At 32.3% G+C, this 72,089-nt stretch overlaps 1 long non-coding RNA gene across 1 annotated transcript; it reads left to right on the forward strand.

Moving 5' to 3' along the window:
- The first annotated feature begins 14,138 nt into the window (after positions 1–14,138).
- Positions 14,139–22,078, forward strand: LOC143069478 (uncharacterized). The gene is made up of 3 exons (XR_012976410.1): positions 14,139–14,359; positions 15,950–16,030; positions 21,104–22,078. It is a non-coding gene; the product is annotated as an uncharacterized LOC143069478 (long non-coding RNA).
- Positions 22,079–72,089: the final 50,011 nt, after the last annotated feature.

Genomic DNA, 72,089 nt, shown 5'->3' on the forward strand with positions numbered 1-72,089 from the left:
GTTCATTTTTTTGCATAAATAAAGCCGTTAGTTTTCTCGTTTGAATTGTTTTACATTGTCTTATCGGGGCCTATTATAGCTGACTATGCGGTATGGACTTTGCTCATTGTTGAAGGGCGTATGGTGACCTATAGTTGTTAATGTCTGTGTCATTTTGGTCTCTTGTGGATAGTTGTCTCATTGGCAATCATACCACATCTTCTTTTTTATAAACCACATCTCGTTCAGCACAACACGGATTTTAATATATTTAAAGTGATTTTTGGTATTTCAAGAAAAAAAAGGCCAAAATTAACTGTTTACCTTTAACATAGTAAAATGCAAAATTTATTATAATAAGTACGACGAAAACGAAGCCCTAATCTAGTTTTGAGTAGATGTGAGATATAATAACGGATAGTATGAGTCGACATATGATCCATATAAATCAAATACAGATATGAAATACATGTGAATAGTTAGTATGTCAAGGCATTACATAAAATGAAAAAAAAAAATTGGAAGACAAAAACGGACAATGACATAAAAGTATCTTAAATGATTGATTGATAAGAAATTTATCAGAATATATTCTTTTTCCTTTTTACTAAATACTAATTTATCTGAATATTTTTTAAAGATTGGCCCAACCCTACTCTTGCAGCATATGGTTTTAACTTCCATGTATTTATTACAGCTGATTGTTCAATTATAGTTTTCTTGTCAAAAGATTACAAGTACTTCGAACATGATAAAATCAATGAAGAAAAGAAACTCAAGATCGAACTGTGAAGTTCACATTACAGGACTTTACATATTATTTAATCATTTGATTCACAGATAGAGATTCTAGGACAAGTTCAGACACTGATAACTTTGGTTAACTGTAATAGTTATCAAAAGTACCAGGATTATAATTTAGTACGCCAGAAACAATAAAATAAAACAATAATTGCAAAAACTTTTAAAAATACTTTAACAAAGCTCAGCAAGATTTTATTCAGTGTATGACCAGTTTTTGTATTTATTCTTTAATGTCGAGTGCTAGGCGGCGAAACAAAACATACCAATTTTATAGCCTTTGGTTGACACGAGCCGGGTTAGAGTTTAACCCGTTTCCCCGAGACCATCTAGGTGATTAGATGAATTTTATTACTATATTAAGTAGATTCCTTTTGTTCATATAGCTCAACAAGTTTTCGGTACTTCCTCGATGGCTTTTGGATATTTGACTTTTACCATTCCAGATGATGGGAGGTCAAGAAAAGTCATCATGTATGATCAATTTTGAAAAAAACGCTTTATTATTTCGATATAATGCATAATTATAGCTCAAGGACTAACGAGTGAATATATATTCATAAAATAATTCATCTAATAAATCATATCTTTATCATCAATCCTTTTTGTTTCATATATATCTGCTTCATCCAACAACACCCATTATCACTGAACTAGTACTATATATATTTGTTTAGAGGCCAGCTGAAGTGCGCCTCTGGGTGCATGAGTTTCTCGCTGCATTGAAGACCTATTGGTGACCTTCTCAGTCTTCTGCGGTTGTCTGATCTATGGTCGGGTTGTTGTCTCTTTGACTGACACATCCCCCATTTCCATTCTATATTGTATTTATATCATTTATTTGATTTTAAACATATTTTATTCATTAAGATATGAAAAGGATTGAGCAACAGGCACAGCCTATAAAAGCTCTCTTTGTAACACATGTTAAGGTATAATTCAATTATAACAACTGTATTTAAAATAATGCAATAATATAGTGGAACATGCATGCTACTTGTGAGCACACACGAGCAAATATATGTTAACAGTGTTACTTACTAAACGCATTTAGTATATTTAAATATATAGGCAATTAATAATCAGTTGTTTAAAGTACCTTCAAACATGCAAATATCCTTTATAAGTCATTAAAAATATATATATGGCTTGAAAGAGACACTAAGATTGCTTAGTGAAACAAATGAATTAGTAAGTTTTAAACAAAACGTTGAGTGTCACTTATATATTTCTAAACAGATTTAAAAATAGCAATATTCATAACATATGAAAATAATCTGTTTCCAAAAAGTAGTTATTCATTATTTATGTCAACATTATCAACAATGGAGTAAATGGAATCAAGAAGGATCTGTCTTACATCATTATACTTAGGGCAAATAAAAAGAAATGTTGGTTTACCTCAACAGGATGGTTATAGTTTGCGCAAAAAGTGTTCTTGGATAAGAACTGATTAAACAAATGAGATTTAAGGTTGCTAGCATTATTTCTGAGTTGACAATGACTTATATTAAGTTTCCTTATCCCATAGTTGAAAGGTTTAAATATATCATCAGCCCTCTAAATATACCCACACTTGGTGATTATTGTAAACCCAAAGGAAGACTATTCCAAAGTCTTATAGTGGAAGGAATGAAACTATTAAAATAAGAGCTATTTCTAGCAAGAGGCGGGTGAAAAGCGTTATTTTCATTCCTCAAAGTATAAGGGGTTTGTCTGGGAAGATATGGCTGGACTATCTCATATAAGTATGCAGGTGTCATCCCATTGGATATTTTATAGAATAGTATAAGCTTATGTTTATTACGTCTATTCTCTAGAGTTTCAAAACCTAATCATTATCATTTATTGCATTCTATTTACAACTATGCTGGGCCTTGGCATACTATCAAAATATTGATCTATTTCATTTTTATAATCATTGCCATTGGTCTTTTTTTCTTCTAAATAACGAATTAGTATATATATCTTTATTCTCATAAAGCCAATGCATTACATCAGTACAGAGATAACAACAATAACTATTTACAATATATACAAAACAAGGAGAGAGGTTACAGAAGTCTCTAACCAGGAGGACAAACACAAGTATTAATATTTTTTATAAATAAACAAAGTTTCTTTAGGGCTGGTTTTCGTGTACTCGACATTAGTTCCGAAAATTTAAATGTATTATGTCGTTGTACTAAATAGGAGGATAAATACTCTGTACGTTTTTGATCGAAAAAAGTACATTCCAATATATAGTGATATTCGTCACCAATTTGTCGATTTTTACATAGATGGCAAACACGGTTTTCTCTCAGTACATTTTGCCACCTTCCTTTTTCAATCGGTAATTTGTTATTGGTCGTTCGAAATCGACAAAGAACAACGGCATCTTTAAAGTTCAAAATATTAAGATATTCCTCAAATTCCCAGTTTTGTTAAAAAATTTGTAGTTAATAGCTTTTGACGAATTTTGAATTAGCGAATTCCAATTCTGAAGTCTTTGCTGTATAACAGTTTTTAACCAATCTTTATCTATAACATTTTGTGTTTCCCATATATATGAGAAACCACAATCTTGAAATATGTTTTTGACAAAAAGAATCCATTTAGTCTGCATGTTAAAATGAACATTCATATGGCGAGAAAGTTGATACAATATACAGGAAAACTTTGCTTGTTTGCCGGATATCAAATTTGCCCAAAATAATACTGCTCGAATTTTTATATCTATGTCAACCGGATGGCGACCTAGTTCCCCGTAAACCATATAGTTTGGTGTTGAGGATTACAGATTTAAAAGTAGTTTACAGAATTTCAAATGTGTCTATTCTAATACCTCATTATTACTAAAACCCCATACTTCAGACCCATACAACAATATGAGCTTGGCAATTTTGTCAAAAAGATCTAGCTGACATTTTATGGAAAGCTGATACATCCTTCTCATTTTCAGGACTTCGTACATGGCTTTTAAGGCCTTATCGGATAAATGTTTTTTTTGTCATATTAAAATTCCCCGTTTTAGTAAAAATAATTCCCAAATAGTTATTCAATCAGTATCCAACATCCTTTTTTAACAATACCATTAACTTGCATGTATAAGTGCTATTCGTCTGAATAGTTCTCAAATACTAAAAATTATAAAAAATGTTTTTTTAATGAAAAATATCAATACATTCAAATTAAAATATAATACATGGATGTAGAAACCATATAAAATGGAAAATGGCAAGCTAATATGTAAAAAGTAATTTTGATTCCCAATGAGCATGCCAAACAGTTTTATCAAGATATCATAGCACCAAATAGTATAAACATTGTGATATTTCGGCACTTTGTGATAAAACATAAAATTATATAAAACAATTCGTCTTATTATATTTTTCTAAGACTGTCATATTTTGTCTGCAATCTATTTTAAAAAAATCTTTCCGTCATATTATCAATCCGTTTTGGAAATATGTATTTTAATTGTGTTCTTTATTCAATATTTGCGTTTCCGTGTGACGTACCAGAATACCAATAGATTGATTTACAAAGATTAACCAAGTAACAAGAACTTGGATCTGCTAATGTGATTACTGAATATTGTGTCTTATATTCGAGATATGAGTTTCTTACACAAATGTAACTTATACTAATATTCCAACAACAAATTTCCGATTCCAAACTAAAAAACTAATTGAAAGAATTGGTCATGTTTTTTTCATAAAAAGAATGGCTTATGTAGATTCAAGTGTGTTGTCTTACGAAGGATTTAATCGTACTTTCTAATAAAAAAAATCACTCTGATTCATCCATTTCTTTGGTGAAACTGACATTATCAAGATGCTTTTAACGTGAAGTTTGAGTGTTCCTTTAATATATTTCTCATCTCTTATAAATAGTCCAGGATATCATTTTAATTAATTCAAATTTATAATTCAATGATATGTAAATAAACAGGGATACTTAAAGACCTCATTGATATAATACGAATACAAACTACAGCCAAAAGATAATCCTTTGAATTATTCAACCAAATATTTACATACGAATATACCCTCATTCTGTTTAATAAATTGTCTATAGACTTCTTATCAATAGCTAAAAAAATCTATTCTATTTCATTAAACAATTTTGATTTTTTATAACATTTTATTCACATGAAACTACTAGCCAGAATACCAATAACAAGCCTATAGTATCTGAAAAATTTAGTTTCGGGCATATAGTTGGCTTACTTACAAATGGTACGAATAAAGCCGAGATTCCCCTTTTCTTATATATAGAATGATATGACATTGATATTTGGGATATACTTCTACGTTTGCTTTTACAATATTCGTAAGTTTCACTACCATCCGATATTTAGAAATACCTTGAATAAAAACAGACATCCTTAACGTATAAAGAATATTGAGTTATTCCTCTTTTATTAAAAGTCGCAATTACGAGAGGTATAAAACAAAACAATTTAATATCTTACTTATTAACGGTATTTTCTATATCTGAGCAGCAAATCAAGTCTCTGATTGGAATATCTTGTCTACGATAAGCCTGTCCGTAGTCCTTAAAACAAATGAGTGACACTTATGGAGAGTACAAAACTTCAATCATGATAAAGACATATTTTGTAGAGTAGGCGAATGTGAATTTTTCCTTTTCTATTCACATTTGCAAATATTTTCATACAAACAGGTGTTCTTTTTTTTAGTGTCCCAACATGCGCATATTGATCATCGCCATGAACGTTTTTAGTTCGATTTGGTACTACATATAACAGAGAGAAAAAAAACGAAATCAATGTTATACACCACAGAGGGAAATCAATAGTTTGTCTGTGTTTTTATGATTTTAGTTTTCCTTCTTTTAATACAATTCTGATTTATTCGAATTAAGCAACACAAAATAAATCATACATGTAATATTCGGCAAAATTAAAACAGTCAATGCCGTTATATCACTGTCCAAGGTTTGGGTTGTCACTTTCAAACATGTTAAACACCGCCACATTATGCGTGTGCCTATCCCAAGTCAGGATCCTATAATTCAGTGGTTGTCATTTATTGCTGCATATTATATTTTTTTTGCTCATTATTTTGTACATTAATCATGGCGTTAGTAAGTTTTCTCGTTTGAATTGTTTTCCATTTTTCTCTTGGTGGTCTTTAAAAAACTGACTATTCGGTATGGACTTTGCTCATTGTTGAAAGCCATACGGTGACGTATAGTTGTTCATTTCTGTGTCAATTGATCTCGTGTGGAGAGTTGTATTGATTGCAATAATACCATATCTTCTTAATTTATGTCAATTATTTGAATATGTTAATTCTAGTTATTTCAAAGCTATATTATACAACATTATATGTTATTAACAAGATTTGTACACACGAACGACATATTTCAAATTAGCAACCTTTAAAACAGACCTATTTCAAGACTAATATGGTAAAATTAAACATTTCTATACCTATAGCAGTGAATTGACTATAAGAGCTAGACCGTCCAGAATCCTACAAATTTTCAGTGCATCTATTGTTTTGATTTTGTTTACAATGGATATGCCTCTTCCACTTAAAATGACTTCCCATATATTTATCAGCAAGATTTGTACTCACTAAATTAATAAATATTGTTGCAACGGTTTTTTGGGGTGTTTTTTTTTTATAATTTGATTTTGTTCATTACTTTTGCTCTGTCGTTTCTTTTTTAATGGGCAAGTGTATTCTGAACAAATTGTTGTGTTTAATAGTTCCAATGTGTTGCATTAGATCGAAATTTGTACACAAAATATCAGCTAATGTTGCGATGTTTTATCTTTAATATTTTATGAGAACATGCCCTGAAGTAACTATGTAATAATATCGTATCTGTATGGTACTAGTATGACTTTCAAATGAGGTATTTCATTTTCATGAATGATAACTTCTTTTATCGAATAAAAAAATTCGTATTGATTAAATGTATATTATGTTCAGAATACATCAGAGATCAGTTGTATTTACAGTTACCAACATGTCCACTGTTATTAGTAGCAGAATTATTTCCAAAAGGAAAAAAAAAATTATATGCTATTTTTAAACTTCTTGTAAATAAATTTAATCGTAAATATCTGTATGTTTTCATAACACGTTGAAAGACACTTCACCAATGAGAACATGTCCTTTTGTCTAAATTTTATAATGTTGGCACAGAAAGAACATGCAAATGATTGCTTCAAGTAAACACACAGTTTTAGAAACTATTATCCGGCAAATATTCTTTAAATGGGAAAATGCGTGCTTGCTGTTAATAGAACATCCCTAGTAAATAGTATTTTTCAGACAATTCCGTAAAAATAGAAATTTATTTGTCTTTAATTTATAAAGAAACGAATACTGAGGTAATATAATGAAATTAGTTAACAGCCGTCTATCCATTGAAACTATCCTATAGTCAATCAACCTGTCTCTATTAAATGGGAGGAGCTTTATTCCTTTTCGGAATATTTTTTTTTATGAATATTTTTTCTTCTGGTATTAAGAAGGAATAAAAGATGGTGTAGAGCAATATTAGTTACATGTGAAGATAGCTAGAATTAATTGACATTTTATTTTTATTTTGAGAACGAGGTAAGATTATAATTGCATTAAATTATTTCCGATTTCTTATATTTAAATTCCATACTTTTCGTCAATGTGTAATCATTTGAAAGACTTTTTTAACAGCTGTCATTTGTTTTTAATTCGGTATCATATATAGTTTAAACCACAATTAATGGTAAGTTTTATTGATACTGGCCTCTGCTCAGCAGTAATTGAGAAAAGTTTGGAATTCATTCAATGTCTTTAAAAATCAGTTAACTGGATGTAGCGGTGTCTGACAAGATAAACAACAGTGTTCGTAGGCGGACTTGGGGTACACAGGCAAATTTTGCTCACGTGAAATTCACGTGAATCTCATTTCACGTGAATTTCACATAAATTTCACGTGAATTTCACTTGAAAAATTTCACGTGAGTGTCATGTATAAGCTCGTTTGAGGTGAATCTCACGTGAAAAATTTCACTTGAAATTCACGTGAATTTCACGTGATATTTACGTGAACAAAATTTGCATGTGTAAGGTTGGCCAGGTGCATTATACTAGACCGACACGCTGAGTCGGCCTTGTAACGTGCTAATTCACAAGGTATCATTCCGCGTGAAAGACTTGCCACACTATACCATGATACATTATTCTGACTCCGAGCTGACCCGAGCTGCCATGCCCGTGTCTGTAGTAACGTTTTCAATTTCAATGCAAAACAGGAACGACAGCAATATCTAAATATCATAGACTTTGTATAAAATTATGTGATGAAATAGGTGATACTTAAAGTGTACCATAGTAGCGATTCTTAAAATTTTGCAATTTAACCGTTTTCGATGCCCCTCACAAATTTCCGGAATCGGGGATAAGATGCGTGCGTATTCCCCTACTATATCATCGTTTATATTTTCGATTTATTTCTGCATTTCCGAGATAGTCTGTTTTACTGTATCTTATTTTCATTTTACACACAAGTCACGTGATACCTTCTGAAATCTATGAAGTTTGGGATCAATACAACGGAGATTTGCATAAATACAGAATATGTGGTATGATTGCCAATGATACAACTCTTCACAAGAGACCAAAATTGTATGTTTTGATCAGGGTGAGGATATCATTAAAATGGAAACATTTGGTCGATATTTTTCTAACACCGATCAAGAAATAGAAAAATAGCCGTCAATTAGAGAAACCTATCTAAATCATTTTATTTGCTAAATTTTCCTGTATAAAAAGAACTAGGCGTAAACATAAAAAAAGTCAATTTATACAAACTTTTCAACCTCAAGTGACTTTTTACAAAAAAATCTTACCACTAAAATTGGCCTTTTGAAATTTAAGAACAAACAGTTTACTTACAAATAATCGTAGTCGTAAGTTCCCGACCGCATATACATTTGAATAAACAAAATGAATGTTATATATTTTACTCAATTTTCACTGAATTTAAACTCACTTTTTAAGAATCTTTACGTAACCTTGCCTTATCCTACTGGTTTATTATAGCGCTTATTTGTGTTAATTGACACATAGGGAATAAAATCTTCAGATTTACTTTTAATTCACTTCAATCCACAATATATCTTCAACGCTTTTATAAAGCGGTGTCAGGTCAAATAATTCAAATAAATCGTCTATAAAAAGGCACCTATACCACCCGATCAAAGCTGTGCATTTACGTGCAAATTTTCACGATTATTTTTGATCCACGTGTAGCCGTCTATGATTGGATTCTACGATCCTTTAAGGAAAGTTTCACAGACAGTAAAAATATCGCAGTCTGTGTTTTGAAGCACAAGTTTTTGAAATCAAGCGCTGTCATTATCATTTATTGACCATTGCGACAGTTCCATACTACACTACGCAATCAGTCTTATAAGCGTTTTTGAACGAGTCTGTTTCCAACAAAGATCAATTCATTTTCTTTTTCTTGGAATAAAGTTTTGACGTAATAGTGGAATATTCTGGTTTCTCCTGGTAGATCTTTGACTGTGATGGATGCATCAAGTACGCAACATCGTCCGGTCAGAATGGGGACGTTAAATCAGACGCCTCGTGCAGACAAAGTGTCACGATCTCTTCACGTTAAGAACCCTTTTAAAATCTCTTTGAGTGATCTACAGGTGGTCTGCTGAAAGACTAGATTTTAGCCCATTTCCAATATACCCTCATCTTTTAAAGACATTCCAAATTTCCCCGACCCGCAACCCAGTTGACCTTTGTTACCGGACCTTCTTAATCAATTGGTTTTTGTCTCTGTAGAAGTCGCTCCTCGCTATCCTACTGACTGTCGATACATTTATTTTTGGCATTGCACAAGTCATGTCTTCTCTGACTGTTTATGACGTTAAAATGCTAAATCCCTGGGATGTGTTTTAGTTGATTTTAGTCTCTGATGCATGATTTTTTATTATTAATTGTTTTTGTCTTTTAACTAGCTTTTAGTAACTGCGAGTACTCTCAAATCGTATTTTCTTGTTAATTCGACCTGTTGATACTGTTTATAATGCCTTTTGCTATTTTATATTAATATGGAACTTGTCTATATACCAGCTTTGATTATTTGGAATATCTTTTAATTTTCACTACATTTGTATAAACTTCAAGATTTAACCTGTATTATTAAAACCGGGGTTGTTTTTTTTTTTTTTTTTTTTTTTTCAAATGTGATAATTTTAGTAGGGTTAAATATTTCGCAGTGGTGTCTTGCCATGGCTTTGTTTGGACTTATTTGTTTGCTTTTTGGCCTTGAATGTTTATCCCTAATATTTCATTAACTGTGCATTTACATTCAGATATCGCATATCAAATTTATTCGTTCATAGTGTATTAATTTACGTTTTTTGATTGAGGTAAGCCTGCCAATTGATATTTTATCGTATGTTTTTCTATGTTGTGATGTTATGCTATTGTTTCAGAAGAAGGGAGAAGGTTTGGTACCATTAAAACGTTTATTCCCACTGCACCTGTCCTAAGTCAGGAATCTGATGTACAGTAGTTGTCGTTTGTTTATGTAATTTATGCGTGTTTCTCGTTTCTCGTTTTTTTATATAGATCAGACCGTTGTTTTTCCCGTTTGAATGGTTTTACACTAGTAATTTTGGGGCCCTTCATAGCTTTTTGTTCGGTGTGAGCCAAGGCTCCGTGTTGAAGGCCGTACATTGATCTATAATTGTTTATTTTTTTTTGAGATTCATAGTTGTGTCAATATCATCTTTTATTTCTTGTCTAACCTTTCTAACTTATTTTCATGCCCCATTTATGGGCATTATGTTTTCAAGTCTGTGTCTCTGTCTGTTCATTCGTCCCGTTTCAGGTTAAAGTTTTGGTTAAATATTTTTGGGTCGAGGTAGTTTTTGATGAAGTTGAAGTCCGATTAACTTGAAACTTAGTAAACATGTTCCTTATGATATGATCTTTCTAATTTTAATGCCAAATTAGATATTTTATCCCATTTTCACAATCCACTGAACAAAGAAAATGATAGTGCGGATGGGGCATCCGTGAACTTGGGACACATTCTTGTTTTCATATATTTTTTTTCTCAGGACTCAGTTTCTATATGCTTGCTGAGATTTTTCCTTCTGAGATCGTTCCTTCATTATGTGCTTCTGATTGATTCATTCGGCTCGTCGTCGTGTTAAAGCTAACACATATGTTATTTTCTAAGATTGGTATGGTAGAAAGCAGAAAAGTTTCATCTGGCATGATTTTTCTGCTAATAACTACTAAAAGTTTTGGTTAAAATTTTTTGGGTCGAGGTAGTTTTTGATGAAGTTGAAGTCCGATCAACTTGAAACTTAGTAAACATGTTCCTTATGATATGATCTTTCTAATTTTAATGCCAAATTAGATATTTTATACCATTTTCACAATCCACTGACCAAAGAAAATGATAGTGCGGATGGGGCATCCGTGAACTTGGGACACATTCTTGTTTTCATATATTTTTTTTCTCAGGACTCAGTTTCTATATGCTTGCTGAGATTTTTCCTGCTGAGATCGTTCCTTCATTATGTGCTTCTGATTGATTCATTCGGTTCGTCGTCGTGTTAAAGCTAACATATATGTTATTTTCTAAGTTTAGTATGGTAGAAAGCAGAAAAGTTTCATCTGGCATGATTTTTCTGCTAATAACTACTAAACACTTTACTAGTTTACATCCCAGCCCCTTGTTCTACCAGGGTCGATATGAGCCGGATAACACCTACCAGATCACGCTAACATGAGTTTCTTTGTTTTGCATGCTATCCCTTGTTTTGTAACATTTTCGCGGGAATGCCTAATCAACAATAAAACTAACAATTACTTATAGGGAAGAGACTAACTTTCAAAATGTAAATGAAGAACAAATTTCAGTGTCTACGCTAGGATTCGAACTCAAGACCTTTAAGGTTGCAATTCTGTAAATATAGACAATGCTTTTTCCTATAGGAACTCCCTTTGCGGCTAAATCTGTGCCACTTTTACTATTAAGTTCCGTGAAAAATAGTATCCCAGAACGGAACGTTGATATGCACTTTTATTTTATATGCGCTGAACCTCTGAGAGTTTAAACTTGTACTACCCCTACCTCCTATTTGGACCTCAAAAGAATAAAATTTAAGGCGCTCCCTGCATGTTTTTCTTTACTGGTAACATTCCCAAGATATCATTATGCATCTATGAAATGAAATACAGCGATCATATATGGGAACCAGTACATTACAAAGTTAACATATCTTTTCAGTTACTATCACTGCACGGTCACGAATACAACTTGTGAGAAGTCATGGGTATGGCTTAATACACCGTAGCAAGTAGCTTGAACACATGCAGAACAAACCTCCGTATACGATTTATCTGAGGTCTAAGCCACCAACTTCACATTTCCCTACAAAGCACACGTGCACGCCGCAAAAAGGAACTACTCCGAAACATTTGCTTATTTCCACCACCAAATACTCAATGGCATCTTTATTAACATTATTTTCCTTATAGATAGTATAAAGGGAGATCATGTTAACAAACATCTTTTTCTATGGTCATTTAAAGTGAAATCCAGCTACATAGTTTGCTACTTGTATTATCTCGTGTCTTCTGATATTATCGTTATTTTCATTTATAAATATAGAACTTCGAGGGTTGCTGCTCACAAGGAAGCTATTAAACCAAGAGTTCCAAATGGTGAAGCTGAAATCATCCCTTCGTTAATTTTACGGACGCCATTACGAGTTGGTTGACCGTTTCACAGATGATATCGGACATGTTTCTTACGTCGTAACTACAATCTCCTACCCTTTTCATAAATAAGACCTCCCGAATTAGGCTATTTACCGGATATGTAATAACATGAGCAACACGACGGGTGCCACGGATCTGCTTACCCTTCCGGAGCACCTGAGATCACCAGTTTTTTTATGGGGTTCGTGTCGGTCAGTTTTCAGTTTTCTATGTTGTTTCTTGTGTACTTTTATGTGTCTATTTGGTTTTTTTTTTCCTTTTATAGCCATGACGTTGTCAGATTTATTTTTTTTTATTTATGAGTTTGACTGTTCTTCTGGTATCGTTCGCAACTCTTAAAGTGATCGCAGCTCATCATTTGAGTTTTGCTTCTTGTTTAGATACATTTAGCCATAGTCGTTACTTCTTCCGGACAATGATAGTAACTGAAAAGAAAAACAAATCATTTTCTGGTATAAACAATTTATTTCGAGTTTTTTTTTATATTAAAAGGACATTTAACTTACTAAAAATAACACTAAAGAATGGGCTATTTGAAGTACCTTGATTTTGTGATGAGTTATCATAACATAGAAGTTGTGTTTGAATAACAAAGTTACAAACTATCAGATAAAGATGAAATTATGGGCACATGTATTCTTTCTTTAATCAATGCCTCAACTCCTTGAGAAGCAAAATCTGACACACCGCAAGACACATTACATTTGGGTGAAAAATTAACTTTCAAACCAGTAAAGTTTGATTAAGAATTTTAATCCTGAAATTGTATATGAAGTCTCAAAATCTGCAAAACAGAAAACTGGGGAGAGGTTTTGGATAATACTGCTTCTGCTTGGTGGAAATAGATTATGATTCTGTTCCGTCCATGCAATACATTATTTGATGCTACCGATTCTCATACTTTTTTTAACCTTGCTCGCCTTTTATCCGCTTCAAAACCACAACTCCATGTCAAATATAGTCTATGGAATTTCTTAAGTTTGTTTCGATTTATGAGTATATCAAATGGTATGAATTACAGTTTATTATTGAAAATGATTAAAACTTATAAAAAGTTAAACTAACAAAAATCAAAATATATTGAAGAATACTTATGTAGTTACTTGATACTGTTACAGTTATGATTTGAATAAATAAAACTGCTGTAAAAAATATTTTTGTTGAAGGTCGTACTTTGACAAATAATTGTTTAATTTTTATTCATTAATTGTGACTTAAATGGAGAGCTGTGTAATATGCTCTCCTACCTAATGTCCTTATTTATATTTGTTGTAACCCTACTATAGAGCTTATTTATTTGAACTGTAAATAAACAAAACGACATGTTGGGTCATATGATATCTACACCATTATTTCTTTAACTTTCCCGTATAATTTGATAGTCCCTACATTACCTAGACATATCTGTGATAGCCTGTTATTTTATGTATTTTGTATATTTTTATATTATTAGTAATTGATATTAGTACATATTTGAATAAAGTTATATTATTAGCTTATTAATTACATTCTGTAATTAATTATTAGTATTATGTGTTATTCTATTTTAACTTATTGACATGGACTATTGACGGACGAATTCTATTCTTATGCTTTGGTTAAGTCTGATTTCACTGTAGTTATTACTTTATTTTCACGGTTGATTTGAGCGCTTTCGGACATTTCTTCTATTGGTCAGTACTTTTTGCGGTTTAATTCTTTTGTTCTATATCTTGTGGGAAGACATCTTGTGGTCAACACCTATATTTTACCTGTCTGCAAATAACAATCTTTACAATAACAATTCTGTGATTTGGAGTTTTATAAATAAGGTCAGTCCTATATCTTTCTTTATTAACTTTGCAATAACTGTCCTATAGTTCATATTTTACACGTATGCATGTTGAGATTGAATGTCGAGAACGAGAGCTAAATTTCATAACAAAAGAGAACGTAAATATATATTAAAACATACGAAGAGTTGAATTTTACGATCATATAAAATAATACTTCAATAGCCTATTAAATCTGGTATAATGATTTGAAGATAAAGTTTACATATAAATTGAATGATTGCGAGTGTCGAGTGGACCGAAAGAATGTTGTAATGTTTAAGGTTCATCATAACCTTTTGGCTAAAATGGCCGTATTTACACCCCAAATTTTACTCTGAGTACAGCCTAACCTATATACACCTGCAACAGTTTTAAGGGATGGCAGGAACTAGATATATAAATTTTAAATGAATTTTGTGTTTCAGAAAATTATAAACTTTTCTAGATTTTGCTATCCTTTTTTTTTCGTTCCTGCAGAAGGTGCAAAAATTAACTAAGTGGTGAAAACGATTGAGAAGCTCCCCTCATATAATCAATGTTGTGAGTAGTATTGATTTAAATGGACAATAGATGGACAATAGACACCTGTAAACAATAGGTGATTTAACAGGTTTAAACTGTGTAACTGAGTAGACCGTATCAAATGAAACTCGGGTGTTTGTTTATTTTGCTATCTTCTGCAGACTGGAAAAAAATGACCATCAAAATCCAGGTAAGTTTTTAATTTTCTGAAACGTAGACTTCATATAACTTTTATATATCTAGTTCCTGCCATACCTTAAAACTTTCCTGGGTGTACCAGTTTGTCTGTACTCATAGTAATTTTGGAGGTGTAAACACGGCCATATTTTTCAATTCCTTATGATGAACCTTAAGGTTCATGTGGACCCTATGGCTAAAATGGCCGTATTTTCACCTCAAAATTTTCTCTGAGTATAGGCAAACCTGTGCATCTGGAAAAGTTTTAAGGCATAGCATGCCCTAGACAAATAGAATTCAAATGCATTGTATGATTTAGAAAATTCATAACTTAACTGGATTTTGCCGTACACTTTTTTTCGTCTCTGCAGAAGATGATAAAATTAACAATCAGTTGAGTTTACTTTGATATGGTCCACTCAGGTACACAGTTTAAATAACCAATTATTGTCAGGTATCTATTGTCCATCTAATGTCCATGTCAATTAAAAATGCTCACTTTATTTTTTACCTGTGGGGAAGTTCTCAAACCTGTTTCCCAACTTAGTTTATTTTGGCACCTTCTGGAGGAATGAAAAAAAGTGCACAGCAAAATCCTGGTAAGTTTTTATTTTTCTAAAACATAAAACATACTTGAAAGTCATTTATCTAGGGCATGCTATGCCTGAATTTTTTTACAGATGCGCAGGTTTGTCTGTACTCAGAGTAAATTTTGAGGTGAAAATACGGCCATTTTAGCCATAGGATCCACATGAACCTTAAAGGTTAATCGAATTAAGGTAAATCGATATAAAAACTAAAAATAGATATCTAGGTTGATATTGATTTTTACTATAAACAATAAACATTGCTTAACAAAGATTTATAATAAACATTTTTGTTATACAGGTATATTTAAACCTTACTGTATTAAAGATGTAGTGTGTAATATGGTTTATATGGAAATGTGCCACTTGCACGATATGTGAGGTAAGCTAAGTGTATTTGTATTCTTGCTTCGCTTAGCTTTAGTTTTTAATATTTGCTTTGCTTTTATTGTTACTTTTTGTGATTGTTGCTTTTTGATTTAACAAGCATGCAGCTTACGTTTTTGTCGTTTTTATTATCAACACAAGTATTGCTCAATAGACTTTGGTTTGAGACAGCATATGAGAACATGTAATACAATAATTTAAAGTCGAATTGGTATAATTGTAATTGAGACAAGTAATTGATATGGTATCCACATTATATATTTTTGTGATCAGATACATATGTATGCAGCTAAATAAGTTTGCATGATAATGAATTACGAACATAAGTTTTAATTATTATTACTTAGTAAACAGATTTATCTTTCTGTAATTTATAAGTACATTTATATTTTACAGGGCTTTATTTACATTACCATATAGTATTGAACTTCGTTAGTCTGAAATAAAAGTTACTGAACCCTATTCAGAAGTTTAGTTATTATTTACTAAAAGCCTCAAGAAACCGGCTTTTACATAATGCAATCCCTTAAAGGAAGTCATACTAAAAATTGCACTGATAATGAAACGAATTCTTGAATAAAGCTAAACAATAAACATTATCAAAGCAATTCAAAAAGGAATGAAAGAAATAACCCCTTTAAATTAAAAATGTAGATCTTAAAGCTAACACACTAACAGAACATTTCAGATTACTGGATCCACCATTGGTAAGAATATTATTTACATAGAAAATTAAATTAAGTTGACCCTTTCAATTTTATTTTAAAGGCATTTATTTTTAGCATTTTAATTTTTTTAATGATCTTATTTAATGAAATCGTATTTGATTTTAAGAGTTTGATTCAAACAGTATCTATGAAATAATTTATTTATAATTGTTGTAACCATACTATAGAGCGTATTTATTTGAACTGTAAATAAACAAAACGACATGTTGGGTCATATGATGTCTACACCATTATTTCTTTAACTTTCCAGTATAATTTGATAGTCCCTACATTACCTAGACGTATCCATAATGCAATCCCTTAAAGGAAGTCATACTAAAAATTGCACCGATAATGAAACGAATTCTTAATAAAGCTAAACAAGTTGAACCTTTGGCACTTTACAATATTTTAATTTTGTAAAAAAAATCAAAATTTCTTTCTTCTATTATATATTATCAAGATGCTTGATTTGTTGATTGACAACATATTTGTTACGTTCGGAGGACGTGTTTTTCAACAGACTGTCGGCATTCTAATGGGAACAAATTGTGCCCTTTACTTGTCGACTTTTTTCTTTATTATTATGAGGCTGACTTCATGCAAGAACTTCTTAAGAAAAAGATAAGAAGTTAGCGATATAGATGATGTTCTTTCACTAAATAATTCAAAATTTGGTGACTTTGTGGAACGCATCTATCCCATCGAACTAGAGATAAAGGATACTACAAATACAGTTAAGTCGGCCTCATATCTTGACTTACATTTAGAAATTGACAATGAGAGTCGGTTGAAGACAAAAGAGATACAGCTTTCTAATTGTGAACTTTTCTCAATTAGAAAGCTCTGATTCCTTTCACGAATTTGGCTATACTTTTTGGACCTTTTGGATTATAGCTCTTCATCTTTTATATATGCTTTGGATTTCAAATATTTTGGCCACGAGCATCACTGAAGAGACATGTATTGTCGAAATGCGCATCTGGTGCAACAAAATTGGTACCGTTGATTTTATTTCATTTCTAAAGCCTCGGTCACACCTTACCGGATAGCTCGAACGGACCCCCTAACGGATAACTTTTTTTCAATCCGTTCATGTCCGTTCTTATCCGTTAGACGTCCGTCCATATCCGTTGCATGTCCGTTAAGCGTACGTTTTATCCGTCGACGTCCGTTCTGTCCGGTGGAAAATTTTGAGCATGTTCAAAACTTTGAACGGACGTCCAACGGATAAAATGTCCGTTGAACGTCCGTTAGGCGTCCGTTTTGTACGGTACTCGTCCGTTTCGTTTCCGTTTTGTATCCGTTACGTGCCCGTTATACATCCGTTGGAGGTCTGGAAGATAAATGCACCAACGGACTTCTACCGGACGTTTAACGGATAAAACGGATGTTGAACGGATGAAAACGGACTTCTACCGGATGTATAATGGATAAAACGGATGATGAACGGATCTGAAACGGATAAATGCCAATTGAAAATTTCGCGTCAGAAATGCCAATTATTGCTATGTCAGATTTCTTAAGGTTCATGAATTCTTATTATTCATAATCTATCTTAAGGTATAGGCACGTCTTCACAATCAAACAGTTCTTATTTAGGCCAGACACTGCCCTTTGGCGGAATTTTGAAGAACAAACTAAAACAACTTACACAGAAACATTTTGAATATTTATGCGATTTGCATGTATTATTATTGTCGCTTTTTAGTTTTCCGTATATCGTGTCCATCCGTTTTATCCAGTACGCTTCCGTTAGGTGTCCGTTTTATGCGGTACTCGTCCGTTGGATGTACGTTCGACGTCCGTTCTGTCCGATACGTGTTCGTTTCTCGTACATTACATATCCGGTGTGTGTCCATTATGCATCCGTTACACGTCCGTTTTATTCGTTCAGATCATCAACGGACTCCCAGTGGAAAACAATTTTGTCAACGGACAACTTTTATTTTCATCCGTTAGGCGTCCGTTCGTGCTATCTGGTAAGGTGTGACCGAGGCTTAAGTAACAACATTCCAGCAGCACCTGCATACGGGGTATATATCTCCCAAGTGATACGATATTCCCGTGCTTGCATTTTCTATCATGATTTTCTTGATAGAGGGTTGCGGCTTACAAGGAACCTATTAAACCAAGAGTTCCAAATAGTGAAGTTGAATTCATCCCTTCGTAAATTTTACGGACGCCATCACCAGTTGGTTGACCGTTATGGAATAACCGTTTCACAAATGATATAGGACATGTTCCTTACGTCGTAACTACAATCTCCTTCCCTTTTATGAATGTGACCTACCGAATTAGACTATTTACCGGATTTGTTATCACATAAGCAACACGACGGGTGCCACATGTGGAGCAGGATCTGCTTACCCTACTGGAGCACCTGAGATCACCCTTAGTTTTTGGTGGGGTTCGTGTTGTTTATTCTTTAGTTTTCTATGTTGTGTCATGTGTACTATTGTTTGTCTGTTTGTCTTTTTCATTTTTAGCAATGGCGTTGTCAGTTGATTTTCGATTACTGAGTTTGACTGTCCCTTTGGTATCTTTCGTCCCTCTTTTGAAGGTCTTTCCACCAGTCAAAATCTATCAGAAGATTTTTTTTCTTCCGGTTTGAAAAATGTCACTTCCGGTACTATTTGATAAATAACTTGACACTGATTCCAAAAATATATGGTTCAATAACATTAAATAAGTACAAAAATCGCTATTTCCGGTCTACACAATGTCACTTCTGGTTAGCTTATTAATGGTCAAGTCGCATGCAGCCTAATTCAAACATTCCCATGGCTATATAATATATACATATGATGTAAAAGCAAAGATCAAAAATCTAGATCGTCAAATTTACCTATCACCTTTTTCAGTCTATTTTAAATCTCGGTCTATTTCTGAAATTATTCTTACATACTTTTGATTTTTTAACCATGTATGCTAACATTGCCTATGTGAAATTTTAAAATTGTTTATATGTTCATTCAACGACAAATATATGTGACGTGTAAAATTTTCTGACGTCAGACATGCAAATCAATGAATGTTTTTGTAGATAGATGTTTTTGTGTTCTGTTAAATTGTTCCTTTTAAAATTGTTACACGATGATGACTACTGTACACATATTTTGACTATTTCATTGATTGTGTCTGTTTAGTTAACGCATCATTGTAAATATATCGGAATTTGATGAGACTGTCATCAAAGTGAGAGGGTTATAAAACCAGGTTTAATCCACATTTCTACATTTGAAAATGCCTGTACCAAGTCAGGAATATGACAGTTCTTGTCTATTCGTTTTTGATGCGTTTTGTTATTTGATTTTGCCATGTGATTATGGACTTTCCGAATCGATTTTCCTCTAAGTACAGTATTTTTGTGATTTTTTACTTTTTTCAAGGTCATAAATTAAGGACCTCAAATCAAAAGACCCTAGGTATTAATTATAAATAGTAAATGAGTTATATCACAATATGCGTTATTTCAAATTTAAGGTGTTTTCACCGTCCGGAGATAGATACACCGCTATAAGCGTGCATATAGTTTGTTCGTGTGTTGTTCAATTACAACACTGTCCTAGGTTGGGTGGAGTGTTGGTGCCTTCAAACGAGTTTAACCCCTCTACATTATATATGTTCCCGTCCAAAGTTAGGAGAATGTGTCAGTGGTTGTGGTTTCTTTACTGTATAATATATTTGTTTTTCGTTCGTTATTTTGCTTTCAATCTAGGACAGGCACCACTTTAAAAATGTAGTGGAGTAAAAAGATTTGCGTGCTCAAAAGAGGGACGAAAGAGACCAGATTGACAGTCAAATACATAAATCGAAAATAAACTGACAATGCCATGGCTAAAAAAGGAAAAAGACATACATCAATAGTACTCAAGATACAACATAAAAAAATAAAGACTAAGCAACACGAACCCCACCAAACACTGGTGGTGATCTCAGGTATTATGGAAGGGTACGTGAATTCTACTCCACACGTGACATCCTTCGTGTTACTCATGTAAGGACAACCCAGTAATAATTATATGGGTCACAGTCGTGACGCAACATTCTCCTTATTTAAGAAAATATTACACAACAACAATAGAAAAAAAAATGAAAATTCAGTTTAACAAATAAGTATTGAATAAAACTGGTCCTGTTCAATTTTGAATCTAAATCATTGCACTTCGTTAAAAACATCTGTATCAAGTCAGGAATATGAGAGTTGTTATCCATTCGTTTGGTGTATTTGGGCTTTTGGTGTTGTCATTTGTGTAGGAACTTTCTGGTTTGAAGTTCAGTATTTTTGTGATTTTACCTTTTATTAAATAGAACTGGTCATGTTCAAATCTTAATCTTAATCATTGCATTTCATTTAGATGGCAGAGTGTGAAGAAGACGAACTTCGAATAGTTTTACTGGGTAAAACTGGAGCAGGTAAAAGTAGAACTGGTAATACGATACTTGGGCTCAGACACGGTGATGAAATTAAACCGTTTGAATTTGCCTGTAAGGGGTCATCTGTAAAAAAAGAATGCACGCAAAAAGAAAACACCAGATTTGGTAGGAAAATACGAATCATTGACACACCAGGAGTGTTTGATACTGATTCGAAACTCGATAATCATAAGACGCAAGACGAAGTTAAAAAGTGCATTATATATACATTTCCTGGACCACACGCTATTGTACTCACGGTTCCTTTTGGTCGTTTTACGGAAGAAGATATACAAACATTGAAGCATTATATTCAGTACTTTGGCTTTGACATTTTGAAGTATGTTGTTGTTATTTTCACAAAATACGATCTTTGGGAAAGTGATTTTGAAGATAGAGGCGAAGAAGTTCCGAGCATCGATGAATACATTAACGCGCTTCCAACATATCTGAGATCTTTTTTGGAATTCTGTGATAACAGGTTTGTGACTTTGAACAATGAAACTAGAGACGACAAACAAGTGGAAAAACTACTTGTAGTTATTGACCAAATGATTGATAAAAATGACCAAAAATGTTATACAAATGAGAGTTACGATCAGGCAGCAGAAATATTGAAACTCGTATCTGATAGAAGAGAACTTGCGAAGAAAGTAAATGACAGCGGATATATAACGAGCCTATATTACAAGATGAAGCTGTATTCTCATAAAGTACCACCAAACCACCCACTATTCGACGAAACCGATTTTGACATTCCCGAGGAGGAAAAACAATAAATGTTTTTTTTTTATTAATCTCTTTGGTGTTCAAACTGCAGTGCATACATACATTGTTACTCGACATAAGTGAATGACATTTATAGCATTGTTATAATTGTTATTATTCGAGTAAAAAATAGTAAAAATTTACAGGTCTATGATGTTAATACATATATATCTTTAGAGTTCATCAAATATATAACCATATTTAAAATAAATTAAATAAATTCCATAAATCCACCATCTGTCGACAAATGGCTCATGTATGTCTTGAGAAAGATTTAAATATTCTATAATTTCCAGACGTCTTTTAAAGGTTGCACAGATGTTAATAGTCTGTTTGATTAAAATTAACATACTTGCATAAGTAATGTAATGCTTTGACTATAGGATACAATAATTTAAAACTAGATTATCAGAATTCAAAACACCAAAATTGACCCTGTCTTTTTTCACAAAAACATATTGCTCAAAAAACAAGATACCACCAATTAGAAACATTCTCTCCAAAATTGTTTTATTTCTGAACATTAAAAAAAATATGCTCTATATTTTCTATTTCTTCACAACTGGCACATTCATTTGTTTCTAAAAGTTTATTTTTTTCAAGAAGATAATCATGAGAGACTATTCTGTGTAAGATGTTATGTTGAAAAGCTTGTAGTTTGCATTCTATAATACATTTTGAATATTTTTTCATTTTTCTGTTTTAAAACTTTCTTTCCATCTATGTTGTGATATCGGAGAAACAATTCCATAATCGATGAAAAGTGTATAAACATCTTTAGCAAATAAAAAAACCAAAGAAAAATAAAGACTGAAAATGCGAACTTCACCAAAAATAAGGATTGATTTAAGGTGCTCCGAAAGAGTGAACAAATCCTCCTCAACATAATATTTGGTGGTCGTCTGGATGCACATATAAGTACAAACCCTGATGGTTAGTTTTAAAACAATTGAGAAAAAGATGACGAAATTATTTTCGAATAGGTGGTTTGAACTTCCAAAAGACCCAAGAATATCACTGAAATTCAATGTATCCTCGCTCATAATCCAAGAAATCACAACTTAGACGTTGACGAAATATTTTCCAGATTTTGGAACACTCTAAAACTAGGAATATATTGGTTGAGTAGTCGCATATATTATACAATAAACGCCAAGCATCAACTCTTTAAATTCGTACATAAGCTCGATACAGTTCGGACACTGAAACAAACATGCAACCCAGTTCACCGACCTTATGAGTGTAATTATTGAATACCTTATAAAAATCAACAACAAAATTATAAACATTGTGATAGTAAATAAACAAGAAATATGCGATTCAACTCTTCGAAACACATAATATTTTGAAATGGAATAATCGGTTTGAAAATAGCAAAAAGATATATTTTAATTAAATAAAAATATTATTCAAAATTGATCGGAAAATAATACTTTTCTTACTTATACACAGTAAAATAACATAATCTATATCTTAGACATCTTTTTTTGCCAAAGGTTCAAGTGATATTTTCACTTCACATAGGCGTCAGTCGTCGACAGCGTTAACTTTTACAAATCTTCTGTGAAACTGCTGAGCCATATGTACATTTAGCCTTACTAAGCCACACTTATCATTGTGGTATATAGTTTAAAAATTATGTTCGACTGCCCATCCGTGGCTTATATTGAAGATCGGGGTAAAATGCAAGTTTATTCTGTTATTTTACAAATCTGACAGCTGCAGAAATGTTCTGAAATTACCTATTGTCTGTTTACCTCAAAAATGTTTTTTTTTTTTGCTTTTTAGAGTAACTGTCCTTAGACAATGTTTGTTAATGCTCTCCAACTTCATACTTGTTTGGCTTTTTAACTATTTTGATCTGAGCGTCACTGCGTATCAAATTATAAGCCTGGTATCTTTAATAACTATTTACACCACTGGATCGATACCACTGTTGGTGGACGTTTCGTCCCCGAGGGTATCACCAGCCAAGTAGTCAGCACTTTGGTGATGAAATGAATATCAACTATATGGGCATTTTGATAAATCTACTGTTTGCAAAAGCATGAATTATTCGAAATACTAAAGAGTTTCTTATCCCAGGCATAGATTACCTTAGCCGTATTTTGGAATTTTGGGTCCCCAATTTCTCAACTTTATTCTTGTTTGGCCTTTTTTACGTTTTTTTTTCAGAGCGTCACTGATGAGTCTTTTGTAGACGAAACGCCCGTCTGGTGTATCAAATTATAGGCCTGGTACATTATTTTTACCAATGTTTTACCTAAGATCTTATAAGCTTTAATAGATAGATAGTAACATGACTGATGTCGTCAGTTGACTCCTAAGTGGAATTGTTGCTCTTTAATTTTGATTTTAACCATTTTGGGCATGTTTATAAATAAGACGATGCGATATGAGTGCCAATGAAACAACTCTCTATCAAAGTCATCATTTGCAAAAAGTAAACAATTATAGGTCTGTAAAGTACTGCCTTCAACACGGTGTCAAGGCTCCACTAAACTGCAAGCTTTAAAGAACCGCAAAATGACTAATGTAAAAACATTCAAACAGGTAAACATAATCTACATTAAAAAAAAGAGAACCGAGAAACACTTATGAATTGCACCAACAAACGCAAACCACTGAACAGCATGCCCATGAAAGGTGCATACCAATGCAGTGGGCATTAACGATTTAACAGGCTTCAACTTTTTAGCTTAAAAATGTTCAAAGATAGATAAAAACGTTTTATAACAAACATTATCAGCAAGACAAATTTTGCCGAAGTAGTCATTGCACTCTTTATATGAGCGATGTTTAACCCTTTGAGTTTTTGATCAGCAATACAAGATCTAGAAACAAAGATATTTTTGTTTTGTATTTTATTCTACTCTACACTGTTGGAGAGTGTCCATTGCTGAGATACATAGACCTAGGTCAGCTACATATGCTCTTCAAAACCTTTAGTTGACCACGCCTGCACTGTGTCTAGCAGAAGTATGAGTTCGAAACCCAATGAGGGATATAAATAAAAAGAATTGTAGAATCTGTTGATCTAACAATATTTGGCTAAATTCAATTTTCGACAAAATCTTTGATATATTATGATGATTCTCCTCTATAGCTCTGCGTTAAACAATTGTGCATATGTTGACAAGTTGACAAATTTTGAAAAGTACAAAATTTACCTTTGGTTCTAGACTGAAACTAGTACAATGTTTTAACGGTCTACTATAATGAAGAATCTGCTTAGATTATACCTGATCACAGAGCAATAAATCAGCAAGCTAGCTTCTTTTCATTAAGAGAAAAGTACACAAAATGAAATATAGTGACTTTTACCAGACATTACAATAACAATGTCATTCCTGAGGTCTTTGTATGCACAATACAATATATCTAAGTCGGAAAATTCGTGTATTCGGAGGAGGGGGACTATGTAGTAGACCATTTATGTCTATAATATTTAAGTTGGGAACCAATTTTAGTACTTTAAAGAAAAACATACAATCGCGGTCAAAACCCCAAAAAGAACCTGTTTCGGTTTGCAATTTATTAACCAACTAAGTACATTATTGCCAAAAATGACTATTTATTAGAAATTACATATTTTCTGTAATGGCCCTGTTTTTCTGTAACGGCCCTGTTTTTTTCTGTAATGGCCCTGTTTTCTGTAATGGCCCTGTTTTTTCTGTAATGGCCCTGTTTTTCTGTAATGGCCCTGTACTAATGCCCAGTTTGTCTGTATTAAGCCCTGTTAGGGTTTTTAATAAAGTTAATAAAATTAAGTTGTAAAGAGTATAATACCTTTTTGTATTTTGTTCAATTTAGTAACCAGCAACAAACATTAAAGAGTTTTAAAGAACCATATGAAGGGATCACTGTTCATCCTGTTTTTCAACACATAACTTCTTTCAACCTTTTTTGGATATTTGGTTTATTTAAAGTTTTATCATGGTGAAGTACAAATAATTTTTTTCAAACTAAACTGTCATGAAAAGAGTAAGAGAGTACATCAAGTTGGTAGCAACACATATACTTTTGTTCAGTTGGTTAATAAATGTATTAAGAAATGGGTGTTTTTATAATGGCCCTGTTATATGTCCTCGGTCAGTAATAATGGCCTCGGATGTCATTACAGACTTCCTCGACCATTATTACAGACCTTGGACATATAACAGGGCCATTATAAAAACACCCATTCATTAATACTATATTATTATTTATACATATAAAATTACAGTATGCCCTTCAAAGATCGTATAGCAGATCAACATTATTATTTTTTCAAATAAGTAAATATCTTATTGAAAGGAAAATTAAGTTCAATTAATTACAATGGTTTATTTGTTTGACGTTTAAATGTTGGGATGTTTGATTATAAAGATATGTTTCTTTTTAAATTTAGTACTTTAAAACCCCATACAAACATGTGCGATACCTGACCTTGTTCTTTTATCAATTTATGATGTATACATCTAAAATAATAATATGTCATTAAAAAATCATATGGTAGATAAATAGTATATCTTCAAAATTTGTGAACCGTTTTGAAATTCTAAAGTTTAAACGCTTAGCTGAATCAACAGAGGTAACCCGTGTTTGTTTAAACTAACCATAGAGACATTAATTGCCTAGTTTCCACACAATAGTATACTTGTGTACGCTCTGTCACGGTCAGTACCATAAAAGAATACAATTATTCAGGTGGTAGTCAGCACTTCTGTGTTGACACGAACTATCATGATCCCACGGGAGAGGTTGGTGTTATAAGGGAGATAATTCAAAACCAGAAATGCATTTTTAAAATTCTTTTCCTGAATGTTTTTAAAAAAACATTTCTTGAAATCAAATAAAAACTAGAGATGTAGTAAGCAAAGCTTACAAATTTATACCCTGGACCTTGCATGTTCAATATTGTGGTAAGGAAGAAAAAAAATCAAGATCAAACCAAAATAGATTGTGCAAAAAAGCATTGCACCGTTATGACTTTAGGGAAAGTTTTATTAAATTGTAAGAGGTTTAGGAAGAGTTGCAGAAAAAGATGATTGCAACTTAATAAAGCAATGGCAAAGCAGATACTTCTGTAAAAAATGATTCTGATTAAAAACAAAATAGAAGGTGCATGATATGGTATTCCTTAAATAGAAACTACATGTATTTCAATGTCTCACAATGACAAATAGGCTGATTAGTCTCTTAACGATGTACTTCCGTGAGTTTAAAAAAATCAAGAATTTAAAATAATTCTGGAAAGAGCTTTAGTTAAGGAACAAAATGAGATAAGAGTATTGATAGGTTTTGAAATATGGTTTTAAAAAAAGGGCAGGAAAGGGCTGGTCAGACTTTTACCTTATAATTACTTGCATTGGTATTATTTTGGTCTCAAATAAAAAACAAAGAAATCTAGAATCTGCTTAAATTTTTGTAAATACCTTTTATGAGCTATTGAAGTCTGATATGAAAAGAAAATTGGATGTTATGGGGCAAAATATTTTACACTGTATCATTGGGGAAAAAAACAGGAGTCGGTGTATCTGACACAAATTCCTCATTTAAGTACATTGTTAAAGAATTATTGTATGGATGCTCAATTGAAAGTGAAAGGTGGAGCAAAACAATCTTTGGTCCTCTATAAATGTGCCAGTTAAAACTGACATTATCAAAATTGAGCATGGCAATGGGGAATATGTTAAAGAGACAACAAACCTACAATTTTGTTTTGTTTCGATCTCAATTATTTTGGGGGATTCCCTTACTGCAGCATGACCTTTGCAAAAGGTAAGGATATGATATCTATTTTACCTACCTAATAATTGAAGGTCATTTTGGATCTGATAGTCACCTATAGATCTGCTAGTGTAAACTAACATTATTATCTATTTTACCTACCTTATAATTGTAGGTAATTCTGGATCTTATAGTCTCCTATATATCTGCTAGTGTAAACTAACATTAGTATCTATTTTACCTACCTAATAATTGTAGGTAATTCTGGATCTTATAGTCTCCTATAGATCTGCTAGTGTAAACTAACATTAGTATCTATTTTTCCTACCTAATAATTGAAGGTAATTCTGGATCTTTGTATATTTCACAATGTCTATATCCCTGATGTTTATCAAATTCTCAAAACATAGTATAACATCTTCCTTTTCTATAATGTTCTACTTTATTATGCAACTGCAAGAAAAAAAGAATCATTCACCAAGAAACTAACATTATTATCTATTTTACCTACCTAATAATTGAAGGTAGTTCTGGATCTTATAGTCTCCTATAGATCTGCTAGTGGAAACTAACATTATTATCTGTTTTACCTACCTAATAATTGAAGGTAATTCTGGATCTTATAGTGTTCTATAGATCTGCTAGTGTAAACTAACATTATTATCTATTTTACCTACCTAATAATTGTAGGTAATTCTGGATCTTATAGTCTCCTATAAATCTGCTAGTGTAAACTAACATTATTATCTATTTTACCTATCTAATAATTGAAGGTAATTCTTGATCTATAGTCTCCTATAGATCTGCTAGTGCAAACAAACATTAGTATTTATTTTACCTACCTAATAATCTACTATAGATCTGCTAGTGTAAACTAACATTATTATCTATTTTACCTACCTAATAATTGAAGGTAATTCTGGATCTTTGTATATTTGACAAAAACATTGAATTTTACGAAAAACTTAGGATTTTCTTATCCCAGGTATAGATTACCTTAGCCATATTTGGCACAACTTTTTGGAATTTTGGATCCTCAATGCTCTTCAACTTTGTACTTGTTTGGCTTGATAAATATTTTGATATGAGCGTCACTGATGAGTCTTATGTAGACGAAACGCGCGTCTGGCGTACTAAATTATAATCCTGGTACCTTTGATAACTATATATATCCAATGTGTTTGTCAAATTAAACAAGAGGCTCTCAAGAGCCTGAATCGCTCACCTTAATTCTTTTGGTTAAATCTCTCATCAATGATTATTTTGGCTTTTCAATTTATTTAAATGTTTTTTGGATCGTCCTATTTTCTTCAAAAGCCAAAAAAAATAATCATTTTCTCCTATGTTCTATTTTAGCCATAGGAGCTATGTTTCTTGACATACAAGGAAATAAAATATAAAATTTATACTAGATACTCTGAAACTCATTTAGCCTAAGTTTGGCTGAAATTGATACAGCAGTTTCAAAGGAGAAGATTTTTTAAAGTAAGTCAACATGATGAACAAATTGTGAAAAAAGTCTTTAAAGGGCAATAACTTCTTAAGTGGTCAATTGACAATTTTGGTCAATTTGACTTAATTGAAGATCTTACTTTGCTGAACATTATTGCTGTTTACAGTTTATTTCTATCTATAATAATATTCAAGATAATAAACAAAAACAGCAAAATTTCCTTAAAATTATCAATTCAGGGGCAGCAACCCAACAACAGGTTGTCTGATTCATCTGAAAATTTCAGGGCAGATAGATCTTGACCTGATAAACAATATTATCCCATGTCAGATTTGCTCTAAATGCTTTGGTTTTTGAGTTATAAGCCAAAAACTGCATTTGACCCCTATGTTCTATTTTTAGCAATGGCGACCATGTTTGTTGATAGATCACAACTTCGGATACAATTTACAAACTAGATACCCTAAGGAACATTCAATTAAAGTTTGGAAGTATTTGGCCCAGTAGTTTCAGAGGAGAAGATTTTTGTAAAAGATTACTAAGATTTACGAAAAATGGTTAAAAATTGACTATAAAGGGCAATAACTCCTAAAGGGGTCAACTGACCATTTCCGTCATGTTGACTTATTTGTAAATCTTACTTTGCTGAACATTATTCCTGTTTACAGTTTATCTCTATCTATAATAATATTCAAGATAATAACCAAAAACAGCAAAATTTCCTTAAAATTACCAATTCAGGGGCAGCAACCCAACAACGGGTTGTCTGATTCATCTGAAAATTTCAGGGCAGATAGATCTTGACCTGATAAACAATATTACTCCTGTCAGATTTGCTCTAAATGCTTTGGTTTTTGAGTTATAAGCCAAAAACTGCATTTGACCCCTATGTTCTATTTTTAGCAATGGCGACCATGTTTGTTGATAGATCAAAACTTCGGATACAATTTATAAATTAGATACCCTAAGGAACATTCAGTTAAAGTTTGAAAGTATTTGGCCCAGTAGTTTCAGAGAAGAAGATTCTTGAAATAGTTTACGACGACAGACGACAGACGACGGACGACAGACGACGGACGACGACGGACGCCAAGTGATGGCATAATCTCACTTGTCCCTTCGGGACAGGTGAGCTAACAATACACAGTAGAAGATCGTCCAACCTTCTCTTTTCTATACTGTTCTACTTAATAATGTAACTTCAGAAAAAAAGAATCATTTACCAAGAAACCATCATATTTCCTCTGATACTTTATTTTGTATTTAGCCCTATCTAGCCTGATTCTTATTATCTAGATGTATTGATATGAGGGAAGAGAATGGTTTACATATTCACGACAATTGATATTCACATTTTTTTTTTCTGCTTGCATAAGTCTTGAAAATAAATTGTTCGCGAAATTAAGTTGCTTTCCAGGAATATACTAAATAGATATCAATTTTATAATAAAAAAAATATCCATAGAAATAAGATAGCTTACCTGAGTATCTGATTGTTAAATATTTTGTAAGATTTACAGTTTGTATATTTCTTCATCATCCATCCTTTAGAATGGATAAATATCATAATTTTCAGCAATCAACCCAGACTATTTAAAAATAATTACATTAGATGTATGTTTCATTATAATATTTTATTCTGATTGGTTAACTGCACATCACGTGTTATTCCGTAAGCAGTTGCATTGCTCAATACAACTTTTCATTCATGATAACACGTGCTCCAACAATAAAGTGCACAGGTAAATTAAATAATAAAATATATAAAATTCGTGTTTCCATGATCATAGCTAAAAAATGTAATTATAAGTATGGAATGCTTCTTTTTGTAACTTTATAGGGTTGTAAAAGCGTTGACCGTGCGTACATTTTTAGAATGAAGCGCTTCCGCGCTTCATACAAAATGTACTTCGGTCAACGCTTTTACACCCCAATAAATTTACAAAAAGAAGCATTCAATTCTTAAATAAACAGGCTTGGTACAGTTGTGCATAATAGATATAGGAAGATGTGGTGTGAGTGCCAATGAGACAAATCTCCATTCAAATAACAATTTAAAAAAAAGTAAACCATTACAGGTCAATGTACGGCCTTCAACACGGATCCTTGGCTCACACCGAACAACAAGCTATAAAGGGCCCCCAAAATTACTAGTGTAAAAAAAATCAAACGGGAAAACGAACGGTCTAATCTATATAAAATTTTTTTAAAAAACGAGAAACGAGAAACACGTATAAATTACATAAACAAACGACAACTACTGTACATCAGATTCCTGTCTTAGGACAGGTGCAAACATTTGCAGTGGGATTAATAAAGGCAACAGTAGTATACCGCTGTTCAAACTCATAAATCCATGGACAAAACACAAAATCGGGGTAACGAACTAAAACTGAGGGAAACGCATTAATATAAGAGAACAACGACACAACACTACAATGTAACTAACACACACAGAAACGGACCAAGCATCAGACAAAATCCCACGAGGAATAACAAATATAACATCAAAACCAAATACATGAATTTGGGATAGACAAGTACGTCTTATCGCAATGTCAATTTATTCTCAAAAATAAGAGAAAACAAACGACGCAACGTTAAATTGTAACACACACAGAAACGAACTATAATATAACAATGGCCATATTCCTGACTTGGTACAGGACATTTTTAAAGGAAAAAATGGGTGGTTGAACCTGGTTTTGTGGCATGCAAAACCTCGCACTTTAATGGCAATGTTAAATATAACATAGAAATGACAACATAATATTACAGGACTATAATACAAATAAATGAGAAAACGTATTAGACAAAGAAACACATGATTAACAAAAAGCATCAGGTTTAAAATTTAATACGCCAAAAACGTGCCTCGTCCACACAAGACTCACCAGTGACGTCCAGATATAAAAGATCGAAAGCGACAAAAAGTACAAAGTTGTACAGCACTGAAGATCAAAAGTTGAAAAAGGTTGTGTCAAATACGGCTAAGTTTTTATGCTTGGGATAAGAACATCCTTATTATTTAGAACAATTAATGCTATTGCAAACAGTCAATTTTATCAAATGAATATAACAGATATACATAATCATGATAATGAAACTGAAGTATTAACTCATTACATAAAACAAACACAAATACGTAATGAATGACCAACACAGAATAGACATGGTAACAGGTTTAAGTATAAATTAAACGTTTTAATGGATCCAAACCTTCTCCCTTTTTCTGAAACAATAGCATAACATCACAACATAGAAAAGCACACGGTAAAATATCAATTGGCAGGCTTAACTCAATCAAAAAACGTACATTAATATACTATAAACGAATAAATTTGATCTGCGATATCTGAATGCAAATGCACAGTTAATAAAATATTAGGGACAAACTTTCAAGGTCAATAAGCAAACAAACAAGTCCAAACAAAGCCATGTCAAGACACCACTGAGAATTATTTAACCCTTCGTAAATATTCACATTAGAAAAAAAAACGGTTTTAAAAAAATACAGGTAAATCTTGAAGTTTATACAAGTGTAGTAAGAAGCAGTGATATTCCAAATAATCAAAGCTGGTATATGGACAAGATCCATATAAATCTAGAATAACAAAAAAGCATTATAAAGATTATCTACAGGTAGAAGTAACAAGAAAATACTATTTGAGAGTACTCGCAGTTACTGACAGCTAGTTGAAAGCCAAAAACATTTAATAATAAAAAACAAACCATCCATCAGAGACTAAAATCAACTAAAACACATCCCAGGGATCTAGTATTTTAACGTCATGAACAGTCAGAGAAGACATGACTTTTGCAATGCCAAAAATAAATGTATCGACAGGTAGTAGGATAGTGAGGAGCGACTTCTATAGAGATAAAAATTAACGTGTCTGTGTCTCTATACATCCCGCCTCAAAAGAAGATACAATTTAGTTATGTTTTAATTTGCTAATGACAAAATCGATATTAGTACCAATGTAAACTATATTCAGAGATCTAATTACAATATTGGTACGATAACCCTTACTTATAAGTTTGTTTAAAGGTTCGATGAGTTTACACGGATCACATAGTGATTTCCTCGCTTTAAGTACAATATTACTATAAAATATAGGGTGTGAAATACCATTTTTAATAAGTTTTCTACAGATATAGCCAAATTTACTAATCAAATCGATGTATCTATGAAAGAATTTAGTAAATGTTTTAAATAATTTATGGTATCGAAATCCCCGACACAGCAATTTTCCATTGATGCATTGATTACGTTTGTTAAAATCTATGACATCCGAACACACACGGGCAAACCGGACGAGTTGGGATACATAAACACCGTATGATGGAGCCAAAGGCACATCGCCGTCTAAAAAGGGAAAATTAACAATAGGAAATGAAAAATCGTCTATTTAGTTTTAAATTTTAGTATGAAGTTTCCCGTTTGAAATTGAAATGTCGGAATCTAGAAAAGGACAACTGCTGCTGTTAATGTTAGATTTAGTTAAAGTAAGTTCTTTTGGGTCATAATGTCGGCATTTCTTACCAAAAACTTCAATAAGGATACATATGCTTTATACGATGATTCGTGTAGAGGGAATGTCACGATTTCTGCACGCTAAACCCTTCCAAGAACCTTTAAAGGTTTACAATGCAATGCCAAATTTTGGTCCTTCCTAATATATATTCATATTTACAAAGGTATTCCCAATGATTCGCAAATTACAGGATCTATCTTCTGTTATAATTGTCATTTTTCTCTCGTCATAAATATACATGACATGCTAGTGTAGGTTATACTAACCACCACCAACCTATTATTCTAACTCTATTTACCAAAGGAAGAATCTAGTTGATTAATTAAGATAACAGACAGATTTTATGTATCTTTTATCAAATTTTGAAAATTTCGAGTCAAGGTTTTGAAGATTATCATTTATGTTATTTAGTAGTCAAGGTATATATATGATTGAACTAAAGATGACACTTTTGTCATTAAATTATGTAATTCAATTTATACACCGAGAAAAAATATATTTACATTATTTGTCATGTATGTTACAAACTAAGATTACGTAATGTCATATTTATCACATGTGCTTTATCAAAAATTAACACATGACATGGGTAAAATCTCTTTGTTCTTACTGTGATATAATCTGAAAGGTGTTTTTTGTAAAATGAGTAATCAGACTAGACTTCGTGTACTTTGCCATTTCCCGTGTACTACTATTTAATTTGTATGCGACAATTCTTGACTTATAAAGATATTTTTCGCTGGAATTTACTGATTATCAAAGTTATGCGATTATCTATGGTGGAGTTGACCTGCAGTGCGTCGAATAAAACGTCTCTCAGTCATTTTGAAATTCAAATTACAGTAACACATTTCGAAGGCTGAGGATGACAATCATGACACCTTCAAAGCAAAACAGGATTTAGCAAGAACATAATGACTTCTATTTCACTATTCCACCAAACAGAAAGTAATGCTCTATAGACTATTACACTCTCATAAAAAAAAAGAGTTCCACAGCAATATTATCTAACTACGGAAACATGTTTAACCCCAAACGCCCCAGCCTTTTTAAAAATAATATAGCTGAATAATGATCCCCAGTCAGTATAAGCTCTATATAGATTTAAAATCGTAAGTACAAACCATTTGATTTGAGGAGACAGTCTTAGATATTTGAGAGAGAAAAAATTGACTCTGATTTTTGACTTAAACAAAAATTCTGGACGCAAAACAAAAATCTTGTCCACGTTTTGCTATTAGAAAGGTAATTTCCAACAGAATTATTTAGCATTAAATGAACATGATGAATAAAAGCGGGCATATTTTTTTTGTGGCTGGGGTTTTCATGTCTGACTGGAATGTCTGTTTCGCCGAACTGATATATATGGAATACTTTTTTCAAGACCATACTGCAACCTGCCTGCTGGTTGTGGCCTTTATGTCTCCATTTGTCGGCTGTCATTCATAAATTCGTTGTCATTTCAGACTCATTCTTAGCCTTTGATTGATTTGTAACCCTTTACTTCCCTTAATGTTGTTGGTGAAACATATCAACCAAACTTTGGGATAAAAATTGCTTGTTTGTCTTTTTTAACTCGTGTCGGTCGTATTTCAAATTCAATCGAATAGCCCAGCGTTTACTTGTTTACAACAAGAAATCTATGAGGTTATTCTAACTTAACTTACAACATACGTGCGAGAATGTTCCATGTCTATGTTTTACTGACAAATCCCACATTAAATGTATTAGTACATAGCTTTGGATCCATACTATCATTTTATGATAGACAATTATTATCAGCTATATAGGGAGAATACAGCATCGAAAATGTCCAGCCCTTACACCTTAACAGCAACTACAAAATATGCATGCCCCACGCCAGGAACCGTCTAAAAAGTCCATATTTCACTTATTTTATGTTTTTGGTCCTATAAAAGGGCCCAAAATTTGTTTCGCCTCGCTCCGCACGGCGATCTTTTAAAACTACGCCCCCTCTTTCAAAAATCCTGCAACCAATGCCCCCTCCCTCCCCCCCAAAAAACAACTTCCAAACAAACTAAAAACGAGTCCGCCATCTGACTTCAAGTTACAAAAAAGTTGATTGATTAAACACTTTGTACAGACATCGCAGTTTTAAAATAAGAAAAACAAATATTGATTGATTGTTGGTGTTTTAACGTCACTTTTAAGCGCCACATTTCGGCTATTTCGTGGCGCCCAGTTTCTATTGGTAGAGGTAGCCGGAGTGCCCGGAGAAAATCACATACCTTTGATAGGAAAATTGACAGTCCTTATCAACTTATATTGGAGTAAAAAAAACGCAACCCTCAGTGTTGACGGTCTATATATGAACTAATAAAATGTAAAAGAATATGTTCTTTTTTATTCAAAACTGACCTTTTAATAAACAAGGAAAACATATTGTTTCCTTTTATTTAATAATGAGCATAAATTGTTTTTCATTGGCATGGCTTCCTACCAATACAGGTAGTGAAAAGTCTTTGGGAAATGAGCCACAAGAAGCCACTAAACGATATCAACAGTCCCTATCAATAATTGTTGTAAATACCAAACTATTACTCATGGCAATGATTCGTTTGTTTAACACTCAATGTAAGGATTCTCATCTTAAAAAATCAAAATAACATGTGACAAAATATATAACATATTTTTTTTAATAATTGTGACTTTTTTCTTATTTTGACTCAAATAAAAGGAAAACTATGTGAATTCTTCATACAAATTATATATTGTGACTTTTTTCCTTTGACTTTTTTTCCGTGATTTTTTTCCGTGACTTTTTTTCCTACATTCTAGTTATTACAGTAAAAAAAACTACTTACACTTTTTTTGGAAAACGAGGCCACTGATGAAAAAAGAAAGGTTTCTCCTTCCTTTTTTATTTTCTAAACTGGGACATATGTTATTTTATTTTGTGTACACTGAAAATCTAGATTCGGTGTTTTGAAGTCAGAACAGATAATAACGATTTATTGTAGCTTCCATCATGAATTTAAGAATATTCAGGTAATGAAATCTGATTTGAATAAGTGTTAGACGTTGGTTTTTTTTTTTTTTTTTGGCGTATTTATTCCTATAAAGGGACTCTTTGGGAATCGAATTTAAATTTGGGGGAGGGGGAGGGGGTAAAGATTGGAAAGAGAAACGTTGTTTCTGTTAATTAAACATTTTAAATGTATGTACTAACATCTTCCTCGGTTCACCTTTCTTTAAGCATATCATTAAGGAGAGAAAAGCAATTACGATTACTCAAAGAGGGACGAAAGATACCAAAGGGACAGTCAAACTCATAAATCTAAAACAAACTGACAACGCCATGGCTAAAAATGAAAAAGACGAACAGAAATACAATAGTACACATGACACAACATAGAAAACTAAAGAATAAACAACACCACCAAAAACTAGGGGTGATCTCAGGTGCTCCGGAAGGGTAAGCAGATCCTGCTCCACATGTGGCACCCGTCGTGTTGTTTATGTGATTACAAATCCGGTAAATAGTCTAATTCGGTAGGTCACATTCATGAAAGGGAAGGGGATTGTAGTTACGACGTAAGGAACATATCCGATATCATTTGTGAAACGGTTATTCCATAAGTTTTGTTTTCAACCGACCCTCATTGTCAATTTCTAGATGTAAGTCAAGCTATGAAGCCGACTTAACTGTATCTGTAGTATCCTTTATCTCCAATTCGATGGGATAGATGCGTTCCACATAGTCACCAAATTTTGAATTGTTTAGTGAAAGAACGTCATCTATACAGCGGAAAGTAGAGTTAAAGGATATTGCTAACTTCTTATCTTTCTTCCTAAGAAGTTCCTGCATGAAGTCAGCCTCATAATAATAAAGAAACAAGTCGGCAAGTAGAGGGGCAGTTTGTTCCCATTGGGATGCCGACAGTCTGTTGAAAAACACGTCCTCCGAACGTTACAAATATGTTGTCAATCAAGAAATCAAGCATCTTGATAATATCGGTTTCAGAGAATTTTTTGTTTGAATCAGAGTGATTCTTTACAAAGTATGAATTATCCCTCTCTAAGACAAGATACCTGTATCTACGTTGGCCATTCTTTTTAATGAAGCAAAGTAATACCAACTCTTTCAATTTGTCTTTTAGTTTGGAATGTGGAATACTTGTGTAAAGAGTAGAAAAGTCAAATGTTTTAATACTGTTACAAGATGAAAGAGAGTTAGATTGTATGTACTCTAAAAGATCTTTGGAATTTTTAAGTATCCACATCAGATTCATGCCACCTCTAGAATATGCAGTTTCACAAAAACTTTGAAGCCCGTCTTTGATTGCTGATAAAATAGATGTTAATAGTTTAGAAAGAGGTTTTGTGGAGCACTTGGAAGACCCAGCAATATACCGTTGTTTGTAAGGACACTTATGTAGTTTAGGTATCCAATACAGTGATGGAAGATCCAGTTCTTCATCTTTGGTTGAAATACCAAAGGAACAAAGAACAGACCTATGATTATCCAGGATTTCCTCTTTGGTAAGTGTCGTGAGGGTATATGTTGAGTTTCCAAGTGAATTGTCTATACCTAATTCGTTTATCAAGCAATTAATGTAGTGACTTTTACAGACAAAAACGATGTTATTTGGGGCTTTGTCAATAACACCGATTTGAAAGTACAATAAATTTAACAGAAACGATAGAAAAAATTTACAATTAAATCGCTAATAATGTAACAATTAAGGAGGAAGCCTACATATAAAAAAGATAATTTTAAAAACGTACTAACCTCATACTACATAAAGGCTCATTTCCCCCTTTCTTAACTCCACAAGAAATTTCCTAGGAGCCGTGGATTGCGGGATATCGTTTGCATATTTCTAAAACGTTCACGTAAATTGATGGCGTCATGTGTTAAAACAGTTATTGGCCAATCAAATCGATATATTGGATTTAATCTGCACGTTTTTTGGGTTAATCAGGGTCACCCAACCCGTGCAGATTAAATCCAATATACCGACTTGCTTGCTAACACGTCGCCAGTAAACTTAATTTGCGACCATCAAATCCCCAATTGATGCCGTCGTAGCTTAAAATACAAGACAGTTATCTCCTAAATGATTCACGTCGACTATTACACTTCTTAGAAAATAGTTGGGTTTTTTTTGCTCGACACTTTCAGAAGTTTTCCTTCTTCATTTTCCAGACGCGCACTTCTCCAGTCTACTTCATTCTTTAGAATAGAATATTACTTTCTGCAATTACGCTTTTTGTTAATTATAAAGCAAATTATAACAACCCAAGTAATTGCCAAAAAATATCGACATCTGCATTAAAAGCATATTTAGAAGTTCTAGCTGGCGAAAAAAAACCACAAATCTTAAAAGTGCAATAATGTTAAAGGATATTATACATAGGAAAATTTAACGGGAAAGTTTCGAACGAAACTTTGATATTTTGATATTTTTATGTTTTCTCGGTTTCTTAGATATACTGAATGTTGCATTGACAGAAGTGAAAGCTGTAATGAGAATGTCATTTAAAATGTTCTTCGTTCCTGTCCGCATATATTTAATCCTTTCAAACTACTGTACATGATTTCTGTAAATAAATTGAGACATGTTGCAACTCAGTATATATACTTACATTATTTTTTTTAATTTATTCTCAATAACAATACTTACACCTCCTGCATAGTTTACATAACAGTACATTGTTATATAAAGATGATTGATTCATTGTTGATGTTGCACGTTTTCAGCACTATTTGCTTTTCAAGTATTTTGCAGAGATTATTTGTAATTAGTTGAAGTCCACGGAGATCTTCCATGTGCTCAACTAAACATCTTTCTATATTTTTAACATCAACTTCATCATATTTTATAGTTCTATGTTGTGATGTTACACTTTTGTTTCAGGTAAGGGTGAAGGTTGGTACCTATTAAAACGTTTAAACCCTATGCATTGGTTTGCAACTGTCCTAAGTTAGGAATCTGATGTTCAGTGGGTGTCGGGTGTTGATGTGGTTCATAAGTGTTTCTTTTTTCGTCATATTGATTATACCGTTGGTTTTCCTGTTTAAATGGTCATTTTAGGGCACTTAAAGCGTTTAAGTTTCCATGTTGAAGGCCGTACTTTGACCGATATTGGTTTACTTTTACAAATCATTACTTTGATGGAGAGTTGTCCTATTGGCACTCATATACCAGTTCTTCTCATATCTAGTTAAATGCAATAACATGTCATTTTCCTGAACCTGATATCAAGATGTTATTTCTTTTAAATGTTCCTTTGGTATATGTCGCCTCTCATTTAAATAGTCCAGGATAACATGTTTATCAATTCAAATGGTTAATTATGAATCAATAGTTAAGAATGAATCACATCACAGATAATTTATAAATTACGGGAATAAATTAACACCTCATTGGTATATTTGAAATACAAATTACTGCCAAAAGATTTTTCTTTGAATTATTCAACCAAATATTTACATATACGTATAAACCCCCTTTCTGATTAATATATTGTCTAGGGACTTCTTCTTGCTAGCTGCGGAACCGTAGTTCTTAGGTCCTTATGTTATTTTTTGACTATTTGTGGACCATATCTATGGTCCGCAAATAGTCAAAAAATAACATAAGGACCTAAGAGCTATATGGTCAGCAAATAGTCAAAAAATAACATAAGGACTTAAGAGCTACGGTTTCCCCCCCAATTCTCCAAATATACTAGTCAAGAAAAAACGACAGTACACAAGTTTGAACTCAGATTTATCATGAAATATAATAAATTGGAACAACTGTTAAATTATCAAATAAAAAACGTGCATTTGCTGCATATGATTAAAAAAATCTTACCAAATTCGAAAGTTAAAAATATCGTGTTATTAAACACAGCGGTAAAATTTATTTTGCGGAAAATGATGACAAGAGTCAGCACTTAACTTAATTCTTAGTGAGAATTGAGTATTCAAATGTCTGAGGAGGCCTCCAAAATTTTAAGCAGACCATGTTTAGGTTTACAGTTTTCAGTCTCTTATATCGATTTTCAATGTTTGGTGTGAAATACGATTTTTGAAATAACAAAATTCAAAAAAAATGTTTTCATAATTACCTTGGTTCAGTGTATCCAATTGCAGGATAGCTTTTTAAAAAGAGAATTGCAGGATAAGAATTGCTCGATAGCTTGACATTAGTAACTTTGGTCAATTCATTATGTTTTGGGAAGCAGTTTACAACTATTTTCATTTGAAATTTTGTTTAGTAGATTCCTTATTATAAAAAAATGATCACATGCATGAGAAAGAAGAAAACAGATATGTGTGCTCGGATGAAAATGATTTTATACTAGGATTAAAGTAACCTGTAATAAACATATGGGCTTTGCTCATTGTTAAAAGTCGTACAGTGACATATAGCTGTTAATGTCTGTGTCATTTGCTCCCTTGTGGATGTGTGTCTCATTTGCAATCATACCGCATCTTCTTTTTTTATATAGTATAAATTATGTGCAACCGCATTCAGAACAAATTGCCGGGTTTAATGTTTCCAATGTAATGCATCAAATTTTAATGGATACACAAAATATCAGTTAATATTGCTATATTTTATCTTTTACATGTTATGAGAGAAAGGGGAGAAAGATACCCTGGGTTACAGTTAAACTCATTAATGGAAATTAAACTGACAACGCCCTGGCTAAAAATGAAAAAGACAAACAGACAAATAATAGTACACAAGAAACAACATAAACAACTAAAGACTGAGCAATACGAGGGATAATCTCAGTTGCTCCGGAAGGGTATATATACAGATCCTGCTCCATCCTTCGTTTTGCTTATAATATTACAAACCCGATAAATAGTCTAATTTGGTAGGTTACATTCATACAAATAGAAGGGGATCGAAAAAACATGACTTTTTGTACTTTTAAAAGTAACTATATAATATTCTCATATCTTTATGGTACTAGTATGACTTTCAAATGACGACGGTTTTTCATATTCATGAATTATAATTTCGTTATCAAAATAAAAACATCCTTATTAATCAAATTTATGTTATGTTCACAACACATCAGAATCAGAGATCGGCTGTATATATACAGTTACCAACATTGCCACTGTTACTAGTAGCAGAATAATTTCCAATACAAAATAAAATATCTACATGCTAATCTTAAACTTCTTGTAAATAAATTTGCTCCTATCTTTATGTTTTTTTACACGTTGAAAGACACTTAACCTATGTGAACATGTTCTTTTATCTAAATTTTAAATGTTGGCACAGAAAGAACATGCAAATGATTGCTGCAAGTAAAAACATTAGTTTTAAAACTTTTAACCGGCAAATATTCTTTTTACGAGGGAAATGCATACTTGCAGTCAAATAGTTGATACCTAGTAAATAGTAATTTTCCGACAATTCCGTATAATAAGTAAATTATTTGTCTATAATTTTATAAAGAAACGAATACTAAGGTATTCTAACGAATTAGCCAACCCACCGCCACCTATTCATTTAACAACGCTTTAGGTTCCGATATCTATCCAAGTCAATCAACCTGTCTCTATTAAGTGGGAGGAGCTTTATACTTCTTCGGGTTTTTTTATGTGAATATTTTTTTCTTGTATTAAGAAGGAATAAAAGATGGTGTAGAGCAATATTAGTAACATGTGAAGTTGAAAATAGTTAGAATTAATTGACAACTCGATTTTGTTTACATGTGAACGAGGTAAGATTAAAGTTGCAGTAAATTATTTTCGATTTCTTATATTTTAATTCCATACTTTTCGTCAATGTGTAATCATTTATTAAAAATTCTCTTTTTTTTAAACACCTGTCAGTTGTTTTTTTAATTCGATATCCTAGATAATCCAAACCACAATTTAAGGCAAGTTTTTCTGATACTGGTCTCTCTTCAGTAGTAATTCAAAAAGTTTGACAAAAATATGAAGAGTTCATTCAATGCCTAAAAAATTCAGTAAACAGGATGTAGCGGTGTCTAACAGATCCAAAAAGAGTTGAGGGAGAATTTAAGGTGGGGTGTGGACAGGGGTTCTGGTCCTCATTATGGAGCGTCATGCGTGCTTAATACATAGACTTTTTACTAGTTTCACCTTGTGGTCTTTTCAAAGTCCTGGATTCTCACCTAGAGTTCCCATGTTACAGTTCGTCACTGCCAAGCTCCTTACCAAATGTATGATGATGATGGATGCTTAACGTCCATCGGCAAATTGTGTATGTATATTCAGGACGAGATCATGTCAATGTAAATTATCAATATTAACCCTGCTGCATATTAGTCCGACACGCTAGGCCGGTCTTCCATTGTGCTTATTCACAAATTAACAAATGGAAAGCGTGTCACCCTACGAGAACACATTATTCTGACTCCGAGTCGACAATTCTTTAGTCTTACTCCTTACTACTGCGTGCTATAGCAAAGAAAGCAGCAAATGTAAATATTTAAAGTCCCACACTCTAGACGAACACACTACAAAGAGACCGCCGAAGCGGTTTATTTAGTCATTCTGTTTCATGGTACCTGACAAAAGCGTGATGAGAATATTTGATGAAAGAATGAACGGACAAGTAAAATACAATATACATGTAGTCCCCATTCCTCAAGTTGTAGGAGTGAGGGTATTCTATATAGTACCTTTTTATTATTTATATTTTTTTAATAGTATACCCAAAATATTTCAACCATCTTGCCTGTCAATCCTGTTTGCCGATATTTTTAATATTTCAATAAATTAGATGCGCGATCTTGAAATTTGTCATCACACATTTGTTGAGCATTACAGAATGACTTCATATTTGGTCAGCAACCCAACAGTGATGAGTTGTAACGTGTGTGCATTTTTGCTGAACTGTTGGACACATAACTCCTATTTTCCGACACTTTGAATAACGAAAATGTGTGTGCTTAGGACGAACACGTGCCTTTTAAATGAAATTAACCATAAATAAAATATTTTCATTCATTGTTGGCCTTCGGCTGTTGTCTTCTCTATGGTCGGGTTGTTTTCTCATTGACACATTCCCCATTTCCATTCTCAATTTTATCATTATCGAAATTTGATCGAATACAATAATAGAGTAAAAAATGGTAATCTAAATTCCCGAAGGTTATTGTAACAGCTGTACATTTTCTACTTGATAACGCAAAGGATAACGTCTATGTTCCTTTCCGGTTATAAACTCTATAGACATGTTGTAGACATTCCCTTGGGTACATATTGGGGTCCTTCAATTGATTTATGCATGCATTTGAACATGCATGAAATATTTGCCACTGGACGTTAAGCAACCAACAATCAATCAATATGATTTAGCTGATGAAACTGATTTGTTTGTATCGTGGTAGCTATTCTTAAAATATGCCCTTCAAAATTGTCCGGAATCAAAGATGCGTGCGTTATCCCAAACAATCTTGCACCTATACATCAGATTATATTGTAACATTTCCGAAATAGCCTGTTTTACTGCGTCATATTTTCAGTTTACACACAAGTTACGTGATACCGGTAGAAATCTATGAAATTTTCTTGTGTAAAAAAATGTCAAGTTATACGAAATTTTTAACTCTAAGTGACTTAGTCAGTTTTACAAAATAACTTACCACCAAGCCAAGTCAAGTCAATTACAAACAGTCTTCTTCTCTTCAACTGAATTTTAATGTGCGTTTTGTTATGCGTTTACTTTTCTACATTTGCTAGAGGTATAGGGGAGGGTTGAGATCTCATAAACATGTTTAACCCCGCCGTATTTTTGCGCCTGCCCCAAATCAGGAACATCTTGCCTTTGTTAGACACTTGTATCATTTTTAATTTTAGTTTCTCGTGTATAATTTGGGGTTTAGTATGACGTCCATAATCACTGAACTAGTATATATATTTGTTCAGGGGCCAGATGAAGGACGCCTCCGGGTGCGGGAATTTCTCGCTGCATTGAAGACCTATCGGTGACCTTCTGCTGATATCTGTTCTATGGTCGGGTTGTTGTCTCTTTGACACATTCCCTATTTCCATTCTCAATTTTACGTAGGACTTATCTTAGTCGTAAGTTCTAGACCGCAAACCTTAGATGCACATTGTTTGAATGAACTTCGCAGCTACGTCCGGTATGGTAAAGGTTACGTAAACATTCAGTAAAATCCTTGCTAAAAAGGCTGTGCGGGATGTATCGAGTACGCAGCCACGTCCGGTCAGAATGGGGACGTTAAATCCGATGCCTCATGTAGAGAGAGTGTCACACCTATTGATGTTAAGAACCCTTGTAATAACTCTTTGAGGGTCCGAAATGGCCTGTTGCAAGTCTAGATTTCAGTCTTTTCCTAGTATACCCTCATTTTCCAATAGCAGTCCAAATTTACCAACCTGCAGCTTAGTTGACTTCTATTCGCGGACTTTTTTATTATATTTATTGTTAATTTGTTCTCGTGCTGAATATGCATAAAATATTTGACGCTTGACATTAAGCAATCAACAATCAACCAATAATTCTTCTGTTTGGAATAGAAAGACAATCTCCATACAGAGTGTGTATCCTGTTACTTAAGTTTTACTTCAGTATCGACCATTTGACTTAAAAAAAGGGGAGGGATGGATTTTTCCTTGAAAAATATTCTGACCCCCAATATGATAAAAAAAAATATTCTGGTCTTACAGATGAAAAAAAAATCTGAATCCGGAGTTTCCCCATTCATTATAGTGTTAAATATTGAAAAAAAAAATATTTGATTGCTAGCATCGAAAAAACTGAAAAACGTTCGCGCAAAAAAAAATCAGAAAAAAAATATATACCCCCTTTTTTTTTTAACTTAAGTGGTTGCTCCTTTATGAAAACAATTTTGATGATTTGCAGTAGTTTAAAATTACTTAAGATGCCTCGATTACGCATTAGAAAACGTAGGCTGCCGCAGCGTGCTTACAGACGAAGAAAAAGGATTGAGATGTTAATTAAGGATCACTCCATTTCTATCTTTAGTGTTTGTTTCGAATGGTATTTCTGCTGTAAAGAGGATTTAGCAAAGGGAGGGGGTTAATGTTTTGATTTCTAAGTGTATTTTAATGGATCTGAAATACTAGACAAACAATACGATTTACCTCACACTTTTTTAGTAATGCATTTATGAGTGAATCGTTGTTTGAGAAAAGACCAGTGACAAATATTTCCCTGTACGTCCAGTCGATTCGGGAAGACCTTTTCAGGGGCGGATCCAGCCATTTTAAAAAGGTGGGTTCACAACCCAGGACAAAAGGGGGGAGGGGTACAACTATGTGTCCCATTCAAATGCATTGATTGTCATAAAAGGGGGGTACGAACCCCCCGGAAACCCCCTGGATCCGCTACTGCTTTTCAAATGAATTATATGTTCGGCAATGATGATGCTTGAAAAGGGGTTAATAAAGCTACCTAAAGTTTTTTTATATAACAAATCAATATATTAAGTTTAAATAAATATTTCTGTAAAGAATTTAGTTATAATTGTTATGAATATCAATTTAATTCAAAAATCGTTTCTTCCTTAAATATATATATGTAGGACTTTAAAGTGCGACGGGGACGCTAAAGTGCGATGGTCACGCTAAAGTGCGATGGTCCACGCTAAAGTACGATGCCTACACACGCTAAAGTGCGATGGTCCGCGAAAGTATAGACGTAATAAACGTACTATGGATTATGACGTGAACAGTCTTTTATACAAACAAAAAATGAACATGCCGAAAGATAAATGTAGAATATTTGATAAACAACAGTTACTTTAAATCAAATGCCTATAACCGTGTTTTGTCGGCTGAAGCAAATGTGGGTTATTTTTCGGTGCTAGAAGAAGGACTTGTGTCCTGCAGTCGACCATCTTACTATACAGATACAAAAGTATACGCATAAGTATCCTTCAACTTGTTTCTATTTGAAAGCTAACGGATACATTGAAATTATTGTTTATGATGCAGTTTACTTTGCGGTCCCCGTTAAAATATTGTCGATTTTAATGAAAACTAAAGTCGGTATAATAAAGGTACGTCATGTTTCCATGCGTAAATCATAAATTGTCTGCTAAAAAATTAAAATGAATTTTGTATTTGTAATTTACAATGACGTTCACATTAGTGATAGGCTGTGTGAACGGCAAGCTACACCAATTATCCCAATATGTGATACCGGCCTGAATTAGAAAAAAAACATATACAGGATATTTAGATTTTTGTCACACCTAAATTCCCTTTTAGCAATTATTACGTGGTCGTTCTTCCTAATTTCAAACAATGGTCACTTAAGCCTACCGGTAATTATAAAGCCTATCAAATATCTCATAAAACCTTGTACTAGCTTTCGCAAGAAGACTATTTTTCGAATCCGTGTTCTTTAATACTTTAAGCCCTTTAAAGGGGTACTAGCTACGAGATATATAAAAAATCTAAAGTAAGATTTTTTTTGTTAAATCAATAATGAAAGTGAAATAGTGAAATAATAATTCGTTTTTAGCAGCAAAAATAGTTCAATTTTGTCAAATTAAGCAAAGAAACATTGATATTTGCTAATTCACTTGCAAGTGAATCAGTCGACCTCATTAAATCCGTATTCATGTGAACTTCAGTTTAACCCCTAGCTAGAGATTGACAACGCATGCATTTTACGTGTACTGGTTATTTTTAAAGAAAAAGAATGTCAACAATGAAAGTGAAACTACGGTAAACCATTTGATCACTTATTCGATCCATATGAAATCATTCTTATACCACTGGGGTAAAGCTGATGACCGTAACTGCATTCACGGTCATCCCAAGATGTCGGATGAAAAATTAGGTCAGTATTTGTATTGTCTGTTTAAGTGTTTCTAAAGGATTTTCTTAACAAAGCATACCTTGGTACGATATAAATTTGTAAAAGATTCACACGGAATCAAAAAATTTCTATCAAGAAATGTGTATGAAACGGGAAATTGGATTTGAAAAAATCACTAAGATGACCGTAAATCATAATCGAGATGACCGTAACAGGATCAGCGATTCATAACAAGGGTGACCGTAATTGGCTAAAAGATGACCGTAATTTGTGAAGGATGACCGTAACTTTTAAAGGGTGACCGTCAATTCTAAGAAATATTCATATTTGTATTCATAACTGTTTGTTGAGTTTGTCTCAATAGGGGCTCGTTTAGCGGTTATAAATATGTTTTATCAATTTCTTTTCAACTATTTGCCGTATTTAGAGTTGATGACAATGATAGTAAATTGCATATTTCTCGTAAAAAATTAAATATTTATTGATAACAACGTTAAAATTTGAATACAAATCAAATATTTTATTTTTCCAATCAGGGTCAAAAGTGGGCATTTACAATTACCAATAATGATAGTATATGCAACAAACATTGTACACTATATAACGTGACAGATATTATAATAGACAAATGAAAATAGCATTAATAACAAAAATACATTAAAAGAACTTTTCCCCCCTTCCTTCCTTATTATCATTATTATTTCTATGTCCAGCAATGCACCAATAAAAAACACATTAAAAGTAAAGTTTGAACACACTGAAATTATTATTTATAAAGATCGAAATTTGTTTATCTGTAGGAGACACCAAGGGACGGTGCCGTAGGATATACTGTTGATTGCGATAGGCAATAACAGCAATCCTCCTCGTGTCAGAAGCAGATGAACAAAATAATAGAGAAACTGAATCTTGTCACTTAACAAATATATTTTTTAAATAGCAACAATAGCTAATTTTGCGAAACATGGAATATAAATCTGCTATTTGCAGTGTTTAACCAGGAATATACATGTAACTCTTTTCATACAGTTGAGTTTTCACAAGACAGCAGACATAGCAATTTCTCTTGGGAATTTAAGTTAATTAAATTGGAACATGATTCAGATTTGATATAAATGGTGTCTGTCTTCGTTATATTTTGTGCAATAAAAGAGAAAATGAACTTCATTTTCAATATTACCATAATTACATTGCTGACATGGTCTAAGGTTTGAAGGAGTACCCTGGTATCGTTCTATTTCAATCTGCAAATGTTGAGATGGAACCCTCAATTTTGTTAATGATCCCCTAAGCTAAAATTTTGTTATGATATTGATATAGATACTTTTCGAAACCATAATTATCCTTAACTTTCACATAAGTGCGGAGCTCTCCTTCTGATTTCTTGGTCAGTTGATCCTTCCAAAATTTTTATGCACGTCTCTTTCAATATTTTCCTGATGGTATTATTTGAAATATTTTCCCATCATTTAGCTTTGCGAAACCAGGAAGAGTTTTTAAAATGTGTTGGAGAAAGCCATACCATGACGATTTATACTGAGAACATAGAGATTTGAATGCTGGTATGCATCTTGTAATAAAGGAAATTAGTCTATTTTTTTAGTCTAAGCCAATAATTCAAAATAGACCTCACTAATTAAAAGTACAGTGGAAACCGACCAAGTTCAGATAAGGCTGCACAATTTGTGTTTTAATTTTGCACACCTAGAATGAATTTACAAAATGTACTGTGTAGCTTTTCACAAGTTTAATGTGAATAAATTTTATCCTTGCAAATTAGTTAGTTTCAAGGGATAAATAGCGAATTTCACTTCCAAGAATAAGCTTAACAGCATGATAAAAAAACATGCATAAAGTACTAGTTTTTTAAGGATTTAGAGATAATATGCCTATTAATATTTACATGGTCTAGAGATTTTGCCACATAGTTGGGAAGGTCATTAAAGAAAATCTTAAACAGGTAAGGACTTAGGTTATCTCCTTGTATAACTCCAAACTGTATAGTTTATTATTTCATTGTTATAACAAATCATTGTAATCATTGTATGAAATTTAAAACCCGCAAGGGTCCATAATTGGATTAATAAAGTATTCTTATTCTTATTCTTATTCTTATTCTTATAGGGAAGAATATAATACAAATTGACAGCGATACGACGAAAAGTTGAAGAAAAAAAACCCATTGATTAAACATATGATTATCCAGCAGAATCAGATTAAAATCTTAACATCTGCCTTGAAATATATAAACAGTCCCTTGAGAACACCGGATCCGATGGAACTGCAATATTTATTCTGCATTCAGTTGGTTTGACTGAGATTAAAATTCCGACATTTAGTAACAAATGAAAAGCAACATGTTCAGTAAATATTCCATTAGATAAGGATTTCAATACGGAAATGCAGTCTTCGTATCGCCCTATCTCTTTTAGTTTTGCTTCAATATTTGGCAATAGTTCATAAATATAAGAAAAAGAGATGTGGTATAATTGCCGATTAGACAACTCTCCAAAAGACAACTCTCCACTGGACACCAAAATGACACAGAAATCAACAACTATAGGTCACCGGACGGTCTTCAACAATGAGCAAAGTACATACCGCATAGTCAGCTATAAAAGGCCACTAAATAACAATGTAAACCAATTCAAACGAGAAAACTAACGACCTAATAAAGTTCATTTTTAATTCCGTTTGATACCATTCTTGGACATAATCTCCACTGACTTTAAAATTTGAGGAACATCTTTTGAATGCTATAGTTTGTTCTTCTAAATTTATAATTTGGTTTTCACTTGTATAATTTAGATTTTTTTTTACAGTATTATATACATTGTACATCGGATAGATTTAGAAATGTAAAATTTGTTGAACACGCCAACCCCCTTGTACAATATAAAAGGGGCCCTCCAATAATATATATACAACACTATCGTGCAAAGCAGGTGTTTCCTTGTGTTATACTAATGGCAGGTTAAAATGTTTACATAGTAAGCACATTGTCTACAAAATAGCTCATGTTCAAAGCTAGCAAGATTCCTCTTTCATTTGGATACGATTTAATACAGTTGGTGAACTATGTATTTGAAACAAGTCTTATTTTCTTCTACCTATAGGATAATGCAGTCTTATAAATACGTTTTATACCAACACGATTAATTATTTGATACAAAAAAGGTAATACAAATACGGATATGAGGTGGAATCGATGGTCATCCTTTAAAAATTGCGATCATTCTTTACAGATTACGGTCATCTTTTTACCAATCACGGTCATCCTTGTTTTATGTTACGGTCATCTTGAAAATATTTTACTATCGATTTACGGTCATCTTAGCGATTTTTTCAATTCCACTTTCCTGTTTCATACACATTTCTTGGTACTTATTTATGATTTCCGTGTGATTCTTTTATACATTTACATCGTACCAATGTATGCTTTGTAAAGAAAATGATATAGAAACACTTAAACAGACAATACAAATACTGACCTAATTTTTCATCCGACATCTTGGGATGACCGTGAATGCAGTTACGGTCATCAGCTTTACCTCAGTGTATACGGTTGAAAACAATGAGAAACATATGTGTTGAATCTATAAAAGAAAATCAAACAGACCTATAAAAATCCAATTGCACGTGTTGGTTTAATCTATTCATATCTTTATTTATGTTTACATCGCTTATATGGTCATCTGAGGTCAAATCGATAGTTAATTAGATGATTCTTAGATGGCGTCTGTACTAAAATTCACACGAAACGAACCTACATATTATCTACCCCATGCGCTATAAACTGTTTCTTTTGGACTTTTGGTAGTTTGGATAAATGTTTTACATTGTTATAAATCAAATATGAGAATTTGAGTCAAATCAGTGACCATGAATTTGACAGCTAGTACCCCTTTAACATTACCCTTTTAGGTTATCAATTTAGCGTGATAAACCATCGTACTTTAGCGAACAAACAGCCATCGCACTTTAGCGTGATACACCATCGTACTTTAGCGTAGACCATCGCACTTTAGCGTGACCATCGCACTTTAGAGTCCTACATATATACATGGTAAAATTAATGTTCTAAATGCCTAGTTTTGTGTACACTTAACCTAAAGAAGGCCTACATTGACTATCGACTGAATGTAGACAAAACATGATTTACACTACATGTAAACATTGAGTTTTATATGCTTGCTGAGTATTTTCTGCAACATGTGCTCCAAGTTGATTCATTCGGCTCTTCGTCGCGTTAAAACTAACATTTATGGTTGATTTCTGTATTTTTCATTACAGTCGAGTTACTCGTGGTTCGTCTGCAGTGTTTTTTTTTTCTGTTTTCAAGTGTGTTTACTTTTTGGTCTTACATGATCTTGTTTAACATTTATACAGTTATTTTATTTTTATTTTCCATATGTATGTAAAGATTATGATGAAACATCAGCTATTTCATTTATATGATTTTAAGTTTGTATATGGAATATCATATGGCTTTTTCAGTATCACATCCGTTTCAACTCGAGACACCAATATATTCCCATGAGTTTTAATCCACCATTTTAATAAAATGTCTGTACCAAGTCAGGACAGTTGTTATCTATTCGTTTGATGTGTTTGAGCTTTTGATTTGGCCATTCGATGAGGGACTTACCGTATTGATATTTCCTTGGAGTTCGGTATTTTTTGTTATCTTACCTCCTATACATTTCTAGGAATATGATTGGTTAAAAGCGACCTCGTGGAGACCGTGTATATTCATAATTAGGTTAGTAGGGAGGCGGGGCTTATTTCAATACACGGTTAGTTGTAGATTTACGACTTGGACACTGTTTGATTATTTAAAACTATTAAAGTTCTGTTTAATATTGTTGATATCAAGGTTATTGATAATAAATATTTATCGTTTACGTTAGTTGTTTAGTGCAGACCAATTGAAGAAGGTTCTTAAAATAGAACACTTGAACACTTTAATACAGAAATAAGAAGATGTGTTATGATAACAAATAAGACAACTTTAGTCAAAATTCAACAAATAAAGATAGTCGGTAAGATAAATTCGTTACATAGTGTGCTAGTGACCTAATATGATATATACAGGGTAAGTAAATTCCATATAGGGTTCGAGCTTCGCTCTCACCCCATATGGAATTTACTGACCCTGTATATATCATATTAGGTCACTAACACACTATGTAACTAATATTATTTATATGACTATATCTAGTAGTAATCGTTTAGAATATAGCAAAGTGAAATCGTAGGATTGTGGAATGAATTTCAATCATGTTCTTAGTAAGTGATTGTCATATTGTTTATGCCTATTACAACACCGTGTAAAATGCCTCTGTCGTATTTTTGGCTATGGTTTACACGGGAATGGGGGTTTTGAAGCGTAAACAAGACGATCTAGGCTAGAAAAAGTATACTTTTTTGGGAATTATTAGCATCAAAGACAATAACAATCAAAACCAAGGAGTAAACAAAGACTCAAAAAACCAAAGGACATTACATCAACATTTATAAATAAGAAATAAGAAACAACACGAACTCCACTAAAAACCGGGATTGAAATCAGGTGCTCCGGAAGGGTAAGCATTTCCTGCACCGTATACGGCACCCGTCGTGTTATATTATGTCTTTGTTCAGTTCGGTAATGATGGAAGGTAATAATGACTGAGGAAGAATATCAGATATAATTTCTGACACACTTTTATCATAATGGCCAATCAGCTCATGATGGCGACCGTAAAATTTCATGAGTGATGACCTTAATTTAATTGATTCATAGCGCTGTCTTAGCAACTTTTGAGAAAGCAGTATTTCTCGTTCAACAAAATCAACGTACTTTGAGCTAGCTCTAGAGTAACGTATCGATTGAGACATCTATACTCCATATGCTGGTGCCGCTGGGATGTTGCTACACAGAAATGGAATCATACGGAAAAACAGAATCATAATCTATTTCAACCAAGCAGAAGCAGACGTTTTCAGTGCTAAGTATTATGAAACAGCTCTCCCTAGTTTTCCATGTTGCAGATTTTAAGACTTCACATGCTAGTTTCAAGATTAATACTTCTTTTGCAATATTTATTTCGTATGATTTATATATGGAAATTAATTACCTATCATAGAATTTAAGCAAATGCCAGCTTCTTAGTCAAAATTTATTTGTTTTAAAGTAAATAGAATGTGTTTCTCGGGGATTCATGTTCGCGTCTCAAGGTCTAGAGTCATTTATTAAAAGAAGGATAGTTCAATCTTTATCTGGTAGTTTGTAATTTTAAACGCACCCGCTCTGTTTAGATGACTCATCACAAAATTACGGTATTTCATATGGCCAATACTGGTGGGTTTTTTTTTAAATCTAGTGGATTTTTATGTTGTGTCGTGTGTGCTATTGTTTTTCTGTTTGTCTTTTTCATTTTTAGCCATGGCGTTGTCAGTTTGTTTTAGATTTATGAGTTTGACTGTCCCTTTGGTATCTTTCGTCCCTCTCTTAATGTTAGAACAAAAGAAAAAGTCACAAAGCATGTTGCTTTATATTTGAAAATGATTTGTTTTCCTTTTCAGTTACTATCATGGTCATGAATTAAAAGAAGTCACGACTATGGCTTAATGCACCATAGCATGTAGCAAAACACATACGAGCAGACTTCCGAATAAGATTTGCCTGAGGTCGAAGCCCCAACGCCTTAACTTCTTAACACTTCTTCGCATGTTTTCCCTTCAAAGCACACGTGCACGTCGCAAAAAGGACTTACTCCGAAACATTTCATTTTCATTCCACCGAATTCCTATAGGCATTAAAAATACCTATCTGTTCAACCAAATTTTGCAATTTTCACAGCTTTCTTAATATTTCACCTAAGCTTAACTTTAAAGAAACCTGGTATATCCTAAATCGTACATGTATCAGCTCTCTACATGCCAATTTTCAACATACCTTTAAAGCCTTCTAAGAAAAGAACTGACCTTCCAACAGAGGTACTCCAAAAATAACCCCTGGTTTTCAGGAAATCCTTAATTAGTATACTATGGAGCGCATTAATCCTCCATTTTTAATGCAAACTCATAGACACGTAAATTTTGGCTCAAAATGATCTAAATATATTTCTCTTTAACCAAAAGTTTAATTTCTGCAAATTTGTGTGTAGTTTAAGTAAACAAACACATCAAAGGCACTATTTTGTGTCAGCGTAGGGCTACTTCTAAATTGGAGGGAGTAATTGGTGGTCTGACACCTAAAGAGGTAGATTATGTTGGCAAACATCTTTTTTTTTTTATCTTTGGTCATTAAAAGTGAAATGTAGATGCATCGTTTGATACTTGTACTATCTTTTATGATTCTTCATAAATAAAGGAAGATGTGGTATGAGTGCCAACGAGACAACTCTCCATCCCAGTCACCATTCAAACGGGAAAACAAACGGTATAATTTATATTAAAAAAAAGAGAATAATATTGAGCTGTTCAAGCCAAAACGGAAAAGTAGAAGGGATATATGATTTAATAGCACTTTGTTTTCTATTTCAATTAAGGTAGCACAATACAAAGATTTTTCATCCCCAATCAGACATCTTTAAACTGATGTAATTCCACTCATCTTTCTTTAAATTTTATAAATGAGGTACCAAAAGAAAGAAGAAGGATTAATCTTTCAAATTGTGATCATTTCTTTATGACATAATTATTACATAATTAATTGTTGTGTAATTAGTTGCCATTCTGTGATGTCCACACTTGAATGAATTTAGCTTCTTTGTTCTTCATACTATCATAAAAAAATTATAGATTCTTGCACAACACAGTTTGACCTCCAAAACTGTGTCTCAGATTTTTCCTATTGTACTTCATTCTCTCATAAATCTTCAATGAAGTTTGCAATATCAATTCATTAGAGACCACTAAATTCAATTGGGTATAAAATTTGTTCTATTGATGTTTTTGGAAATCTGAGACACAGTTTTGGAGGTCAAGCTGTGCAGTACAAGAATCTATAAAATATTTTGGGATGCTATGTAGAACAAAGACGCTAAATTCATTCAAGTGTGGACTTCACAATATACCGACTAATTACATAATAATTAATTATGTAATAATTATCTCATAATGAAATTATCACAATTTGAAAGATTAATCTTTCTTCTTTCTTTTGGTACCTCATTTATGAAATATAAAGAAGGATGAAATGAATTACATCAGTTTAAAGTTGTCTGATTGGGAGTGAAAAAATCTTTGTATTGTGCTACCTTAACTTAGATAACTGAAAGAAAACCATTTGGTAGATAATGTTCTTCTAGATTTTCGATTGCTGTTTCGAAATCGTTTAAAATTGACGGTACATAATATTTGCGCGCATTCTTTTACAGGTAAACTCAGGAAAATACAGATATATTATACATAGTTATTTGTTCAACTTATTTTTGGAGCAGGATAAGTCAACTTTGACGTCCAAGCACCTAGTCCTGGAAGTATATATCGATAAATATATTAAAAAAAAAACATTGAAAATCTTGAGATTAAAAGTACTGATATTACTTGTTGTAACGAGCTGAATATTTGATATAACAATATTTATTGAAAAATAATTTAATTTTTGATGTAACGAGTCTTTTGATTGGCTGACAGTGTTTTGTCTATCAACTCATAGACGTAATTTTGTCATGACCGTGACGTCATCAACTTATTTTCATGATTTACTCTAGTTTAAAATGCAATTTAGAATTACATTATAAGGAATGACTGTTATACGTGTTTTGTCTATTCGAAATAACATATGTGAGTTATTCAATTTGCACCACATGCAATTATGTAATTTCTGCATAGACAGAAAAAATATTACAGTTATTCCTTCAGAAAAGGCCAATGTAGCGATATCCCAAAACGCGCGCAATTGCAATGCACTCAAAGTTGATTTGTCATCTTCCTTATGTCTTCTTATAACGTTTATTGTCATTTCTAAAAAAAGATGCCGGTGAGTATTTCTCTGGCGTGAATAAGCGAGTTCATTCAGAAAGAAGTAAATTTTGCAGCGAGCACGTGTGTTTTATAGAGAATTCTGGTTAAGTTTAGGTATTGATGCTTCGGCTTCGAGCAAAACTTATACAGAGCTCTGCTCATCAATGAGTTTGACCATTTTTGGTGTGCATTAAGTAATATCCGAGACTTCGTCCTAACAATGATAGTAACAACTGAAAAGGAAAACAATTAATATTCAGGAATAAAACAAAATAATACGATTTTTTTTTCTCTATTTCTACTATTGAAAGCACATTACTTTAAAAAAAAATAAAGTATGGCCCATACGAAATTCTTTAAGTGTGTTTGAATAACAAACTATCAAATACTATAGAGACGGAATTATAGGAAAATCTAGTCTTGTTTTAATCAATGCCTCAACCCCTTGAGATGCAAAATCTGACACACCGCAAGACACATTACATTTCGGTGAAAAAATTAACTTTAAAATCAATAAAGCTTGACTAAGAATATGGTATTTGGTTCAATTCTATGATAAGAGTTCATTTTTATATAAATCGGATGGGGAACAAATTGTAAAAAGTAGTTTTCAATCCTGACACTTGTATTTGAAGTTTCAAAATTTCTCAAAATTTGCAACACGGAGAACTAGTCTAGGGAGAGGTTTTTGAGAACACAGAGCAATTGTCTGCTTCTGCTTGGTGGAAATTGATTATGGTTCGATTCCGTCCGTGCAATTCATTATTTGATGCAATCAATTATTTGATGCAATCAATTATTTGAGGCAATCAATTATTTGATGCAATCAATTATCAAAAAACAAATCATACTTTGTCTAACCTTGATCGCCTTTTACCCACTTCAAAAACCCAACTCCATGTCAAATATAGCCTATGGCGTTTCTTAGGTTTCGATTTATGAGTATATCAGCTGGTATGGATTACAGTTTATTATTGAAAATGATTAAAACTTATAAAAAGTTAAACTAACAAAAATCAAAATACATTGAAGTATACTTATGTAGTTACTTGGTACTGTTAAAGTTATGATTTGAATGAATAAACTGCTGTAAAAAATAAACATTATCAAAGCATTTCAAAAAGAAAAGAAAGAAATAAGTCCTTTAAACTAAAGATGTAGATCTTAAAGCTAATTATTAAATACACTAACAGAACATTTCAGATTACTGGATCCACCATTGGTAAGAATATTATTTACATAGAGAATTAAATTAAGTTGACCCTTTCAATTTTATTTTAAAGGCATTTACTTTTAGTATTTTAATTTTGTTAATGATCTTATTTAATGAAATCGTATTTGATGTAAAGAGTTGGATTCAAACAGTGTCTATGGAATAATTTTTGTTGAAGGTCGTACTTTGACCTATATTTGTTTACTTTTTATTCATTAATTGTGACTTGAATTGAGAGCTGTGTAATTTGCTCTCCTACCTAATGTCCTTATTTATATTTGTTGTAACTCTACTATGGAACTTATTTATTTGAGCTGAAAATAAACAAAAAGACATGTTGGGTCATATGATGCCTAAACCATTATTTCTTTAACTTTCCCGTATAATTTGATAGTTCCTACATTACCTAGACGTATCCATAATGAAATCCCTTAAAAGAAGTCATACTAAATATTGCAATGATAATGAAACGAATTCTTGAAAGAGGAAGCTAAACAATTAGAGCCTTGGACACTTTACAATATTTTAAGTTGTAGGAAAATCAAAATTCTTTCTTCATGACAAGTACTCGCTAACGTCCGTACTTTTATCTTGACGAAAGGGATATTACCATCTCTTTAATATATGGTGTAGTAATCTAAACTCACAAATTTTGGGATTTTATATAAAATTTAAAACATATTGCATGTTCAGAGAACAATTGAAGGTCTTTCCACCTGTGAATTTTATCAAAAGATTTTTTTTTTTCCACTTTGAAAAATGTCACGTCCGGCACTGTTTGATGATTAACTTGACACTGATTCCAAAAATATATGGTTCAATATACTTTAAAGTCATGAAACGAGTGAGTGGTGAAAAATAATGTTTATCCAATTCTTGAACCACTGCATGTATATATTATAAACTTAGTCCTCTGTGCACGAATTTCTAATTTTTTACGCAAATATATCGTTTAATCGTCAATTTTTTTTGTCTGTTATGATTTAACAAATATGGCTGCTCATTAAATGCCGTGTTTTAAAGCCAAAGTTTACCGATTGTCACCTTATAGTAAACAAATAACAAAAAGCATGGGTATTGAGCACGTGTTTAACATGTACAATCGGATAATTGTTTATTTTAATGACAGATCCATGCGTATTGCCACCACTGGATTTTTACGCGGAAGGTTACGCTCAGGTCACAATGCATACGGAAAATATGTCGGCGAATTGCTTCCTTCCTGGAAGGAAGCAATTAAAAATAAGTAAACTTCTTCTAAATGTGGACAAATTAAAGAATTTTCCTCAGAAAAAGTATAATGAAAACTATCCATTTAGTTATAAAAAACATATGCATATTTTTTTTCAATTTGAGGTATCTTATGACTTTAACATTAAAAAAGTACACAAAATCGCTATTTCTGGTCTACACAAGGTCACTTCCGGTTACCTTGTCAATGGTCAAGTGGCATGCAGCCTGTTGCAAACAGTCACATGGCTATATCATAAATACATATGATGTAAAAGCAAAGATCAAAAATCAAGAACGTCAAATTTACCTATTACCTTTTTCAAGGTCCATCAAATCAAAAGACCCTAGGTCTTAATTATAAATGGTTAAAGCGTTATATCACAATATGCGTAATTGTTTTATAGAGTGATTTTCACATTCCGGAGATACATACACCGCTATTAGCATGCATATAGTTTGTTCGTGTGTTGTTCAATTACAACACTGTCCTAGGTTAGGTAGAGTGTTGGTGCCTTCAAACCAGGTTAATCCCTCTTCATTATATATGTGCCCGTTCAAAGCCAGGAGCCTGTGTCAGTGGTTGTGGTTTCTTTGCTGTGTAATATATTTGTTTTTTGTTCGTTATTTTGCTTTCAACCTATGTCAGACACCACTTTAAAAATGTAGCGGGGTAAAAAGATTTGCGTGCTCAAAAGAGGGACGAAAGAGACTAGAGTGGCAGTCAAATACATAAATCGAAATAAACTGACAATGCCATGGCTAAAAAAGGAAAAAGACATACAAACAATAGTACACAAAATACAACATAGAAAAAAAAGACTAAGCAACACGAACTCCTCCAAAAACTGTGGGTGATCTTAGCTGTTATGAAAGGGTACGGCAATTCTACTCCACACGTGACATCCTTCGTGTAGCTCATGTAAGTACAACCCAGTAATAATTATATGGGTCACAGTCGTGACGCAACATTCTCCTTATTTAAGAAAATATTACACAACAACAATAGAAAAAAAAACAAATAAGTATTGAATAGAACTGGTCATGTTCAAAACATAGGAAACAATACGTTTAATAATTTTTTGCGTCCGAGGCGCTTTTTTGGATTTACCTTCATCAGGTACGCTCAAATCCAAACATTTGAAATCCGAAGGTGTGTAAGTACCGAAACCGTTGAAGAGCTATGTGCCAAAACTACCAAAAATGAAAAACCAAATGTTTAATCTTCATCATTGCATTTCGTTAGAAAACGCCTGTACCAAGTCAGGTTAACGAGAGCTGTTCGTTTGATGTATTTGGGCTTTTGATGTTGTCTTTTGTTTAGAAACTTTCTGTTTTGAATTTTTTATGGAGTTCAGTATTTTTGTGATTTTACTTTTTATTAAATATAACTGGTCATGTTCAATTCTTAATCTTAATTATTGCATTTCCTTTAGATGGCAGAGTGTAAAGAAGACGAACTTCGAATAGTTTTACTTGGTAAAACTGGAGCGGGTAAAAGCAGAACTGGCAATACGATACTAGGGCTCAGACACGGTGATGAAATAAAACCGTTTGAATTTGCCTGTAAGGGGTCATCTGTAACAAAAGAGTGTACGGAAAAAGAAAACACTAGATTTGGTAGGAAAATACGAATCATTGACACACCAGGCGTGTTTGATACTGATTCGAAACTCGATAATCATAAGACACAAGATGAAGTTAAAAAGTGCATTGTACACACATTGCCTGGACCACACGCTTTAGTACTCGTGGTTCCTATTGGTCGTTTTACGAACGAAGATACACAAACCTTGAAGCATTATATTCAGTACTTTGGCTTTGACATTTTGAAGTATGTTGTTGTTATTTTCACAAAATACGATCTATGGGCAAGTGATTATGAAGACAAAGACTTAGAGGTGCCGAGCCTTGATGAATACCTTAAGACGCTTCCAAAATTTCTGATATCTTTTTTGGAACACTGTGATAACAGGTACGTGACTTTGAACAATAAAACCAGAGACGACGAACAAGTGGAAAAACTGCTTTCAGTCATTGACCAAATGATTGAAAAAAATGACAAAAAATATTATACAAATGAGAGTTACGATCAGGCAGCAGAAATATTGAAACTCGTATCTGATAGAAAAGAACTTACGAAGAAAATAAATGACAGCGGATATATAACGTGTCTATATTACAAGATAAAGCTGTATTCTCATAAAGTACCACCAAACCACCCACTATTCGACGAATCCGATTTTGAAATTCCCGAGGAGAAAAAACAATAAATATTTTTCTTTTTTTATTAATCTCTTTCATGTTCAAACTACAGTGCATACAAACTTGGTTACTCGACATAAGTGAATGACATTTAAAGCATTGTTATTATGCGAGTAAGAAATAGTAAGAATTTACAAGTATACAATGTTAATACATAGTATATGATACAGTTTAAGAATTCTTTGAAGTTCATGAAATGTATAATCATATTAAAAATAAATTAAATAAATAAATCCATAAACCACACACACCCCTTCCCCTAATCTTTCGGCAAATGACTCATGTTTGTCTTTAGAAATATATAAATATTCTATAATATCCAGACGTCTTTTATTTTTTTCTAGACCTTAAACAGTTAAGCAAGGAATGATATATGTGTTCCCATACACCGAATCACTTGTATTTCATGCAAGTCCATGAGTTATTGTGCATTGGAGTGATAAATAAAGGTAAATAAAGGCAACAGTAGTATACCGCTGTTCAAAACTCATAAATCCATGGACAAAAAACAAAATCGGGGTAACAAACCAAAACCGAGCGAAACGCATTAAATATAAGAGGAGAACAACGACACAACATCGAAACGCAACACACACAGAAACAGACCAATCATCAGACAAAACACCACGAGAATAACAAATGTAACATGAAAACCAAATACAAGAATTTGGGATAGACAAGTACCGTGCCACGTCTTATCTCAATATCTCAAAAATAAGAGAAAACACAAACGACTCAACGTTAAAATGCAACACAAAGAGAAACGAACAATATATAACAATGACCATCTTCCTGACTTGGTACAGGACACTTTTAAAGGGGAATAAAAGTGGTGGGTTGAACCTGGTTTTAAGGCATGCCAAACCTCGCACTTTAATGGCAAAGTTAAATATAACATTGAAATGACAACATAATATTACAGGACTACAATACAAATAAATAGGAGAACATATTAGACACAGAAAAACATGATTAATAGATAACAAAAAGCATCAGGTTTAAAATTCAATACGCCAAAAACGCGCCTTGCCCACACAAGACTCACCAGTGACGCCCAGATATAAAAGATCGAAAATGAAAAAAGTACAAAGTTGTACAGCACTGAAGATCAAAAGTTGAAAAGGTTTCGCAAAATACGGCATTGTTTTTATGCCCGGGATAAGAACATTCTTATTATATAGAACAATTCATGCTATTGCAAACAGTAAATTTTATCAAATGAATATGAAAGAGATATACACAAAGAAACTAAAGTATTAACTAATTACAGAAAACTAAACCTGAATACATAACGCCTATATATAAAAGATCGAACGTGAAAAAGGTACAAAGTTGTACAGCACTGAAGATTAAAAGTTGAAAAGGTTTTGACAAATACGGCATTGTTTTTATGCACAGGATAAGAACATCCTTATTATATAGAATACTTAATGCTATTGCAAACAGTAAATGTTAACAAATGAATATGAAAGAGATATACATAATGAAACTGAAATATTAACTAATTACAGAAAACTAAACCCAAGTTTATCACAAAATAGACACACATCCGAATCAGTCCAAGCGTCAACGTAATTAAAAAAATTGTGACGTCACATACGATGGCGAAAAGGCAGAAACGTTATGCCACATTTGAATTTATGAAATTTAGAAACAGCATGACGTCACATATGAAAAACTATCATTCAAAAATGAGATAGAATTAGGATTGATTTAGAACTAAATACTGATAATTCATTTAAACAAAATGCATATTGCAATACTTATTAATAGCAATTAACTGTAATATATATATGTCCAGTTTGTTATGAATCCAACTTCAAACGTAAATAATCGTACAAAATTTAATATAATTAATAAAGAGGAGGTGGTTAATTTTTCTATACGTCATACCTAAATATATAATAAGAAGACGTCAACACATTTGACAAAATCTGATGAGAATTACAAATATAACATTAAACATGTAAACTAAATACATGAATTTGGGATAAACAAGTACAGAAACACGTCTTATAGTAATGCGAATTCACATTCAGCAAAACGGTCACAATCGGGAATAAGTCACGTTTGGTAATTAAAAGATTAGACGACATAATGACAAACCACAATCTACCATGTGGTAAAAATGTCCTTAGCTAGTTTGGTTAAAGAGACATTATATGGATCAACCAATTCGTGATGGTGTCCATAAAATTTACGGAGTGTCAATTTTAATCTGTCCTCCTCATAACTTTGTTGGAGCAGTTTCTGCGTAAGGAGCACACTCCTGTATATGAAGTCCGTATAGTGTGAACAAGCACGTGAATAACGTATCAATTGTGATATGTAAACACCATACGAAGGGGCAGAGGGTATGTTACTGCTGAGAAATGGGAAATTGATAATTGGGAAGTTGAAATCGTCCCGTTTATCATAGTATACCACTATTCAAAAGTCATAAATCGATTTAGGGAAAACAAATCCGTGTTACAAACTAAAACTGACGAAAAACACATAAACAATAAGAAAAAAAAACGAAACAACAGAAACACTGAAGTGCAACAAAAAACCAAACTACAATGCAACACACAGATAAACGAACTATAATATAACAACTGCGATTTTCCGGACTTGGTATAGAACATATTCAAGAAAACTGGTGGCTTGAAACTGGTTTTGTAGCTAGTCAAATCTCGCGCTTTTATGGTAATGTTAGATATAACACTAAAATGACAAAATACAAATGAATGGAAGAACATTCGAAACAAATAAATAGCCAAATAAGCAAGAAAATAGAACATAATAGTTATAACAGTTATCAAAGGTACCAGATTTATAATTAAGTTCGCCAGACGCGCGTTTCGTCTACATAAGACTTATCAGTGACGCTCAAATCAAAATATTTATAAATCCAAACAAGTACGATGTTGAAGAGCATTGAGGGTCCAAAATTCCTTAGTTTGTCGACACTAATAATACACTCTATTATTGACTCAAGTACAAAGTAAAAGGTACCATTATTATAATTTAGTACGTCAGACGCGCATTTCTTCTTCATAAAACTCATCAGAGACGCTCATATCAAAATATTTATAAATCCAAACAAGTACGATGTTCCAAAAAGTTGTGCCAAGTACGGCTAAAGTAATTTATTCCTGGGATAAGAAAATCCTTCGTTTTTCGATAAATTCAAAGTTTTGTAAAAAGGAAATTTATGAAAATGACCACATAATTGATATTCATGTCAACAGCGAAGTGCTGACTACTGGGCTGGTGATAACCTCTGGGATGAAACGTCTTACAGCAGTGGCATCGACCCAGTGGTGAAATTAGTTATCAAAGGTACCGAGATTATAATTTAGTACGCCAGACGCGCGTTTCGTGAACATAAGACTCATCAGTGACGCTCATATCAAAATATTTATAAAGCCAAACAAGTACGAAGTTGATAAGCAATGAAGGTCCAAAATTCCAAAAAGTTGTGCCAAGTATGGCCAAGGTAATCTATTCCTGGAATAAGAAAATCCTTGGTTTTTCGACACTTATATTACACTCTATTATTGACTCGGTGGTAGTTGAATGACATTAAATAAGTCAAGTCGAAGACTTAAAAACAAGAAGAAAGGGTGTCCCTCTTGTTGCTCATGAAAGTACAACCCTATTATTTAGTTCACATTCATGGAAAAGAGGACAAACTTGTTGTCGAATGGATAATTTAAATTTCCAAAAGAACCAAGAATATCAGTGAAATTCAAGGTATCCTTGTAATCGCTCATAATCCAAGAAATTACAACTTATTAGACATTGGCGAAATACTTTCCTGATTTTGGAACACTCTAAAAATAGGAAATATTGGTTGAGTAGTAAACAGTAAACGCCAAGCACCAAATTTTTAAATTCTTACATAAGCTTAATACAGTTCGGACACTAAAACAAACATGTACCCAGTGCAAGACCTTATGAGTAAAATAATTGAATACCTTCTAAAAATCGAACTGCGAATCAAGTATTAGTAAACTTCTTTACTTAGCAATATATTAAATCGATAAGAATGTCGGAGGAACAACAAAATAATAAACCTTGTGATTGTAAATAAACAAGGAAAATGCGATTCAACACTTCGAATACATAATCTTCCGAATATTTTGAAATAAACAGATATATTCCGTAACATTTTCAAGGATAATCGAATAGAAAATAACAAAAAAAAATATTTTAATTTAATAAATAAAGGAGTAGGTCCAGTAAGACCCATTTTTACCCCAAAATATAGCAGTTTTATAAAATTGTTAAAATGTAAACCTTTAGTTATTTATTGGAAAAAAGAATGCTTCTGCTACATAAATATGGGCTGTTTTTTACAATACAGTGCACATATTTCGGGTACTAGCATCATTAAGTCATGCTAAATTTTAGCATTTAAGTTAAACTTTAGACGGTTTTCGTCTTAAATTAAGGTGGCCGCATTATTTTTTGGGGCATATGCTACAGTTCTTTTGTGTACCTGGGTTGACCGTTTTCTTTTAAGCTAATTTTTGCAGTTATACTCTTTAATAACCAAGTTTATATTCAAAAGTTTATTTTGTTAATGCATATGTCGTAGCTAATGCTTCGTTAAGCTGTATCAATGATGTTCTTATCCCAGGCATAGATAATATTAGCCGTATTTGGCACAACTTTTAAGTATTTTTGTACTTATTTGGCTTTCTTTGTTATTTTGATTTGAGTGTCAGTGGTGATTCTTATGTAGAGGAAACGCCCGTATAGTGACTAATAGTGAATTAAATTATAAGCCTGGTACCTATTGATAACTATAAGCATGTCGAAACGTCCTGTTGTAATGTTTATTTGTGCATTTCTTTGTCTGTAGTCCTGTCATGTAATTTTGTCATTAAAATATGTTATATTAAACATTGCCATAAAAGCGCGAGGTTTAGCTAGCCGCAAAACCAGATTCAACCAAACTTTTTTTTCTTTAAATGTCCTGTGCCAAGTCAGGAAAATGACCATTGTCATATTATAGTTCGTTTCTTTATGTGTTACATTTTAGTGTTGTGTTTCTGTTGTGTTGTAGTTCTGCTCTTGTATTTGATGTTTCCCTCAGTTTAAGTTAGTAACCCGGATTTGTTTTTTCTCAATCGATTTATGAATTTCGAACAGCGGTGTAAAACTGTTGCCTTTATTTACTGTTAAAAATGACGATGCAATGTCCATTATAATTAATCCTTTTAACTAAAAAATTTGACATTCATTTAAAAAAAATAATACCCTAATAGTTATATATAAATATGTTAAGGCAAGGTTAATAGTTTTAATATGGTATCATTTACTTTTCCTTAGTGCTGGTTCCGCATGCACAATTAGAATTTTTTTTCTTATTGGTTAAATGAATTTTAATTGCCTGGCTTGTCCAGTTCATTTGGTCCTACTGGCAATTTCTACTTAGTAAAGTTTACTTCCAAATCACCATATGGTCATTATTCTAATCAGTTTTCTCTGAACGGGCCAAATTTTTTATTTATAAAGTTGACGCGTCGATTGATTAAATTCATAGTTCTTGAAATACCCTCCTAGCCAGCCCTTTTTTTTAAAAAAAAACGATAATAGTATTCAGAATTACGGAAGTACATAAAATGGAAAATATTGACTTTTACCAGACATTACAATGACAATGTCCTTCCTGAGGGCGCATGCACTGTACAGTATATCTAGTGCGAAAAAAGTGTGTTTTCGGAGGGGAAACTATGTGTTAGACAATTTATGTGTATGGATCCTCAATGCTCTTCAACTTTGTATTTGTTTGGGTTATAACTTTTTTGATATGAGCGTCACTGATGAGTCTTATGTAGACGAAACGCGCGTCTGGCGTACTAAATTATAATCCTGGTACCTTTGATAACTATTTACTTATGATAAGTTGGTTTTTAAACTAGTACTTTAAAAAAAACATACAATCGCAGTCAAACCCCCAAAAAGGAACCCGTTTCTATTAGCTATTTATGATTTATACATATAAAATTACAGTATGCCCTTCGACGATCATATAGTAGGTCAACATTATTATTTTTTCAAATTTGAAAATAGCTTATGAAAAGGAAAATTAAGTTCAATTAATTATAATGGTCTTATTTGTTTAACCTTTAAATTTTGTGTTGTTTGATTATAAAGATAAGTTTCTGTTTAATTTAGTACTTTAAAAAAAAACCATACAAGCACGTTTGACACCCGACCTTGTTCTTTTATCAATTTATGATTTATACAACTAAAATAATAATATGTCATTAAAAAATCATATGGTAGATAAACAGTATATCATTAAAAATTGTGAAACGTTTTAAAAATTCTATAGTTTAAACACTTAGCTGTATCAACAGAAGTAACCCATGTTTGTTTAAACTGACCATATAGACATTAATTGACTAGTTTCCACACAATATCATACTTGCATACAATTTGTCACGGTCAGTTCCATAAAAGACACAATTATTCAGGTGGTAGTCAGCACTTCTGTGTTGACATGAATTATCATGATATGGTCATAATTATAAATTTACTGTCTACAAGACTTTGATTTTTTTTAAATACTAAGACTTTTCTACCTCAAGAATAGATTACCTTAGCTGTATTTGCCAAAATTTTAAAGAATTGTTGGTCCTCAAATTTGCAACTTCGTACTTTATTTTACATTTAAATTTTTGGGGGGATTTGAGTGTCATTAGTGAGTCTTATGTAGACGATACACGCGTCTGGCGCATATACAAAAGTTAGATCATTGTATCTTTTGTATTTTTGAACAGCGGTATACTACTGTTGCCTTTATTTATTCATATCGATGATATATACGATAGCTACAGTAAATGAGCTCGCTTAATTGGAAGGTTTGAATTATTTGGGTTAAATTTAATTTTAGTTAAAGCTTCTTTTTGAAATTTTATTGGTATTTAAAAGCGTTCAACGAAAGCGAGACCTACTAAAAACATGTGCCCGATCATTGTTTTATAATTTTATAAAAAGAAGAAATAAGTTGTTACGAATGAAATAATATATACCTTTAATTATTGCTGGAATGGCTCGATCTATGTTTCAAGGCAGCTCGTCTCAAAACCTTAACGGACCTTTACTATCACTTTAAAAATAATAATATGCGAAAAACGACAACGGCGAAAGATATTGGAAATATAACCGTCGTCGGTATGTTAAAACATTCGTGTCTAAGTAATGAAATATTACAATTAAGGATTGACAAAAATAATTTCCATTGTAAAACTGAAATTTAAAATTAAGAAAAGGACAATTAGTTCTGCTCATATAATGTGTATTTGAATTTATATCCCTTTGTTTAATTTCTAGCGTACATAAAGGAAACATTTGATTATCCAAAGCAAAACTATCATCTAGGTAACGGTTAGCGTAAAAAGATTTATCAATTAAACGGAATTCTTATTTTGACCATAAGCTGTGATCCATATCAAAAGTTTCAGTCTCCAGAGGTATGCTTCTCCCATTTTTTTAATCTGTTCCCCTTTACTCTTATATATTAGCCCAGGCGTCCAATTCTTCTCTTTCCATTTCGATTTGAATAAGATTTCACTATTTTTATATATTTTCCTTCTGCCGTTTCCTTCTGTATATCCCTTCTTTTATATCGTGGGAGGAGGGACAATAGACTTCCTCCATATCCACTAACCATTTTTATCAAATGATTGTCAAGATAAGAACCTTGAAATATCGTTTATAATAATTGATTCCTAATGCAAATAATGGATTTCTGCTATTCCTTTATCTGAGTTGGGAGGGGTATAGTTGTATATGATTTGCTAGCAATTTCTATAGCAATGATTTTAAATGATTTTCATGTACCTTCTGTATCACCTTCATCTTAACAGCTCATCGGTAACATGATATAACAGTATCTTTTTTAATAAACATGAAAACAGATAATGTATAATGTTGAATCAATTTTATATATTTATGTCCGTTGTTAAGCCCAAAAAATATCTTTTCCTCTGAAAGTCAACTGTTTTCTTTATATTTACCGGGATACGTCCAAAAGAAGAGATGAGTCCGGAAATACGAGAAGATTAACATGAAGTTGTTAAAAAAAATGAGCATATATCCATATACGATAGTTCATTATAAAAAGTAATTATTGACATTTCTAATGAGTTGATTAGGGACCGTTCAATATTTATCAGATGGATGGGCCGGTGCAAAATGGGGTGGGGCAAGCACTTTTTTATAGAAATATTTGGATGGGCAAGAACTTTTTTTTAAATATTTAGTGGATGGGCCAGAACATTTTTATAGGAAAATGTTTTATCCATTTTATCGGTGTGTAAGAAATTTCTTTTGCGGGCACCCAAGAACTGGTAGCTTGGTTCATTTCTGTCAACTTTAAGGATTTAATTAAGGATTAAAAAAGCTAAAATTTTCTGTTCGGACTATCTTATAAATTATTTTGACCTTATGGAATACCAAGTTGTTTAATAGTTTGGTGTATTGTTGTTAAATTTATGGATTTAATTAATAGGTAAGAAAAAAAGCTCAAATTTTTAGTTAGGGATTAATTCAGATAGTCAACTTTAATTTTTTTTGCAAATTTTTCAAAGCAACTTGGATTTTAAAAAACCTATACAGCTTATTCATTAATATATTGATCTTATAGGAAACCAGGTTATTTGGTTGTTAGGTGTATTGCTGTTAAATTTATGGATTTTATTAATAGGTAAGAAAAAAAGCTCAAATTTTCATTTTAGGCTAAATTCAGATAGTCAACTTTAATTTTTTTTATAACTTTTTCAAATCAACTTGGATTTTCATAAAACTCAAGAGCTATCTCAATTATATATTGATCTTACAGAAAGCCAGTTTGTTTGGTACTTTGGTGTATTGCTGTCATTTTTATGGATTTTATAAATAGGTAAAAAAAATCTAGAATTTTAAGTTTAGGCTGAACCTAGATAGTCATCTTTAATGTGTTTTATAACTTTTTTAAATCAACCTGGATTTTCATAAAACTATACAGCCTTTTCATTTATATATTGAACTTACAGAATGCCACCTTGTTTGGTAGTTTGGTGTATGTCTGTCATTCTTACGGATTTAATAACAAGGTTTAAGAAAAAGCTCAAATTTTCAGTTTATGCTAAATCCAGATAGTCATCTTTAATTTTTTTTATAACTTTTTCAAATCAACATGGATTTCCATAAAACTTTACAGCTATTTCATTTATATATTGATCTAAAAGAATGCCAAGTTGTTTGGTAGTTTGGTGTGCTGCTGTCATTTTTATGGATTTAATAAAAAGGTTTAAGAAAAAGCTAAATTTTCTGTTTTAGGTTATTTCAAGACAGTCATCTTTTAAATTTGTTCATAACTTTTTCACATCAACTTGCATTTTCATAAAACTCTACTGCTAAATCATTTTTATATTGATCTTACTGAATGCCAGGCTATTTAGTACTTTGTTTTTTGCTGTCATTTTTATGGATTTAGTAAATAGCTTAAAAAAAACTGCAATTTTAAGTTTGGACCAAATTTTGATGGTGAATGGTCACCTTTAAATTTTTTTTTAACTTTTTCAAATCAACTTAGATTTTCATCTAACTGTACAGCTTTCTCATTTATATATCAATCTTACAGAATGCTAGGTTTTTTGATAGTTTGGTGTTTAGTTGTCAAATTAAGGGAATTAATTAATAGGCGAAAAAGGCTGCATCAAATTCAAAAACATGCCTGCTTATATTTGCTTAAAAGGACCATAATTTCTTTTTCCAAAAGTAGAACAGATAACGGAATATTCAGATTTGAACTAAATGTATACATATATATGGAATTAACTTGCACATTTTAAATTTTGTATTAACACCAAAGTTTATTCTTTGATTTCAAGACATAAAATTTTAAAAACTTTAAAATAGAAAAAGAACCTAAATCATTTTTGATTGTCTTATAGTTTAAGAGGGGCAAGGACTTTTTTTATAGATTTTTTTAGATGGGCAAGGACTTTTTTTCAGAATTTAAAAGGATGGGCGTTAGCTTTTTTAATGAAACAATATTAAGAATGCACCGGCCCATCCATCTGGTAAATATTGAACGGTCCCTTAAGTAGTTTGGCAATGAATTACAATATTCTTTGATATATGACATAACTTGTATCAATTTTCAAGTAAATAATTGGTGCCTTTTTTCTCGTTTAAATTATTTTACATTCATTATTTTGAGACCAATTACAGCGCGCTGTGCAGTAAGGGTTTTTCTCACTGTTGAATGTCGTTTAGGGACCTATAGATGATTATGTTTTCGTCATTTTGTCTCTAGTTGAGAGTTGTCTCTTTGGTAATCGTTACACATCTGCTTGTTCTTATATGATTAGGTTGTTTCCCTATTATTATTCGTACTAAACTTCATGGTTTTGGTTTATTTTTTGTACAGTTTTACTGTCAGCTGCCATTGATCGCAGAATTTCGGTAACTGTTTTAAACTTGACTGTAGTCCCTTTTTGGTTTTTATTATAATCAAGAGATCATTGCTTACAATATGTGGCTGTTCTTTTATCAAAGGCTGACAATCATTTTTGTTCATAACAAAATGCAGTATATCATTTATAATATTATATAAAAGTTGTTGGACTTAATTAGTTATCAAAGGTACCAGGATTATAATTTAAAACGCCAGACGCACGTTTTGTCTTCATTAAAAATTCTCGGTTATTTCAAACCAGTTAGTAAGATTACTATCCGGATGAACTATATAGTTGAACAGAAATTATGTTGAGAGCTCTTTCAATGTTCATAATGTGTGATAACATTTTGTAAACATGGTAAACGAATTTGAGGTTTGCTATACCGCAGTTTATTTCAATACACTTTATGATAATAACATTATCTCAATCAGAATGTATTTTTTTGTAGTGTTTTAGGAAATGAATTTACTATACATCAATGTATTATTTGCATAACATGAAAGTTTTAAAAAGGCGAATATTATGTTGTATGAAGTCAATAATAATGTAGTCTATTGAATCCCACAGTTTCTTTTGCCTTAAA

Source organism: Mytilus galloprovincialis, chromosome 3, assembly GCF_965363235.1.
Source record: "Mytilus galloprovincialis chromosome 3, xbMytGall1.hap1.1, whole genome shotgun sequence".
NCBI lineage: Eukaryota > Metazoa > Mollusca > Bivalvia > Mytilida > Mytilidae > Mytilus > Mytilus galloprovincialis.